Source organism: Crinia signifera, chromosome 9 (genome assembly GCF_055691185.1).
Source record: "Crinia signifera chromosome 9, ASM5569118v1, whole genome shotgun sequence".
NCBI classification, from domain to species: Eukaryota; Metazoa; Chordata; class Amphibia; order Anura; family Myobatrachidae; genus Crinia; species Crinia signifera.
In genome coordinates this window covers 101,926,233-101,998,321 of record NC_139225.1, presented here as the reverse complement: position 1 = coordinate 101,998,321, position 72,089 = coordinate 101,926,233, and the positions used below count along the sequence as shown (strand labels likewise).

The 72,089-nt window shown below is 43.5% G+C and overlaps 1 long non-coding RNA gene across 2 annotated transcripts; it reads right to left on the bottom strand.

Moving 5' to 3' along the window:
• Positions 1 to 34,003: 34,003 nt before the first annotated feature.
• Positions 34,004 to 71,392, bottom strand: LOC146036668 (uncharacterized). Of its 2 annotated transcripts, none has more exons than XR_014460915.1 (5): positions 71,173 to 71,392; positions 68,971 to 69,073; positions 68,452 to 68,728; positions 63,694 to 63,817; positions 34,004 to 35,677 (listed from the first exon to the last, which is right to left on the bottom strand). It is a non-coding gene; the product is annotated as an uncharacterized LOC146036668 (long non-coding RNA). The 2 variants fall into 2 exon arrangements; XR_014460916.1 differs by lacking the exon at positions 34,004 to 35,677 and adding an exon at positions 37,881 to 39,611.
• Positions 71,393 to 72,089: the final 697 nt, after the last annotated feature.

The following is a 72,089-nucleotide window of genomic DNA, read 5'->3' as shown; positions in this document are numbered from 1 at the left end:
GGATATCGAATGGAAGTCTAATTATCGATTTGCCACCATCGATGTTCAGGCCCTGTATACAAGTATACCTCATGATTTGGGCATCTGGGCTATTAGACAGAGGTTGCAAAGAGATGAATCACTCTCATTTGAAATGATAGAGTTTATTTGTGATTGCCTTAAATTCTTGTTAACCCATAATTATTTCGAATTCCTCGGTGAGTGGTTCTTACAGGTCTGTGGGACTGCGATGGGGACGATTTGCGCCCCTAGCCTTGCAAATATTTATATGGGTGAATGGGAGAGAGAAACTTTTCCTAACGATCCCTTTGAACATGTTATATTAATGAAACGATATATCGATGATATTATCGTGATTTGGGATGACGATGAGACTTCATTTGAACAATTTATGTCATATCTGAATGCCAATCGTTTTAATCTACGTTTTACATATAATTTGCAAGTGGATACAATTGAATTTCTTGATATTCTTATGACTGTAAAGAATTTTCCTTCCATACCGGGCATTGAGACATCCACTTTTTTCAAAAAAGTGGATTCCAACAGCTATCTGGATTATAGTAGTAGCCATTATGGCCCTTGGAAGGATAACATCCCATATTCTCAGTTTTTACGACTTAAAAGAAATTGCTCTGATCTGGCCCTTTTTGATGAACAGGCTAACATCTATATTGACAGGTTTAAGGAAAAAGGCTATCCACCTAGAATTATAGATGGTGCACTTCAGAGAGCAAGAAGCACTGAGAGAACTGAGTTGTTACAGTATAAGCCTAAGAATTGTGTAAATGACACTGCTAATGATCCTAATAATGTTATGTTTATAACGCAGTTTAATAGCAGGGACCATGAATTAAGAAAGATCTTTAACAAACATTGGAATGTACTTCAATTAGATCCTATACTTGGTAGTCATATTCCAGCTAAACCTAAACTTGTTTTTAGAAAAGCTAATACCATCAAGTCGATAGTTTCTAAAAGTCAACTTGAAACTATACAAGTTAGACCGAGTAACAGTACATTTCTCTCTATTAAGGGTAGTTACCCGTGTAACGGTTGTAAAACCTGTAAATATATGGAGAAAGGTCCTGTTATTGATACTGCCATGAGTAATTTACGGATCAATGATTTTATAAACTGTAATTCAACACATGTCGTTTATTTATTGAAATGTAGTTGCGGGCTCAAATACATCGGGAAAACCAAGCGATGTTTAAAGATACGTATTTTAGAACATCTCCGCAATATTAAACACGGGGTACGAAACCATAGTGTCCCCCGTCATTTCAAGGAATATCATAATTGTGACCCCTCATGTCTCAGTTTTAAAGGGATTGAAGTTGTTAAACCAAATAGAAGGGGTGGTGATTTGGACAAACGTCTTATGAGGAGAGAGACACAGTGGATTTTGAAATTAAATACATTGACTCCTTTTGGACTCAATGAGGGCTACGAAATTACACCCTTTATCAACTGATGTCTAACTCTCCTGCACTAGCACTTTAGCACTCACCTCCTTTACCACTCTCCCTTATTTCGTATATTTCTTTGTACCCATTTGCACAAAAATATGATTGATTTTTTGGTGTACTTTTATACTGTTGTTGTCTTTTATATGCATTTTGTATGTACTCTTTTATGATGAATTTCTTTTTGTTTTTTTATATATGCATTTTTTATGCATGTGATGTATCAAATGTTTTAGAAATATTTTGTATCAATTGCTCAGTATTTCCTACTTAAATATGGTCGTCCTGTGAAAATTGTTCATCGATTGTACCAATTTTTTGTACGCACAAAAGTGTTGACATGTGTTTTATGATTTGTCTACACACGTGTCGCCGGAGTCAGCCTGATACGGTCTCTTTAAGAATCAGTTAGCTCTCCTGTGGAAGCCGTCCAGAGACCATCAGTACAGCTGCCCCGGCGCCCATGGAGTGCAATCAGTGGACTTGCTTCCATTGGCTGTTTATTCTGTTAAGTATCGGGTCTTGTGTCACGGTAGCCACGCCCTCTGACGAAGTCCCAGTGATGAAACGCGTCAGGGCGTGGCTACGTGACGCTCTACCCGACTGTTAGGCTGTCTCCCTCTGGTCCTACCTGCGGTGGTGTCTCCCCGTTCTCCTGCCTCCAGCAGCGCAAGCCAGCGCCTGTCAGTAGCAGACTCCCGGAGTTCCCCATTTCACCGGTGTTGGACAAGTGAGCAGCCTTGCCTTGTGTGATATATTCATGTCATGTGGTAACCAGCCCACAGAGTTGTATTACTTGCGCCCTCTTCTATTCTCTTCACTCTAGATATATATATATATATATATATATATATATATATATATATAAACAGAGACTGGAGGTGCGGCACTCGTAGCTTCAATATTGGTAAGTCAATAAACACACCATGACACGGTAGCTGGGTGATCAACGTTTCAAATATCTTTGCAATTTTCTTCAGGATCCTGAAGAAAAATACAAAGATATTTGAAACGTTGATCACCCAGCTACCGTGTCACGGTGTGTTTATTGACTTACCAATATTGAAGCTACGAGTGCCGCACCTCCAGTCTCTGTTTGTATCATTCCCGTGACGGCACCGGCTGCAGCTACAAAGCTGTTCTATGGGAGTGCCAGACCTTCTCTACGTATATATATGTATATATATATATATATATATATATATATATATATAATTTTATTGTATAATATAGGCAGCCTCTGTAGCTCCCTGTCAGACAGGGGTAACCTTTTAATGACCCTGCCAGCTCAAGCAGCAGGGTTTTGCTGCCACTGACAAGTCTGTGTCACATCCCACCAGCAACACAAAAAATAGAGGGAAACTTGGGGCCCCTTTGATTGGGTCCACTAGGTTGCAGGGCAAACATAGAAGGGGCAGTCTGTTTCTGGGGTTAGGTAGCCATTGGTGTCAGGGAGCCCATGGGGAAGAGGGAGTCTTTGAGCCCATGGGAACCATAAAAAGAGAAGCCCAGAGCAGCAAGGGGTGCAGTTTTTTTGGAAAGATTGGGCAGGTAATGCCTAAGAGAGAGCTGGCCCCGGAGAGTGCATAGAGCCAGAGTGTGCTAAGAAACTAATTACTTGGAGGGTACTGACCCAGAGACAGGGCACCTCTGCCAAGAGAAGAACCATAGAAATGAGAACAGGACCTGGCTTGCACTATAAAGACCACTGGGGAGAGATAAGATATCACCGCACTGCCTGCTTGTCCAGAGTGTATGTGAGAGCCATACTTCTGGACCATCTTCATCAGGACCCAGGAGCAGACAGGCACAGTCAAGACTGAAAGGTCATTAAAAATACAAAGACCACACTGCCTGTCAAACCTGAAGTCATCCAGTGAGGATCAGCAGACATGATTGCGAAGGCTCACCTTTCACCTGGACAGAGCACCCTGCAAAGAACCCCCCGTGAGAGTTTGGAAGTCATCACCGGAGGAGAGGGGACAAGGACTTTTGGACAAGCAGCCTGAGATTGAAGGTGCCACAAATGCTGCATTGGTTGATGAGAGCCCTGTTAACACTTTCGGTGTACCACTCTGTCCCTTGTTGTCCCTTCCAATGCATAACTCTGCAAACCTCTGAACATATAATAGGGGGTAATCTGCCCTTCTCCTCTGTACTGTTAGGGACAGAGGAGAAAATCCCCTTAAATTTTGAATGATTAAAATGGGACGAACATAGTAGAGGAGCCTAAATATGTACTGTATGTCTGGGAAAATTCATTCAATGGTGAGTGAGTTGTGAAGAGATTTGCAGCTCTTCGCCTATCAGCCTGATTATCACAAGCCATCCGCACCACGCTCGGATCGGATTTTCACGCAATTCTGCAAAGTAGCAATCAGGACTGAATACCCCCTGAATCAGGCCCTGTTTTACACCCCACTTCATATGTTCAGTTTAACATCATAACTTTATGAACTTTTATTTGAAATTTGCACAAATAATATGTTGGGTTAGAAAGAAAGCTGCAAGTTTAATGGATTATTTTTATCCATCTTTTATTTGCAAAAAAAAAATGTAATGTGGGAGACGATATTTAAAATACATGTCCTATGGTTTAAAATGCACTTTAATAAGTACTTATGTTAGTCTAACTGCTTAGTCACCTATTGTAATACTTTACTGATAAGTGTGACTCAATGTTATTCCTTTTTTAACAGTTTGTTCTTTTAGAACTATTTTTACATCATCCACGAAGTTGTATTGATGAACAATCTTTTGAAATTACTTATTTTTGAGAATGATTTAAAGGTTTTTTTTTTTAACATTACAGTACTGTGTCTAATATTCTTGAATTGCCTTGATTTCTACAAGAACAAATAGTTAAAATGTAACCCCTTTCTCTGTATAGGAAGAATAGATATTTTATGATGATTTATGACGTTAATTTTTACTATCTTTGACTGCAACAGAGATACATAATTGGTATGCTTCCTAATAATGTTTGCCTGAGCAACATGTAACAAATACTTTTAATATATATTCTAAGTAAATCCATATAATATTTGGCTCCTGGCGAGTTTGCACCGGTGAGATAACTGTGCTTCTTCTAGGTACAGATTTTATATCTGTATTTATGTTGTTTTTATATTTTTCCATATTTTGCAAATAGGAAATGCAACTTCAGTTGATTAACCTTATGAGAATTCTAATCCTGCATTGTTAGTGACTGAGAAGATGAATATGCTTCGGTTTCCTTTCTGTTTTTAAACCCTTGGCACTCAATGACACAGCAAATTGAAAAGAAAATTGCCACCATGCCGATTTTCCGGCAATTACTGCAGATCTCTCGCCGCTTCCGCTGGAATCCAGAGTGTATTACCAAAATGGCTGCATTGTGTATGGTGTTGGGCTCCCTGGGACTCAGGGGTGTACCACGCACACTGCACCCATTATAAATGCCACTGCATACATTACCAGATTCTTGTTTCCACCAAACAGATAAATCTTTTTGGTGTGTACCCAGCTTATGTATAGCAAAATTTATGTTTATTGATATACAGTACAGGCCAAAGTTGAAAAAGACACAAACTGTGTACCAGTTTAACCCCTTCAGTGGTGTTTTTTTTGGGAGCACTCCCCACTTGTTGAGTTTTTTGTGGGGAGTGCTCCCTTAAAAAAAACACCATTGCCTCCCTGGGTCCAGGCAGCGCCGCTGAACCATCAATCAGCCACTGCCCGCACCTGCCCCCGGCAGCAGGCTTGTCATAAGCCAGCGCCGGGGGCTTCAATAGAAAAGCCGGAGGGGAGGGGGGAGGAGGAGGGAGGAGGAGGCGCAGCAGAGGGGAGGGAGCCGGGCAGCGCTGAAGCTGTCTGAGGTAAGTGATTGAACTCAGCAGCGCTGCCCGGCTCTAAACAGAGGCAATCCCGAGAATTATCTGGGCTTGCCAGACTGGGCAGAGAGGCACAGCCTGGAAAATTCTCTGGATTCCCACTGAAGGGGTTAATCTCCCATTGATATCTAAAACTAAAAATCTAATAGAGCAGTGGTTCTAAACTCGAGTCCTCAAGTACCACCAACATGTCATGCTATGTGGATTCTTTAATCTTGCACAGGTGAAGGAATATAATTGTCTAGGTCAGTAATTATATCACCTCTCTCCATAGAGAGATATCTTCATAACATGACATGTTGGAAAAATGTTAAATTTGAGGTTGAGAACCACTGTCATACAGAAAGACATACAGTTACAGTTATGTTTTGCACTGTTAAACACAATATAGGGATCATGACAGTTTAGAAAACTTGTTAAACTTGTTTAAATGCGTAGATTGCATAAATGAAACAAACAATTAAATGGCAATACAAGACTTTCTAAACAATGATAGGGGGAGTTGTAAAAACTGTTATAAACCAATTCCGATTTCTTATCATATAGGCCCTTATTCTGATACATACGGTCCCCTGCGCGTTCGCACGGTTGACCGTTGGTTTTGCCCTGCACATTCACATAATAGTTATGCGCATGTGCAGGGCTTCTGTGCAATCGCCCTAGGCGTGTCGCTTGACATGGGAATGCCGAGCTGGGCATGTACATGGTGGCATGATGCAGTGGTCACATGATGCCATCCATCTGCCCTGTCTCCGGCCAGAAGCCCACAACTATAAGTCAGTCTCCACTGAAATATTTGCGCACCCTGGAGAAGTCATTTGATGGTCGGCGACCATTGAATGATTTTTTCAGCAGCGGGAACATGCCAGAGAATGTGTTTTCATAACACATTCCCTTGCTTGGTTGCGAGGTGTTACGGCAGCATTGGGGGCAGCGATTCGGCTGGGCAGTGCAACAACTGATCATATAGGCTGCAGGCTTCTTAGCTTACAGAAGAGATCAGAATGAAGGCCATAGGGTAATGGGATATATTATCTGATTCAGAAATTATGCAGAGACTCTCTGCTGCTGTGCTTAATTTTATATACAGTATATTTGGTTAGATAACAGTGTTGTTGACTGCTGTCAGTTGCTGCAGTAAGGCACTGCTGACAAGAGGGGGTGGGCTGAGGAATTGTATGAGACCCCCCCCACCATTCTAAAGTGTCCCGTGCCCCACAAAATACTTAATCCAGCCTTCCAGAGGTGGATCTACCATTATCTTTGGTGCAGCAAGTGCTTGAGGACTAAAGGGCACACTACTTTCACCTTTTTCCTCTCACCCACTGTTTGTCACTGTCACACTCAGGGGGAAATTCATTAAGATGAGAATTAGACTTCACATGTGATGTTGCTATGGGCAACCACTCAGATCCTGTCTACTATCTTCTAGAGGGTGCTAAATAAAAAAGAAATAGATTTGGATTGGTTGCCCATAGCAACATCACAAGTAACATCTAATTCACATCTTAGTAAATTTCCCCATCTGCCTCACTAGTCTCTGTGAACTTTAATTAGACTTAAGTGATAACTGTAACTTCTGCACAGCGTCAGAGTTACGCACAGACTGGGAACATCATTAGATAGTGAGTATGTTTTTGCAGATGGCATGCTATCAGCGATCCTTTTGCTAGTCATTAGCAGACTTGCACAGGAAGGGATTAAACTCTGTCCGGATGGCGGCTATCAGATCACAGTCCTCTGCAAATTCACACAGCAGCAATCACGTCTGAATTAGCCCCTGTGCTTATTTGCTCCTTGAGCAACTTCTTCACACTTCTCATTAACGAGTTTCTTTTTCCAGCCTTCTCCATCTTTTTTCCTTCTCACGTGTATTTTGTCTTTCCGGGAACTCTTGCCAGTGCTTGCTTCATTTTGTGAAAAACTCTTTCTTGATTGATGTCTCTTCTCCTTACTTGCATCAAGCATGCACCCAAACCTTTGCCCACCCAGGAGTATTCTGGGTGATGTCACCAGTACAGCCACAGTCCCCTGTGGCCAACATCAGGCTGCAAGGGAGCACCAGTCATAGTGATTAGCATGTGTTTGCTGTGTATCATAACAAAACTTTTCTAAATAATAAATATGTGAAATATAGTGTACAGTATATCCCCAAGGAATAATGTAAAATCTTCTGGGTGGCATGAAATGGTGTTTAAGATTGATTTGTTTTTCTAGAGACTAGTGGAAAACTAAAGTACATACAGCTTTACTGTAAATTGAATATATGATGTGCATATTGCCTGAAAAAACGCAGGATAAAATGCTAATATTCTCATATGAGACTAGCTGATAGCTTGGAAATAGCTGGAAAATATTGATTAAATGTAGAACAAAATATAAATCTCGTATTTCGAAGGGCCACATGTGGCAGATCTGCATCGTACGTTGAGATCTTTTATCACTTTCCTGACTTTGGGCAAAGAGGGGGAAGGGTGATTGGTATGTATTGCGCTGCTGAACCCAATTTATTGTATATATACTCTAAAATAGAGAGAATGACCAATGTGCAGTGAATGACACGGACACACTGCTTAAAAAAGTATAAATTTAATATATTATATCAAATAATACATAAAACATTAAGGGAAATAATCAGGAACACAAAAATTACATATATAAGGAAAATAAAAAACACATTAAATATATGACACTCTATTAAAAAATCTTTCATAGGATAAATATATCGGCTGGGTGGTTGTAGCCTGATCCGTCTTGAAAAAGTCTCCATTACCACGTAGGAGACGAAACGCGTTGACGTCATACCACTGAGACGTTTGGAGCCGCCCGCCGCCACCCATTGTCCCGCTGTGTACACAACCTTTCAGCGCTACACGGAAGAACAGCGCAAACATCGTCAGCAGCAGTATCGCCGTCTGAGCATTAGGACGCTCCGTCCTTTCAGGAGAGCAACACCACCCGCCGGCGCCAGTGCATCTGGCGACCCACAGAGGACAACTGCCGGCCACTAACATCTTCCTCCTTACGGGGAACGGAGCAACCATCAGACTTGGCAAGCGCTATCTGTGGGTGAGATAAAACCATTAACCCCCTGTTTCCAATCACTGCATACCATCATTGCTGCATACCTACTGCTTGCTATACGCAAAAATCAACCATTTGTTTGCTATAGTGCGTGCTACTTATACGCCAGAGTGACTGTTACCTTTATTCATTTCATCCTACCAAACAATAACTTTTCATCGGACATTTATTCTATTATTCATATCAACCAATTCCTACTAACAGCATTTCTGAGACGCATAAAAACCATCTAACAAATTTCATTATTCTTTTTGTGGCTTACTAACAGCGGAGTGCCTCCAATTTAACAAACGTCCATTTCTAGCCCTATTTAACCCCTTCCTGACGCAGCCAGTTTTTGCCTTCCTGACAGAGCCCTTTTTTTCAAATCTGACATGTATCACTTAAGTGGGGATAACTTTTTTTTGCTTTTACTTATCCCAGTGATTTTGAGATTGTTTTCTCGTGACACATTGTACTTCAAGTTAGTGGTAAATTTGGGTCGATACAGTCTGTTTTTTTTGTGAAAAATACCAAAATGTCGTAAAAAAATGGAAAATTTAGCAATTTTCAAAATGTTAAATTTTCTGCTTGTGAGACAAATAATCATACCACTCAAAATAGTTAATAACTAACATAGACCATATGTCTACTTTATGTTTCCATCATTATTTCAACTTCCTTTTAAATTTTTTGGACACTAGGAGGCTTAAAATATGAATAGCAAATTCTCAAATTTTCAAGAAAATTTCAAACACTGATTTTTTTAGGGACCAGTTCAGTTCTGATGTGACTTTGAGGGACTTGTATGTGAGACACCCCCATAAATGATGCCATTTCAAAAACTGCACCCCTCACAGTATTCAAAACAGCATTTTGGAAGTTTGTTAACCCTTTAGGTGTTTCACAGGAATTAAAACAAAGTGTAGGTGAAATTTCAAAATTTCATTTTTTTTGCAGATTTGCAATTTTAATACATTTTTCTAAGGAACACAGTAGATTTTACTAGAGAAATGTGACTAAAAATTGATTCCCCCAATTCTTTTGTTTTCATAAATATCCTATATGTGGCCCTAGTGTGCACGTTGCCTAAACCACAGGCTTCATAATAGAAGGAGCACCTACTTGATTTTGGAGCCTCCTTTTTATGAGATTATTTTTTAGGCACCATGTAGGTTTCTAGGCACCATAAGATGCTAAAAGTTAGGAACCCCCCCACAAGTGACCCCATTTTGCAAACTACACCCCTCAGGGAATTCATCTAGGGGTATAGTGTACATTTCAAACCCCCAGGGGTTTCACCAATTGTGGTACAACTGGGCTGTGCAAATGAAAAATTACATTTTTTACACAAAAATGCAGTTCTGGCTCAAAATTTTTCATTTTCACAAGGAATGAAGGAGACAAAGCACCCCAAAATCTGTGCCCCAATTTCTCCCGAGTACGGCAATGCCTCACATGTGACCAAAAAATACCATTTGGGTGCATGGCAGGACTCAGAAGGGAAGGAGTGATTTTTGGATTTTGCAGCTCAGATTCTGGTGGAATGTTGGTGGGTGCTATGTCGCATTAGCAAGACCCCCGAAGCACCAATACAGTGGAACCCCCCCACAAGTGACCCCATTTTGCAAACTACACCCCTCAGGGAATTCATCTAGGGGTATAGTGTACATTTCAAACCCCCAGGGGTTTCACCAATTGTGGTACAACTGGGCAGTGAAAATGTAAAATTAAATTTTTTACACAAAAATGCAGTTCTGGCTCAAAAGTTTTCATTTTCCCAAGGAATGAAGGAGACAAAGCACCCCAAAATCTGTGCCCCAATTTCTCCCGAGTACGGCAATGCCTCACATGTGACCAAAAAATACCATTTGGGAGCATGGCAGGACTCAGAAGGGAAGGAGTGATTTTTGGATTTTGCAGCTCAGATTCTGGTGGAATGTTGGTGGGTGCTATGTCGCATTAGCAAGACCCCCGAAGCACCAATACAGTAGAACTCCCTCACAAGTGACCCCATTTTGCAAACTACACCCCTCAGGGAATTCATCTAGGGGTATAGTGTACATTTCAAACCCCCAGGGGTTTCACCAATTGTGGTACAACTGGGCAGTGAAAATGAAAAATTAAATTTTTTACACAAAAATGCAGTTCTGGCTCAAAATTTTTCATTTTCACAAGGAATGAAGGAGACAAAGCACCCCAAAATCTGTGCCCCAATTTCTCCCGAGTCCGGCAATGCCTCACATGTGACCAAAAAATACCATTTGGTTGCATGGCAGGACTCAGAAGGGAAGGAGTGCTTTTTGGATTTTGCAGCTCAGATTCTGGTGGAATGTTGGTGGGTGCTATGTCGCATTAGCAAGACCCCCGAAGCACCAATACAGTGGAACCCCCCCACAAGTGACCCCATTTTGCAAACTACACCCCTCACGGAATTCATCTAGGGGTATAGTGTACATTACAAACCCCCAGGGGTTTCACCAATTGTGGTACAACTGGGCAGTGAAAATGAAAAATTCAATTTTTTACACAAAAATGCAGTTCTGGCTCAAAATGTTTCATTTTCACAAGGAATGAAGGAGACAAAGCACCCCAAAATCTGTGCCCCAATTTCTCCCGAGTACGGCAATGCCTCACATGCGACCAAAAAATACCATTTGGGTGCATGGCAGGACTCAGAAGGGAAGGAGTGATTTTTGGATTTTGCAGCTCAGATTCTGGTGGAATGTTGGTGGGTGCTATGTCGCATTAGCAAGACCCCCGAAGCACCAATACAGTGGAACCCCCCCACAAGTGACCCCATTTTGCAAACTACACCCCTCAGGGAATTCATCTAGGGGTATAGTGTACATTTCAAACCCCCAGGGGTTTCACCAATTGTGGTACAACTGGGCAGTGAAAATGAAAAATTTAATTTTTTACACAAAAATGCAGTTCTGGCTCAAAATTTTTTATTTTCCCAAGGAATGAAGGAGACAAAGCACCCCAAAATCTGTGCCCCAATTTCTCCCGAGTACGGCAATGCCTCATGTGTGACCAAAAAATGGCAGGACTCAGAAGGGAAGGAGTGATATTTGGATTTTGCAGCACAGATTCTGGTGGAATGTTGGTGGGTGCTATGTCGCATTAGCAAGACCCCCAAAGCACCAATACAGTGGAACCCCCCCACAAGTGACCCCATTTTGCAAACTACACCCCTCAGGGAATTCATCTAGGGGTATAGTGTACATTTCAAACCCCCAGGGGTTTCACCAATTTTGATACAACTGGGCTGTGAAAATGAAAAATTACATTTTTTTTACACAAAAATGCAGTTCTGGCTCAATATTTTTCATTTTCATAAGGTATGAAGGAGAAAAAGCACCCCAAAATCTGTGCCCCAATTTCTCCCGAGTATGGCAATGCCTCATATGTGACCAAAAAATACCAGTTGGGTGCATGGCAGGACTCAGAAGGGAAGGAGTGATTTTTGGATTTTGCAGCTCAGATTCTGGTGGAATGAATGGTGGGTGCTATGTGGCATTAGCAAGACCCCCGAAGCACGGTGAAATGATGAACCTAATAATCCATAGATGTGTGGTATATTTTAAAACACTCCTTTATACATAGGCCGGGTTTGTCGGGGCAAGTTTCACAGTGGAAAATAGTATCCTTTCTTATTCCCTTTTTATAGCAAACTTTGCACCTTTTTTGTGTCCTGCCCTTTCTTGCAGTGGAGGGGATTTCGTTAGGAAAATGCTGCCCTGGTACAATACGGGGGCCAGTACTAGAAGTACTGGGGCCCTCTGCCTGCTGGTTCCCAAATATTAGGCCCTTTATGACTTCCTCTTGAAAGTGCATAAATGTCCCCCTCTGGCCGGTAGAACGGAATAGCACGTAAGCGTTATACAGTGCCATCTGGATGATATACACGGCCAGCTTCTTGTACCAGATTTTTGTTATCCGCAGGGGACTGTACGGCTTCAGTACCTGATCTGAAAGATCCACTCCGCCCATGTACCTATTGTAATCTAGGATACAATTAGGTTTTGAGGTGTGGGTACTGGTACCTCGTACAGGGACGGAGGTGGTACTGTCTCCATGAATTGTTGTCAGTATAAGGACATCCCTCTTGTCCTTATATTTGACCAACAACATATTTTCGGTGCATATTCCCCTGCTTTCACCCCTTCTCAGTACTTGGGCAATGTGCGTTTTTGGGAGGCCTCTTTGGTTCTTGCGCACAGTACCGCAAGCTGGTGTACCTCTTGAACCAAGGGCCTTAAACAGGGGGATGCTAGTGTAAAAGTTATCCACATAGAGGTGATAACCTTTATCCAGGAAGGGGTGCACTAAATCCCAGACAATTTTTCCACTAACACCTACGAGGGAGGGGGGGCATTCTGCCGGTTCAATTGTTGAATCCTTCCCTTCATATACCCTAAACCTGTGGGTGTACCCTGAGGTGCTTTCACACAGCTTATACATTTTTATGCCATACCTTGCCCTCTTATTGGGAAGGTACTGGCGGAATTGAACCCTTCCTTTAAAATGTATAAGGGACTCGTCGATACAAATACATTTTTCAGGGATGTACATCTCTGCAAATTTGGCACTGAAATGATCAATGACCGGCCTGACTTTGAATAGCCGGTCAAAGGTGGGATCATCTCTGGGTGGGCACTGTGCATTATCGGTGTAATGTAAAAATTTAAGGATTGTCTCAAAACGAGTCCGAGTCATGGCCATACGGTAAAATGGGGTGCTGTACAGAACATCTGTACTCCAATATTGCCTAATTTCTGGCTTTTTTACTATGCCCATATGTAACACCAGACCCCAAAACGTCATCATCTCTACTGCATCTACAGGGGTCCACCTAGCAAATGATGACGTGGGGTTTTGAGCAATAAACTGCTGGGCATATAAATTACTTTGGTCCACCATTAAATTTATAAAATCATCAGAGAAAAATAATTTGAAAAAGTCAATTTCTCTGAGACCTGTTGAATCAAATTGGATTCCTGGGATGGCCAAAAACTCAGGAACCTGGGGCTCAAAATTGTCTGGTGGTGGGGTCCATACGGGATCAATCATTTGGGGGGGGGGTCTCAGCTGCTCTACGGGGGCGTCTTTGAGGGGGTCCCTCATCACCAGAGGAGGAAGAGGAGCTTAAGACGAATCCTTCAAATTCCCCGCTTGCATCACTGGCTGTGTCAGAGTCAGAGGCAAGCATGGCATATGCCTCCTCCGCTGAATACATTCTTCTGGATGACTGGGATGACATTTGGGATGACATTTGGGATGCCATTTTTATTTTTGTGTTTCTGTAAGTGTAATGTTTCAACACGTGTATAGTGTAGGGGGGGTACAAACTTTATTTCAACACGGGGGGTATGTAGTGTGTAGTGTGTATGTAGTGCAGAAAAAAAAATACTTTATACAGGAATTTGATCCCAATAAAAAAAAAAAAAAATTGAAGGGGTTAAAAAAAAAAAAAAAAAAGGTCCTGCGCCAAAAATTTAGCACAGATGTTGGTCAGTAACGTCCGTCACTGAACAGCGCTCAAAGGCTACAGGACACCCACAAAAGCAACGTGGGTGTAAAAAAAAAAAAAAACAATTTAAAAAAACTGCAGAAAAAAAATTATATCAACCCTGTGCCAAAAATGCTGTTCAGTGATGTACGTCACTGATCAGTGGCCACAGGACACCCACAAAAGCAACGTGGGTGTAAAAACAGTTTAAAAAAATATACCACAGCACTCTCCAAAAAAAAACAATTTAAAAAAACTGCAGAAAAAAAATTATATCAACCCTGTGCCAAAAATGCTGTTCAGTGATTGTACGTCACTGATCAGCGCTCAGCGGCCACAGGACACCCACAAAAGCAACGTGGGTGTTAAAACAAAACCCCACTGCACTCTCCAAAAAAAAAAAACTGCAGATCAGTGATGCAGTGATGCAACACTGATTAGCAGTGAGGGGCAGCAGGCACACAACTGTGGGTGCAACCTGACAGGGTATATATATAAAAAAAAAAAACCTGGACCCCCAAAAAGTTGCTGATTAATTAATTTAAACTGATCAGCACAAAAGGGGGGGCAGCAGGGGGGGCAGCAGTCAGTTGCACAGGCAGCACAACCTTTGGTGCAACTGACAGGTATATATATATATAAAAAAACCACTGCACCCCCAAAAAGTTGCTGATCAGCTCAGATATAGTGATCAGCACAAAAGGGGGTGCAGCAGACAGAAAATATAGCACTCTCTATCACTCTCTGTCACTATCTCTCACTATCTCTGACTATCTATCACTATCTGTGACTCTATGACACTGCAGCAGCAGCACACAGGAAGTCACAAGATCCAGGAAGCATCCAGCTGCTGGCAGCACGCTACCAGCGGTGATCAGGTAAGTATCAGGCAAGGTTCAGGTATGTATATCACGACAGATTGGCCGGTGACCGCTCTGCACGCAATTCCAGACCGGAATGGCGTCTGCAGCGCAGTCACCGTTAGTTTAAATGGCGCGCCATGGCTGTGATTGGTCCGTCGGTCCGACGGACCAATCACAGCCTTGGGGGCAGGTGGGGTGAGGTGTCGTCGTCACCGATGACCCCCTCATGCCCCCTCACACCCGACGGTGATTGACACCTGTGTTACCGAGCGTCTGATTCGCCGGTAACACAGGAAAATGCTGCGAATGGCTGTTCACATTGAACAGACAATCACAGCGATCGCCGACGGGGGGGCGGCATCGCCGCCCCCCCTGGGCATGCAGGGACATGTCTGCTGTCAGGGACAGCAGACATCGTTCCTCTGTCCCCTCGTCTATAGACGCGAGGACAGTTTAAAGTCATGACGTATATATACGTCATGTGTCGGGAAGTACATCCCGGCCATGACGTATATATACGTCAAATGTCGGGAAGGGGTTAAGGACTACTATCTATCAGGCTACAACCACCCAGCCGATATATTTATCCTATGAAAGATTTTTTAATAGAGTGTCATATATTTAATGTGTTTTTTATTTTCCTTATATATGTAATTTTTGTGTTCCTGATTATTTCCCTTAATGTTTTATGTATTATTTGATATAATATATTAAATTTATACTTTTTTAAGCAGTGTGTCCGTGTCATTCACTGCACGTTGGTCATTCTCTCTATTTTAGAGTATATATACAATAAATTGGGTTCAGCAGCGCAATACATACCAATCACCCTTCCCCCTCTTTGTACTATTATACCTTTGTGGGTATAGGCAAACCCACAGGTGTGATTTGCAGCAGCTGTCCCTTATTGGATATCTCTAAACATATTAATTCTTTTTAAATTTTGAGCGCTGGGGCTTTTTTCAGATTGTGAATTGGTATATTTCCAATTTTTAGGTCTGCAAGAAAACTTTTTTCCTATAGAAACTTTCCTGACTTTAAATTACATGCTACCCTTAGGGGTAGATTTACTAACCTACAGTGGAAACCTCTTGTTTTCTGGTAAATTTATGTGACGTTTGTAAACACAGTGATTTGTAAACAGCAAAATAAAATGCATGACTTCTTGAGTTTACTATGTAAAGCTGGGTACACACTTACAGATTTATCTATCCAATATATGTGGTGGGAAAAAAATCAGGTAATGTACTGTATGGGAGCAAATGAGAAGCACAAATTTGCTCCCAATTGAAAATCAGACAAGGGTCATTCATGCAAATTGATTGAATCCACTTCATTTAACAAATTTATCCGAACACTTGTTTTTATTTTCCAATATTTGGCAGCAAATGGTTGACTGTCATATGCTTCCACACATTGCCAGATTTTTGTTCCACCCAGTATGTAAACTTAGCAATAGGCATGGTTCAAGAACGCTTTATAGCTTTTAAGAAAAACTTAGTTGTAAAAGAGGAGGGATGAGCATGTGTCACAGACTTTTCCAAAAATAATATTTTAAATCTGCTTTGTCTGCAAATAGACTTTTTTTTATGTAGATGTAACATTTTTCCGAATTATTCATACTTGCATTATCTTGCTGTTAGAACTAGCAAAAATAAATTGATTAATAAAGAGAAAAATATTGTGTGGACCCAGTATTTCTCAGCATGTGAGCCACGAATACACACTTTTGTGTGGCACTAAGGGGGTTATTCTAGTTCACTCTTTCTGACAAAATCCTTCTTAGATGGACAAAACCATGTGCACTGCAGGGGGGCAGATGTAACATGTGCAGAGAGAATTAGATTTGGGTGAGTTATTTTGTTTCTGTGCAGGGAAAATACTGACTGCATGATTTTACACTTCAATATAGATCTCACTTTGAAGAAAAACCCCACCCAAATCTAATACTCTCTGCACAAGTTACATCTGCCCCACCCGCAGTGCACATGGTTTTGTCCATCTAAGAAGGATTTTGTCAGAAAGAATGGACTGGAATAACCCCAAATGGTAGAAATTTACTAAGATTGGAGTTATATTTCACATGGGATGTTGCTATGGGCAACCAATCAGATACTATATCTTTTAGACGTTGGTAAATAAATAAGAAGTAGATTCTGATAGCAACATCCCATGTGAACTATAACTCCCATCTTAGTAAATTTCCCCCTAAGTATGCAATACTGGCCAGAGACAGCTATTTTTTTTTTAAACTTTTTATTTATTTGAACATTTTGAGGTTACAACAGTTGGGTCTGCCACATGGCAGGCAGTGTCATGAGATCAATACATACAGTCGGCAGTATATGCAGGACAGTCATATAGAGATAAAGACAAAACAGGAACTGTAAGTAACCTTGTTTCATAGCTGAGGGGGGGGAACAAAACTCAAAAGTAAATGGGGGGAAGAGAGGGGGGATTGGGGGGGGGTGAGGGTGGTAGGGTAGTTGGTGAATACTTGCGAAGAGTCGGCTCATGATGTTTTGCAGGTGGTGACTGTAGGATTGCCTTGAGATGGGATACAGAGAGGTCTCCTACGGGGCTTCTTAGTATGTCTTTAGAGAAGGGAGGTGCACTGGGTAAGCAAGGGGGGATATTAGGTATGGGGGCGTATGCTTGGGGAACTCATATGAGGGTGTGGGCTAACCGCAACATTGTGAGGGCAATTAGAGGGCGAGGAGCTAACTGAGAGCCAGGGGAGCCAAATGCGGTCAAATTTCTGAGGGCAATCGTGTAAGTAGTAGGATATTTTTTCCATGTTGGCAATAAAGTTGATTTGGTTGTGGAGAGCATTCATAGAGGGTGAGGTTGGGGACTTCCAATTTTTAGCTATTAAGGATTTAGCTGCTACTAAAATGTGGGAAAGGAGTTTGCTCATATTGGGGTCTAAATTTTGCAGAGGTCGAGCCAAAAGGCATGTCCAGGGGTCTAGCGGGAAGGGTATACCGGTTAGTGAATTTATCAGTCTCGAGACTTTTTCCCAGTAAGAAACTATTATAGGGCATTCCCACCATATATGGAGGAGGGTACCTTTCATACCGCATCCTCTCCAGCAGTTAGGGTTAGCTTGATGAAAGATTTTGGAGAGTTTAGCCGGGGTGAAGTACCATCTGTAATAGAGTTTGTACGAGGTCTCCTTAATGCGAGTGGAGATTGAGCTCTTGGCGATGTTTTCCCTGATATCTTCCCAGCTTGTTTGGTCAGGGGGGGGTCCTAGGTCGCGTTCCCATTCTGCTTCATGGCGAAGGGAAGAGGGAGCGAGTGAGTCTATCAAGAGTGAGTATACTTGTGAAATTATGCCACGTTGCAGGGGGTTCTCTAGGCATACCCGTTCCAATGTGGTGTAGGGTTGCTGGGCAGTGGTGCATATGTGTGAATTGATAAAATGGCGAATTTGGAAATATTCAAAAAAATGGGGGGTTAGAGAGGGGAATTTATTTTTAATATCATCGAGAGAGGCTAGTTGACCCTCAGTCAGTAGGTCTGCGGTGTAATTGATACCTGCACTCTTCCAGGACTTAAAATTGTTGGGGGAGCATCCCAGGGGGAAGCCAGGATTATCCCATATAGAGGTAAGAGGAGAGGAATTAGAAGTGAAGTTAAATTTAGAGTTAGAGTGTTTCCATAAAGTTATATGGAATTTGAGAGAGGGGAAAGCGGCAAGGGTACTGAGTTTGGAAGCATTGGGCTTGTTAGGCATAGGCCAAATCGAGGAGAGGGAGCTGATCCCCAGTGCTGAGGATTCGAGGTCTATCCATGCCAGGCTGCCCCTTGGCGCGAAAGACGCCACTACTTGCCCAAGCTGGCTGGCCAAATAGTAACATCTAATATCCGGTAGGCCTCTGCCCCCTTTTGCCCTGGGGAGTCTAAGGGTGCTAAGAGCTAATCTGGGCGGTTTGTCGTTCCAAATGAATTTGGTGATGGAGGACTGGATCGTGCGTATTACTCTGTCGGGGACTTTTACTGGGAGGGTTTGGAAAAGGTATAACAGCTGGGGAAGCACTGACATTTTGACCGCTATTATTCTTCCCAGCCATGAGATAATAAGTGATTTCCAAGTGTGGAGGTCTTTGGTGAGTTTGTCTATTAGTCGGGGGTAGTTTTCGGCGTAGAGTGAGTTGTAATTGGAGGTAATGTAAATGCCTAGATATTTAATTTTTCGGGGTTGCCACTTAAAGTGGAAGGTGGAGGCGAGGGAGGCTTTGAGGTCATGAGGAATGTGGAGAGATAAGGCTTCGGATTTGGTGTAGTTGATTTTGTATCCAGATAAATGGCCATATTCCTCTATGAGCTCAAATAATGCGGGTAGGGATGTTTGGGGTTGGGTGATGGTTAATAAGACGTCGTCCGCGAACAGCGAGAGTTTTGGTTCGAGTGACCCTATTCCTACCCCTCTGATGTCGGGCGAGTTTCTAATCCTAGAAGCCAGGGACTCGATCACCAGTGCAAAAACGAGAGGGGATAGGGGGCAACCCTGGCGAGTACCATTAGATAAGGAGAATGGGTTAGAGAGAATACCATTTGTCATAACTCTCGCTGTTGGGGAGGAATAAAGGGCTGAGATTGCTGATAGAAATTCGTCTTTTATGCCGAAGGCTTGCAGGGATTTAAATAGAAAAGACCATGAGATGCGGTCGAATGCCTTTTCGGCGTCGAGTGCTAATATTAAAGAAGGGGTTTTTCTATGGTTTAGGATTTGTATGATGTCTATTGTGCGCCTGGTATTGTCCCTTGCTTGCCTACCCGGGATAAACCCAACTTGGTCGTAGTGTATCAGGGAAGCCAAGACTGTGTTAAGACGATTGGCCAGAATTTTAGCATAGGTTTTAATATCTATATTCAGGAGGGAAATAGGTCTATAACTTGAACAGTCGTGTGGGTCCTTTCCTTCTTTATGAATTAAGATAATTCTGGCTTCAAGCATTGATGGGGGGAAGTGGGATCCGTGTAGGGCTGCGTTAAATAATGGTTTGAGGTGGGGCAGGAGTATGTGGGAGAACTTTTTGTAATAGACGGCCGTAAAGCCATCTGGTCCTGGGGCCTTCGATACTTTAAGAGATTTCAGGGCGTGCGTGATTTCATCCTCCGAGATATCTCGGCAAAGCTGTGTGGATAGATGATCTGGGAGGGAAGGCAGGTTGGCTTTTCTCAAGAAGTCTTCAATTGTGGTGTCTGGTGGGGTGCTGGTTGAGCTATTGCTGTGGATATTGTAAAGCTTGGAATAGTATTTTTCGAATTCGTTGCTAATTGAATCTGCGGAGTACGATAGGACTCCAGCTCTATTTCTGATAGCTAGTATGTTGTTTCGCGAATTTTTGGCTTTGAGTCTAGATGCTAGGATCTTATCTGCCTTGTCTCCCTTCTCATAAAATAATTGGTTCAGCTTTTGGAGGGCTTTCGCTGTGCGCTCCGACATGAAGGTGGACACCTCCTGTTTAGCTACAGCTAGTTGTTCTGCTAGGTGAGGTGTTGGGGTGAGTTTGTGTTGTGTTTCTAGAGAGTGGAGTTTAGTTGTAAGTGTGTTCAGTTGTTGTTCCAGTGTCTTTTTGTGTCTGGAAGCGATGTTGATGAGGTGGCCTCGTATAACCGCTTTGTGTGCTTCCCATAGAATTTGCGGGGTTGTTTCTGGGGAGGAGTTGAGTTGGAAGTATTCTTCAAGGCGGTCCTTAATTTGGTTAACATACGTGGGATTGTGTAGGAGCGAGTCATTCAGACGCCAGGGTGAGGAAGGGGGGCGGGTGGCAATTGTGACTAGATCAGCTGAGATCGGATTATGGTCTGACCAGATCATGGGGTGTATATCTGCTGCTATAATGCTAGACGAGAGGGTTTTGCTGAGGAGAATCATGTCAATTCTCGAGTAGGTATGGTGGGGTGGTGAGAAGTAAGTGTAGTCCCTGGCAGTGGGGTCTATGAGCCTGAATGAGTCATACAGTAGGTGCTTTTTAAGTAGTGATAGTAGGGACCTTGAGCCAGGTGTGGGAGAGCTCTTTGAGGGGGAAGAGGATGAGGAGCGATCTAGCTTACCATCCAATACCTCGTTGAAATCGCCTGCCATTATGACGGAGCCTTTGGCATAATTATCTAGGAGAGAATTGATTTTATTGAAGAAACGGGCCTGGTGTTGGTTTGGGGCGTATATGTTGACCAGGGTACACAGGGTTTGGTTTAGCTTCCCGACCAGGATGAGCCATCTACCTTCCTTATCAGCATAAATGTTTTCTGGTGTAAACGTGAGGTGGGAGGCGAAAAGGATAGATACCCCTCTTTTTTTTTGGTTGGCATCGCATGCATGGAATGTGAGGGGAAATAGTTTAGACTTCAGTTCGGGGTGGGAGGGATTTTTAAAGTGGGTTTCCTGGAGGAACACCAGGTCACTTTTAGTGTTCTTGAGTGTTAGGAACAACTTAGTTCTCTTAGTGGGGCTGTTCAAGCCCTTGACGTTGTGGGAGTAGATTCTAAGGGCCATTGTATGGGTTAAATGAGATATCCAGGCAAATCGGGCATAGGTTAATTACATGACACAGGTTGAGTCCCAGGGAGGAGGTTATGGTTCTACAGCTTGCTTTTCTAGGTAATAGAGTTAAAACAATTCTACCCTTCGGGGGAAGGAGAGGGGGGTGGGATTAAAAAAAAAAGTTGGCAACAGCCATGGGAGTACAGGGAGGTGGAAGACCAGGAGGGGCTAGTTCCGGTCTGAGGTGCCGGCCAAAGGGAAAAAAGGAGAGGTCGGGGTGCGACCTGGGCCGGTCTGGGGCTGGAGGCCCCAAGGGGGGGTCGTGGCCTGGGGTTACCCAGGGCATGGTATTGGTTGGGTCTTGGTGAGACCAGAATAGGTCCGGAGTCTAACACAGTTGCGGTTAGTACAAGCATAACAGGGGTGCATTTCTGCAAACTGAACTAAAGGGTATGACTAACAGGTTAACCGGAGTATCAACATTGAACATTGATAGCTATGTTGACCTGACTATCAGTGTTACAAAACAGATAATGTCATTATATTAGTTAAGCAACTTGAGGCAATATGCTAACTGAAATTTACGTATGAATAAAACTAGTAGATAAACAGACTTTATAGATATGTGTAACAGTCCAAAGAAGTTCACTAAAGTGAACGTAGGTAAATAAGTCGGGCTACATCACCATCAGACGTCGATTCAAGGAGGGTGGTCAGGCGGCACTACGTTCTTAGCGGAGGGGACTTGGGACCAGTCACGATTCAAGAATCTTCTGGGGGTGTTGACGTTTGCTGAGGTTGGGGTGGCTTGTGCTATAGGAGTTGCTGCACTTGTGGAGGGAGGTACGGGGAGACCCATCGTAGATAGAATTTTCCAGGCTTCTTCCGAAGTTCTTGCCGGGATGAACTTGTTTTGATGCCATATGAGAATGCGGAATGGGAAGCCCCATCTGTATCTAATGTTCTTCTCGCTGAGGAGGGATGTGATGGGTTTGAACTCCCTGCGTTTGGCTAGGGTTGCCGGGGCGATATCTTGAAAGATTTGTAATTCGTGGCCTTGAAATGACACTTTTGATAGTTTTCTCGATTCTCTGACAATGTCCTCTTTTGCTTGGAAGTAGTGACATCGGAGGATGACGTCTCGAGGTTGTGAAGAGTCTAATGATCTGGGGCGGAGTGCCCTATGGGCTCTGTCAAGGAGCAGGTGATCCTCTGGGGTTGTCGGTGAAAGGTGGGAGAAGAGTTTCTTAAGGTAGTCGTCAAGGGTAGAAGCATCTATCTCCTCGGGGATGCCCCTTATCCGTAAGTTGTTGCGTCTGGCCCTGTTCTCTTGGTCTTCTTGGCGGTCTTGGAGGTCACGCATCTCACTTTTGAGATTTTGTAGGTCAGAGGATAGGTCGTTTTGATAAGTGACAATATCGTCTACTTTAGATTCCAGTTGGTTTGTTCTGTTGCCGAGGTCATTGATATCTGCCTTAAGAGTGTTGACTGCTTCCCTAACTTCGGATTGGACAGCTTGGACTGACCGTCTTGTTTCTTGAATCTCTCGGAGTAGGGAGCGTAGGTCACCTCTTGTCAGCGGGGAGTTGTCAGATTCGTCTGAATCGGAGTTGTTCTGGGTTGAGCTTAAGGTTTTTTTTCGTGGTTTCTCCACAGAGAAGGCAAATCTGCTGAGAGTTTGGGAGGGTTCCGGGTTATCTTGTTTGCGGTGACCTTTAGGCATGATGAGGAGGTTGTGGCTGGCTGGATGGGGGATGAAAGAACGAAGCTGTGGCCAAATCTACTGTTTATAGGTAGAGCACTCCTGTTGACTCTGGATAGCGGAGGTGAGACTCCGGACCTGGAGCAAGTTTAGGCAGGCATTTATGCTGTAATGGTTAGATGGCCGCCGCCACCGAGGCAGTGAGCAAGGAGGTATATATATAGTTTTAGGGGAGTCTGTGTCACTCACCCGAGGATGATAGGGTCCAGGAGGGATCCAGGGGAGTGCGCACTTCCCCGCTGAGGGCCCGGAGCCACCGCAGGCACGTCCGGCGTGCGTGCGCGCTGAGGAGCCCGATTTCCGGACTGGGGCTGTGCTTTAGGTCTCGGCTTCTAGGCCGCGGGTAGGCCGCAATCCGCAGGCGGCTGCACGCAGTCGCCCCGACTCCGCAGCCTCCCACAGAGCCTGGCAGGGGGATCTGGGACCTCAAGGATGTCTCCCCAGGTACTGGGTCTTGTAGGTAGCAGTTAGGAGTGGGCAGGAGAGGCTGGATTGTTGAGAGCCCTGGGATAGTGCGACTGCTCTCTATGGTTGCTAGGCCACGCCCCCCCACGTATCACGTATTTCAATGGAACTCCCAGAGATCTGCTTGTCTCCTTTCTCGGGACCCCTGGTGTGAAGGATAGAAGCAATGGGCACGATGGGTAGTAATAGAAATATCACTTGAAGCTGTGAGTGATACGCCAGCTGTCCCCACCAGGTGGTGCTCCAGGATAGAGATTAAATGTGATATAATACGACAGGGGAGAGGGGGTTAGTTAACCCTTCCCTGAGATAGGTACTGGCCCCTGCAATATGTTTTGGTGGTGTAATGGGCACAGTGGGATATACAGACTCTAAAAGATGGTCAGCTTGTGGCTTTGGGGGGCAGGACAGGTTAGGGGTATTTGCCCAATAAGTCTGGCGTGAGAGCTCGGACAGCAAAAGGAGATACAGCGCCTCAGATCGCCCCTTGTGTCCTATGTCTAGATTAAGTGGCAATGTGGTGCCCCACATCACTTACTGTGTCCTTGAGTTTTGTGGGGATGCAGAGAGGTTAGGAGGGAGGCGGCTGGTAGAGATGAGAGCTCAGTGAGCACTGTGATCCGGATCCAAGATGGCCACCGTTTTAGCATTACAGAGACTCCCTGCACGAGGAGATCCCCGACGGCCCCACACTGTTGTCAGGCAGGGTAGCTGGGGGAACAGTGTCTGCGGCTATTCTAGCAGGTTCCAGGGTTCTTGGAGGGGGACGCTGGGTTGTGATGAGTCCCTCGGCGATGAGGTAATGCACTGAGCCGGCGGGGAGAGCGGGGAGCGGAGAAACTCCGGCCGCGAGTTTCCAAGATGGCGGGCGCGGCTGTGGGGAGCGCCGAGCGTCGCAACCCGCAGGAGGGAACCAGTCCTCTCCCCGGCTCCGCAACTTACTCGGCGGACTCCTGGGGGTCTCCACGGAAGGTAGGAGTGCTGGGGTGTCGGGTGTGGAGGGCAGGAGGGGTGCTCCGAGTGCTCGTTAGTCGGAGCTCTGGAGAGATGCTTCTGCTCAGAATGGCTGCCTGGCCACGCCCCTCCAGAGACAGCTATTTATATGTGAAAAATCACCTTTTTTAATATTTCTTTTTAATATAACTAGGGCCCCTATTTATCTGGTATTCTATTTTCATTCCATATGTGCATGGATTTATAAATGTGGAAACACCCTTGAAAAAGTGTAAAGAAAGCAGTGATGTGCGGTGAAGTTAGTGGTTAGGTGAGGCACTGGATCGGTGGAGCCAGTGCCGATGGGCTCTGTGGGGAGCATTGGGACCGGGTTGCTTCTGTGCTGACAGTTAGGTGTGGGAGCTCCCGCCTGCATAAGCAGCAGAGACTGGCAGAGCAGCTCCTTCCTGTCAATGCAGAAGCAACCCGGACCAGCGCTCGCCACAGACCCCATCGTCCCTGGCCCTACCAAGCCACCATGGGGTCTGCCCACATAACTATTTCACTTAAAAAAAACATGTGGCCAAATGTACTAGCCTCTGAGTTCAGTGGCTGTGCAGGGTGCCGGCTGAACTCTGAGTTTTTTGTAACAGGGCAATCATTTACAATGCATGGTTTTGTCTTGTAGATGTCTGCCTTAAAAGAACCTCTGAGTTCAGCTGGCATCCCGCACAGCCACTGTACTCAGAGGCTAGTACATTTGGCCTATATACTTTATTCATTTAAAAACACACTTACAGTATTTTACACAAACATACAGATACACATCTCTGTCACTTTACACAAATGCACCTGTGTCACTTAAAAAACACAGCCCAATTCTCCACAAACACCATACACACAGCATCGCTTAGCACAGGCACTGATTACCTGCAGCACCAACACACTAGCAACAGTGACCGGAGGCACCCGGAGGTCCAAGAACAGGCACCCGGAAATAGACCGCGCGGGACAGGAGGCAGAATGCACACCGGGCAGGAAAGAGCAGCACAGTGCACGCAGGTACCCAGTGGCCGGGAGACCGCAGGAGACAGCTCAGTGGATGAGCCGTGCAGCGGAGCCCGTGCGGTACGGCTCATCCGGTTTTTAAAATGACACAGTGCTATATGTGGCACCAGTAGAAGAGCACGGTGACAGTCAGGGATGTGCTTTTTGCCTATATGAAAGCACGCCCCTGTGCCCAATCACATCTGCCTCAGTGACAAGGGTGTGCTTTCATACATGCAGAATGCACGTCCCTGTCACCGAGACACTGCTATAGGTGCCGCCTATACACCTTTTTTAAATGGGCTTTTACAGCCCAGTGCTCAGCCCTGCCCCCTGTTTCTGTTACTGTACTATAGACAGCAGGAGGCACCAGAATTGATGCCTAAAATGGGGGCGTGGCCTGGCAGCCAAAGAAGAAGGACGCTACTCGGATAAGCTCCCGGTGCCCGAGCCTTTATCCCCTTCTAAAAACTATTTAGTGGCTGAAAACCACCTCTCCTCCTACCCTACCCGGTCACCGTCGGGTAGAGGCTCCAGCAGGTGACAGACTTAGGAGACGGAGCAGCCGGCGGTGTCAGTGGTGCCAGCTCGCAGCTCGCGGCCTGCACGCCTTCCGGGATCCGCAGCCGCAGCCTCGCCGGGCCTCCTCATACCGGCGAAACAACATCCCCCGCAGCCTCCCCGTGCCCTCCGGTCCCAAGCGGCACCGAAATCGTGGGGCAGCAGAGTCGGGGCAACCGGCCGGGGCTGCCTGCGGACGGCGGCCTACACGTATACTGGGAGCCGCGGCCTCAATTTCTGGAGCGGGCCGCCCAGCGCACAGCAGCACGAGGTCCGGCAGTAGCGCTGCCAGCGGATCCTCACAACTTCACAGCCCAACACCTGAACGGGAATCCAAGCACCTTTCGCCTAACATCTCCACCAGGTACCATTCCGGAGGGGAGTGAGGGGGAAGGCCTATAATACCGGCACCCACCTAAAGCCTCACAGGTGCACAGGCAGCTTACCTGACACAACGTGGGCCTCACAGTGATCGCTGTTATAAGGACTTGGTCTAATACTCCCTGAGGAGTGCCCCTACCTCTAGTTCTAAAAACGTGACCCACACTACAGGAGGTTGCCCCCAAACAGACCCCCTTCCCCCAGCGCGTACCACCTGTGCTGCAGGAGGAAACACGGGACCAGCTACAGAAATTCCCTGGTCGGGTGCCTCTCACCCCTCACCCTGCACACCACCTCCCCCTGTGAATTCCAAGATCCAAACTCCTGCCCCCTGTCCCCCCTTGTGGACACCCTGATCAGAGGCCTTTCACTCCTCACCCCATGCACCCTCTCTCTCCTTGAAAGCTCCTGCCCTCTTTCCCCACCTGTGGACCCCCTAAGATCCTGTATCTAGCATACTGAAAGGGAAAAGTCCCATCTACAAGCCCCTACTAACCCCCCCACATAGCTTTTATCTGGGCATCCGCCCCGGATTGTTACCTGTCTAACCAATACAGCATAAATGCCTGCCTAAACTTGCTCCAGGTCCGGAGTCTCACCTCCGCTATCCAGAAGTCATCAGGAGTGCTCTACCTATAAACAGTAGCTTTGGCTGCAGCTTAGTTCTTCCATCCCCCATCCAGCCAGCCACAACCTCCTCATCATGCCTAAAGGTCACCGCAAACAAGACAACCCGGAACCCTCCCTGACTCTCAGCAGATTTGCTTTCTCTGTGGAGAAACCACAAAAAAAAACCTTAAGCTCAACCCAGGACAACTCCGATTCAGACGAATCTGACAACTCCCCGCTGACGAGAGGTGACCTTCGCTCCCTACTCCGAGAGATTCAAGAGACAAGACGGTCAGTCCAAGCTGTCCAATCCGAAGTTAGGGAAGCAGTTAACACTCAACTGGAATCTAAAGTAGACGATATTGTCACATTTCAAAACGACCTATCCTCTGATCTACAAAATCTCAAAAGTGAGATGCGTGACCTCCAAGACCGTCAAGAAGACCAAGAGAACAGGGCCAGATGCAACAACTTACGGATAAGAGGCATCCCTGAGGAGATAGATGCTTCTACTCTTGACGACTACCTTAAGAAACTCATCCACCACCTTTCGCCAACAACCCCAGAGGATCACCTGCTCCTTGACAGAGCCCATAGGGCACTCCGCCCCAGATTATTAGACTCTTCCCAACCTCGTGACGTCATCCTCCGATGTCACTACTTTCAGGCAAAAGAGGACATTGTCAGAGAATCGAGAAAATTATCAAAAGTGACATTTCAAGGCCACAACCTACAAATCTTTCAAGATATCGCCCCGGCAACCCTAGCCAAACGCAGGGAGTTTAAACCCATCACATCCCTCCTCAGCGAGAAGAACATTAGATACAGATGGGGCTTCCCATTCCGCATTCTCATATGGCATCAAAACAAGTTCACTCCAGCAAGAACTACGGAAGAAGCCTGGAAAATTCTATCTGCGATGGGCCTCTCCATACCTTCCTCCACAAGTGCAGCAACTCCAATAGCACAAGCCACCCCAACCTCAGCAAACGTCAACACCCCCAGAAGATTTTTAAACCGTGACTGGTCCCAAGTCCCCTCCGCTAGGAACGCAGTGCCGCCTGACCACCCTCCTTGAATCGACGTCTGATGGTGATGTAGCTCGACTTATTTACCTACGTTCACATTAGTGAACTTCTTTGGACTGCTGCACATATCTATAAAGTCAGTTTATCTACTAGTTTTATTCACACCTGAATTTCAGTTAGCACATTGCCTCAAGTTGCTTAACTAATATAATAATATTATCTGATTTGTAACGATGATAGTCAGGTCAACATAGCTATTAATGTTCAATGTTGATACTGCGGTTAATCTGTTAGTCATACCCTTTAGTTTAGTTTTGTTGAGATGTACTCCTGTTATGCTTGTACTAACTACAATTGTGTTAGACTCCGGACCTATCCTGGTCTCACCAAGACCCAACCAGTACCATGCCCTGGGTAACCCCAGGCCACGACCCCTCCTTGGGGCCTCCAGCCCCAGACCGGCCCAGGTCGCACCCCGACCTCTCCTTTTTTCCCTCTGGCCGGCACCTCAGACTGGAACTAGCCCCTCCTGGTCTTCCACCTCCCTGTACTCCCATGGCTGTTGCCAACTTTTTTTTTGAATCCCACCCTCCACTCCTTCCCCCGAAGGGTAGAATTGTTTTAACTCTATTACCTAGAAAAGCAAGCTGTAGAACCATAACCTCCTCCCTGGGACTCAACCTGTGTCATGTAATTAACTTATGCCCGATATGCCCGGATATCTCATTTAACCCACACAATGGCCCTTAGAATCTACTCCCACAACGTCAAGGGCCTGAACAGCCACACTAAGAGAACTAAGTTGTTTCTAACACTCAAGAACACTAAAAGTGACCTGGTGTTCCTCCAGGAAACCCACTTTAAAAATCCCTCCCACCCCGACCTGAAGTCTAAACTATTTCCCCTCACATTTCATGCATGCGATGCCAACCAAAAAAAAGAGGGGTATCCATCCTCTTCGCCTCCCACCTCACGTTTGCACTAGAAAACATTTATGCTGATAAGGAAGGTAGATGGCTCATCCTGGTCGGGAAGCTAAACCAAACCCTGTGTACCCTGGTCAACATATATGCCCCAAACCAACACCAGGCCCGTTTCTTCAATAAAATCAATTCTCTCTTAGACAATTATGCCAAAGGCTCCGTCATAATGGCGGGCGATTTCAACGAGGTGTTGGATGGTAAGCTAGATCGCTCCTCAACTTCTTCCCCCTCACCGAGCTCTCCCACACCTGGTTCAAGGTCCCTACTATCACTTCTTAAGAAACACCTACTGTATGACTCATTCAGGCTCATAGACCCCTCTGCCAGGGACTACACTTACTTCTCACCAGCTCACAATACTTACTCGAGAATTGACATGATTCTCCTTAGCAAAACCCTCTCGTCTAGCATTATAGCAGCAGATATACACCCCATGATCTGGTCAGACCATAACCCAATCTCAGCTGAACTAGTCACAATTGCCACCCGCCCCCCTTCCTCACCCTGGCGTCTGAATGACTCGCTCCTACACAATCCCACGTATGTTAATCAAATTAAGGACCGCCTTGAAGAATACTTCCAACTCAACTCCTCCCCGGAAACAACCCCGCAAATTCTCTGGGAAGCACACAAAGCGGTTATACGAGGCCACCTCATCAACATCGCCTCCAGACACAAAAAGACACTAGAACAACAACTGAACACACTTACGACTAAACTCCACTCTCTAGAAATACAACACAAACTCACCCCAACACCTCACCTAGCAGAACAACTAGCTGAAGCTAAACAGGAGGTGTCCACCTTCATGTCGGAGCGCACAGCGAAAGCTCTCCAAAAGCTGAACCAATTATTTTATGAGAAAGGAGATAAGGCAGATAAGATCCTAGCATCTAGACTCAAAGCCAAAAATTCGCGTAACAACATACTAGCTATCAGAAATAGGGCTGGAGTCCTATCGTACTCCGCAGACTCAATTAGCAACGAATTTGAAAAATACTATTCCAATCTCTACAATATCCACAGCAATAGCCCAACCAGCACCCCACCAGACACCGCAATTGAAGACTTTCTAAGAAAAGCCAACCTCCCATCCCTCCCAGACCACCTATCCACACAGCTATGCCGAGATATCTCGGAGGATGAAATCATGTACGCCCTGAAATCTTTTAAAGTATCGAAGGCCCCAGGACCAGATGGCTTTTCGGCCGCCTATTACAAAAAGTTCTCCCACATACTCCTGCCCCACCTCAAACCATTACTTAACGCAGCCCTACACGGTTCCCACTTCCCCCCATCAATGCTTGAAGCCAGAATAATCTTAATTCACAAAGAAGGAAAGGACCCACACGATTGTTCAAGTTATAGACCTATTTCTCTCCTTAATATAGATATTAAAATCTATGCTAAAATTCTGGCCAATCGCCTTAACACAGTCTTGGCTTCCCTGATACACTACGACCAAATTGGGTTTATCCCGGGTAGACAAGCAAGGGATAATACCAGACGCACAATAGACATCATACAAATCCTGAACCATAGAAAAACCCCTTCTCTGATATTAGCTCTTGACGCCAAAAAGGCATTCGACCGCATTTCATGGTCTTTTCTATTTAAATCCCGGCAAGCTTTCGGCATAAAAGATGAATTTTTATCAGCAATATCAGCCCTATATTCCTCCCCAACAGCGAGAGTTATGACAAATGGTATTCTTTCTAACCCATTCTCTTTATCTAATGGTACTCGCCAGGGTTGCCCCCTATCCCCTCTTGTTTTTGCACTGGTGATCGAGTCCCTGGCCTCTAGGATTAGAAACTCGCCCGACATCAGAGGGGTAGGAGTAGGGTCGCTCGAACTAAAACTCTCGCTGTTCGCGGATGACGTCTTATTAACCATCACCCAACCCCAAACATCCCTACCCGCATTATTTGAGCTCATAGAGGAATATGGTCATTTATCTGGATACAAAATCAACTACACCAAATCCGAAGCCTTATCTCTCCACATTCCTCACGACCTCAAAGCCTCCCTCACCTCCACTTTTCACTTTAAGTGGCAACCCCGAAAAATTAAATATCTAGGCATCTACATTACTTCCAGTTACAACTGTCTTTACGCCAAAAACTACCCCCGACTTATAGACAAACTCACCAAAGACCTCCACACTTGGAAATCACTTATTATCTAATGGCTGGGAAGAATAATAGCGGTCAAAATGTCAGTGCTTCCCCAGCTGCTATACCTTTTCCAAACCCTCCCAGTAAAAGTCCCTGACAGAGTATTACGCACGGTCCAGTCCTCCATCACCAAATTTATCTGGAACGACAAACCGCCCAGATTAGCTCTTAGCACCCTTAGACTTCCCAGGGCAAAAGGGGGCAGAGGCCTACCGGATGTTAGATGTTACTACTTAGCCAGCCAGCTAGGGCAAGTGGTGGCGTCTTTCGCGCTAAGGGGCAGCCTGGCATGGATAGATCTCGAATCCTCAGCACTGGGGATCAGTTCCCTTTCCTCGATTTGGCCTATGCCTAATAAGCCCAATACATCCAAACTCAGTACCCTTGTCGCTTTCCCCTCTCTCAAATTCCATATAACTTTATGGAAACACTCTAACTCTAAATTTAGCTTCACCTCTAATTCCTCTCCTCTTACCTCTATATGGGATAATCCTGACTTCCCCTTGGGATGCTCCCCCAACAATTTTAAGTCCTGGAAGAGTGCAGGTATCAAATACACCGCAGACCTACTGATTGAGGGTCAGCTAGCCTCTCTTGACGGTATTAAAAATAAATTCCCCTCTCTAACCCCCCATTTTTTTGAATATTTCCAAATTCGCCACTTCATCAATTCACACATATGCACCACTACCCTGCAACCTTACACCACATTAGAACGGGTATGCTTGGAGAACCCCCTGCAACGAGGCATAATCTCACAAGTATACTCACTCTTGATAGACTCACTCGCTCCCTCTTCCCCTCGCCATGAAGTAGAATGGGAACGCGACCTAGGACCCCCCCCTGACCAAACAAGCTGGGAGGAAATTAGGGAAAGCATCGCCAAGAGCTCAATTTCCACTCGCATCAAGGAGACCTCGTACAAACTATATTACAGATGGTACTTCACCCCGGCTAAACTCTCCAAAATCTTTCATCAAGCCAACTCTAACTGCTGGAGAGGATGCGGTATGAAAGGTACCCTCCTCCATATATGGTGGGAATGCCCTGTAATAGTTTCTTACTGGGAAAAAGTCTCGAGACTGATAAATTCACTAACCGGTATACCCTTCCCGCTAGATCCCTGGACATGTCTTTTGGCCCGACCTCTGCAAAATTTAGACCCCAATATGAGTAAACTCCTCTCCCACATTTTAGTAGCAGCTAAATCCTTTATGGCTAAAAATTGGAAGTCCCCAGTCTCACCCTCTATGAATGCTCTCCACAACCAAATCAACTTTATCGCCAACATGGAAAAAATATCCTACTACTTACACGATTGCCCTCAGAAATTTGACCGCATTTGGCACCCCTGGCTCTCAGTTAGCTCTTCGCCCTCCAATTGCACTCACAATGTAGCGGTTAGCCCACACACTCATCTTAGTTCCCCAAGCATGCGCCCCCACACCTAATATCCCCCCTTGCATACCTAGTGCACCTCCCTTCTCTAATGATATACTAAAAAGTCCCGCAGGAGACCTCTCTGTATCCCATCTCAAGGTAATCCTACAGTCACCACCTGCAAAACATCATGAGCCGACTCTCTGCAAGTGTTCACCCACTGCCCTACCACCTTCACCCCCCCCAACCCCCCTCTCTTCCCCCCATTTACTTTTGTGTTTTGTTCCCCCCCCCCCTCAGCTATGATACAAGGTTACTTACTGTTCTTGTTTTGTCTTTATTTCTATATGATTGTTCTACGTATATTGCCGACTGCATGTATCGACCTCATGACACTGCCTGCCATGTGGCAGATTCAACTGTTGTAACCTCAAAATGTTCAAATAAATAAAAAGTTAAAAAAAAAAGGTAAAATGATTATAATAATACAAAACACATAATTATGACACACAATATGTGTCATAAGTATTTTTTTTTTGTATTTTTGAATGATATTAATCATTACTGACATGGGAGGAACTGCCTCCCCTGCCTCCCCTGACTGCACGTCCCTGAAAGAAAGATTAGTCTAGTATCCACACATAGGCCCTTATTCTGGTTGGTGCGGTCAGAGCCGCACACGGGGCTCCGACCGCACAAACCAAGGGCCGCCCACCCGACGGATCGCCACGGCCGTCCATACACGGACGGCTGGCGATCCGCACAAAAATGGTGGAGGCTACGCCTCCACCATGGTGGGAGCTGCCCCCTGCCTTCGATGGTCGACGACCATCGAAGGCAGGCCCGCACGCCGCGGCAGCTCCCGCAAGCTCAGACCACACGGACAATCGTCCGTGTGGGAGCTTGAAAGGGGGCTGAAAGCTGACATCCGGCGACGTCAGCTTTCCGCCCCCATGTCATGGTAATGAGGGCGTCATGCCCTCATTACCATGCACACGCCCCGCGTTTGCATGGGAACGCCCATGAAACGCGGGGCGTACACATAGGGAAATGAGGGGCTGAAGCCCCTCACGCCCCTATACGCCCCCTTTGCGGCGGACGAAATCCGTCTGCGGCGAAGGGGGCTGCACATGCGCAGAATGACCTCTGCGCATGTGCAGTGCAAAAACATCGGCGGTACGGCCGCACGCGGGCCGTACCGCACGATCTAGAATAAGGGCCATAATATGGGAGTGGGAAAAAACTTTTTATGTCACCAGGCATCTTGAAATTGGCCAACTTCAAGGCAACTGTAATTTTATTGATTGGGACAAATGCAGAATTTCATTAATGAAAAAAAGTGGTCATTTTTTTACATATCTTTATTAATTCTTGAAATGTTTGAAGTGCTGTCCACCATGTTAATACCACCATGATATTCTCTAGTCCAATTCCCAATAAACCTTTATCAACATGTCTAGCCTATTCTGAACACAAACATCTACAATTGGTTGTTGCAGATGATAATGATCTTGTTTCTCCAAAGCATAAACACTTTTCTTCATGTAACCCAGAGAAATAAATCCAATGGTAATCTTGGTGGCCACTTATCTGTACCTCTATGGTCAATTCACCTATGCGGAAACTACATATCAATATTCCCTGACAATGAGTCCATAAGGAGGTGGGGCAACATCTCGCTGGAAGAAATTAGGACGTGACCCTTTTTCTGATACCAATGAGGAAAAACTCTTCATCAAACAACTTCTTGTAATGTACTGCTGTTAATGTTCAAACTATTCTATAGGCATCCATCCAGTGAGGGTTTTTCTGAGCATTTCCTGTAGTTCTGTTGGCATACCTCACGGACCATGCTGAAGAAATTTCCCATATTATTCAACAATACCTTGTGTCAAAGATGAGTGTTGAGTTGATGTTACTATGCAAACTGTACAAAGTCCACCCGATAGTCTGGGTCATTATCAGACACGTGTTTCAACATGTGAATTTTGTAGGCGTGCCATTTATTCATAGACAAAAATTCTCAAAATAGCCTTACGGTTAACCACAGCTTTATGAGACAGACAATACTGTAAGTTCTACATTGTGGGCTGTTTAAAAAGGTTGCTAGCACCGCAGTTGTTGTTTCCTCATCTGTTGCAGATTTTGGTCATACACTTTTTGGTTTCTCAGCAACTGGTCCAGTTTCTTTACCTTTGGCAAAGTGTTTGGCAACTGCACTGTGAGTAATGGGTTGCCTTTTTTGGATGACATTGGTTGTAATCATTTGCAATACCATGTGTGCTTTGTTCTGCAAATATCAACACATTCTGGAGGTCATTCTGAGCTCCACGCTCGCCCACGCGTTCACACGGAAGAGCAATGGCGATGTTTTGCTACTACACATAAGCATTTAAAGTATGTGCATGTGCAGGCTCCGTTTGCAAAGAGACAAAACAACTTGTATAGTCACCGGCCTGTTCATATGGAGCAGTGCAGGAAGGGAGCGTAGGTCGGCGGGCATGGGTCGTGCCCATGGGACCAACATTTCATGAGCATTTCCATGCAAAATCAGGGCGTTCCCATGCTAATGGCACTGTGGCGAGGGTGCTGGCACCGGATGTCATCTTCCCGCCATTTTCATGTAGCAGGGCACTGCAAATCTGAGTCACCAGAGAGTGACTTAGATTTGCAAACGCTTGAGAAATCATTTGATGGTTGGCGGGAACATTCACTGTGTGAGGGGGGGCAGACATTTGTGTGGCCGGCAGGCATGTGAGTGGCGGGCGGTATTTAGTTGGCTCGCAAAGATTTGTGAGTCAATCAGAATGACCCCCTCGGTTTGTATTATCATTGTCCTTAACCCTTTGTGTACCCAGTGAATTTGTCAAAATAATTGTAAACATTTCCAAGCAACCATTTGTATTCATCATAATGACCTGCCATGTTTACCTTATATAGAAAATGTTATCATTTTTTACACAACATTTTTTATTTAAATGTATATAACGCATGTGAACGATGCTGGCATTTTAGGAGATATTGCGCACATCTCTCATAGAGATGCTGAAACTCAAAGGGATAATGTCCATACCTGCAAAATAAAAGGCAGTAAAAAATGAATGCATAAAAATATGTTGAATTACACTTACCGTACCTGCTGTAAAGAACTGTTAAATAATGTAATGCTTCAATATACAGTAAACAGATATTGAAAAGCAGTTGAAGTAAACATGCTGCTGTTACACTGGAACATAATGACTGGTTAGCCTTGGGATGCACACTGCAGATGTGGCAAGTGACACTGGTAGTTCCATTCTTTTATGTAGCAGGTTAATAGCAAATGGAAACAAAATGTGTTCTAGAAATGTCTAAGGTGAACAGGTCATTCCTTTCTTCAGAGGGAGAGCAGGTGTTTCAGCTTTTCAACACTTGCAATCATTTTATACGTTTCATGTGTGAGAGAGACACATTTGCTACATGGTTCATTGCATCACAACAATTGTCATTAGTAAATTACCTTCTAAAACACATTTAAATGCTTTCTGCATTTCAGAGATATACTAAAATTAAATTGTGTGTTGAATCGTGAAACTTTTCATCTGCAGTTTAAAAAGCTAATTGTCCTTTTTAAAACTTCAGGAACAGCACAGCAAATACAGATTTTAATGAGAAAACAATAACACACTGTAGTGATTCTATATACAATTTACTATACAAAGTACAATATCCTAAACCACTGTTAGCAGCATGACACATAAAATGCTTAAAAAAGCCATTTTGTTCTTATTTTTAAAAATTGCCAATCCAATATGGAGTGCTATCATTATGTCACTCAGCATGGTTTCAGTACTAAACAGAAATTCACATAAGAGTCAATGAATATTTAACTATGCAGCAGAGACTGTTAGAGGCCTATACCGTACACTATGGCTTTGCTTAAATGTTTTCAGTGATATCACTTGGCAAGTCTTACCAATAAAGGCTTGATAATGGTGCTAGAATTATTATGGTCATGTGGGAAATACGTTTCCGCAAACAACGTAAACCCAAGGGATACGGCGGATGGAGATTGAAACATAGGAAGTTATTAGAAAAAACAAAAGTTGTAAATTGGGATTGATACCAAAATGGTACCGACCAATTTACGTTCCTGGCGCTCCAATAATGGGAGGAAAATAAATTAATGGGTGTTAAATGATCGACACCAATTAAATATCAACCCAGCTGCTGCACGTGCTGGATGAGCTAGCCCAGCTCATGAAGGTGAACAAGATATGGGGGGGTTTCAACACAATTGCGCTGCTGGGTATAATGTAATATATAAAAAACTCTGAGTTTAGTTTGGGTCCGACCAGAAAGAAATGACACTGGACACGCTTATAAATTTGTATTATTTTATAAATGTAAAAAAGATGAGCACATAAACATACACAATAACACTAAAACATGAATGTATAAAAACATATAGGGTTAAATCCCAAATGGTAAGGAGTGTCTCCAAGGTTTAATGTGAAAATCCCAATAATGGGAGTAACTCAGTTCAGATCCTGAATAGATTATTAGTAATCAGGTAAATCGGAGTATCCTGCAGTTAGGTGTTAATAATGCCAGTTTAGCATGTAGACAAACATGCACTAGGTGGAAGGCAGTTCGAATGGTTACAATAGGGTAATTGGAATTTTCTCACCCATATATCGAAGGTAACGGGGAGCTTAATAGATGTTGCTTAGCTCGACCCTGAAGTAGAATTAACGCCTTAGCGCCGACCATACCGCTTCCACTCTCACAGATTTACCCGGCGGCCGGACTTCTCAATTGGGAGTTAATTCTACTTCAGGGTCGAGCTAAGCAACATCTATTAAGCTCCCCGTTACCTTCGATATATGGGTGAGAAAATTCCAATTACCCTATTGTAACCATTCGAACTGCCTTCCACCTAGTGCATGTTTGTCTACATGCTAAACTGGCATTATTAACACCTAACTGCAGGATACTCCGATTTACCTGATTACTAATAATCTATTCAGGATCTGAACTGAGTTACTCCCATTATTGGGATTTTCACATTAAACCTTGGAGACACTCCTTACCATTTGGGATTTAACCCTATATGTTTTTATACATTCATGTTTTAGTGTTATTGTGTATGTTTATGTGCTCATCTTTTTTACATTTATAAAATATTACAAATTTATAAGCGTGTCCAGTGTCATTTCTTTCTGGTCGGACCCAAACTAAACTCAGAGTTTTTTATATATTACATTATACCCAGCAGCGCAATTGTGTTGAAACCCCCCCATAGGAAGTTATTAGACCCACTCAGTGTGGGCCAAATTCGCTACCCGGCCGATTGTTGAGGTTTGCGCATAAGGTTTGCACGAAAATAAGCACATGTGCACCCCCAAAGTGAATGCGTTCGGTAAGTTTCACCCTTGCAAGCATTCTCTCCAGGATTGGTAGGCAGGGGGCAGTCGCAGAGGACCGCCCAGAATTTCATGTGCATGCCCACATAAATGGTGGGCATGCTAATATAAATGCAGGGCGTACCCCTGCGAACACATGAGTTTCCATGTCTGCTTGAGGCAGGCAGCTGACATCACATGACATCATCGCCTGCCCAGAATTCGGCCATCTACTGGCCAGAATAAAAGTAAATTCATGCTTACTTTGATTTGCAAAGGGAAAAAAAATCAATCGACCATCGAATGATTTTTCTTCCTTGCAGCCGCATGAGAGTGTTGTGTATGCGAACGCATCCACTTGCATGCTAGTGAGGGGTTTCAGGCAGCGGGGGAGAGCATTCAGTGGGGCGGCGATTAGCTGCTTGCCATGCAAAGAATATAAAAAACCTAGCAAGCAGGTCTGAATCAGGCTCATAGGACCAAAATGAGTCACTCTTGTCCCTTATGTCTCTTATTGCCAGCACTAAATGTTCAATTGTAAACTGAACAAGTGATGTTTGACTGCTTAATATTAGAGCAGGGGGTCAGGACACAAAGAGGATGGGGTTATTACCTGGCCCTGAAATTATCTCAGGGGCCCAGCAGAGTATCAGTCTACTGTACCTTCTAAATGTGGTGCACAAACTACTGTACTTCCACTATAGTAAAGGAGCTCACCAGATGTAATGGACAACCATGAATCTCCTCTATCTTTGCAGAATCTATTTTTCAAACAAATAAAACTAATACCTGTACCACTATTACACCAAAATCTCCAGCCTGACTTGGTTTTAAGCTGTGTCAAAAAATTTGTGTCAGACCCAGGACTTTAATGACTAGTATTAGAACCCCATTTGCACAGCCTGACCTGGAATATTGTGGGTTTGAGCTGTTTACACAGGTACAGTAATAGCCAGAGTCTCTCAGCAGCAAAGGAGACACCAGAATGGAGGTAGTCCATAATGTGGCAGAGGGGGAAAGGTCCCATAGTGGCAAACTCAACTTGGTCCTTCACATGCCTATAGTGATGATCATGCAACAGCCAGTGGTGTATCAATAGCCCCCACAGCTGCCTCAGGGGTTTAGAGGCACTGGGGGGATGTGGGTGCTGGTGGTCTGTTGGGACTATTGCTAGACTGGGAAATGTCCCTTCAAAAAGTGGCCACTGCCTCACAGGAGTTAATTATTAAGCATCCTATATGAGGCAGCGGCCATGTTGGGAGGGATATTTTCAATGGTATGGATGCAGACAAGTTATCTTCAGGTTTTCCACCCAGCAGGTGAAAGGGAGCAGAAAACCCACAATTATGTTAACAACAGATGGAGGGGGGACAATCCCCTTACAATGAGCAGGACATGAGGCCCAGTGGCGGCCCATAACAATGAGCAAGTAAGGGGGGACTGAACATTTGCTAGGGCAGGGTGGCTTTAACCATAGTTATGCCACTGCAACAGCCTAAGAATCAGGAGGAAGGAGGTAGCAGGCATGAAATGTAGGAGGAAGAAGCAGGGGAGCCAGCTGGACTTGCACATGGGTGCACAATTTCTGGACATTCCAGATCAGTCAACTAGTGTCATCCAATTCTGAAAGTGCAAATAGGACATTGTGTGATTATTATATCTTAACTGTACATCAAGAGCATTGAAATTATAAGTTACCTACTGTATAATAACTTTGAAGCAAAATGATTAAAAAAAAACAGCACCATTTAGTACCAAAACGACATGGGCCCTTATTCTGATCGGTGCGGCCGGAGCCGATTATGCGGCCAGGACCGTGCGTGCGAAACCCCGCCTTCCATACGGATCGCCAACTCCGTCCGTATGCGGTAAGAAGCTGTCCGAACGGACCGCACGTGTATTTTTCACGGAATACGCCTCCTCCATCTAAGGGAACCTCCCCCATCATTCGATGGTCGCAGACCATCGAATGCAGGACCGTGTGCTCCACCAGCACCCGCAACCTCAGACCACACGGACATTTTTCCGTGCAAAAGCAGGGATCTGGGCGGGCAGCTGTCATCCGGCGATGTCATATGTCCGCCCCCTACACGTGCATCACGGCCGCATTACCATGCGTACGCCCAGCGTTTTCATGGGAACTCTCATGAAGCGCGGGGCGTATGCATATGGTAATGAGCCTAAATAGCCCTTCACGCCCCTCTCCACCCCCTGTTCGGAGTGTTCACATATCATGCGGGATTTGGCCGTACGCCCCGCTCGCACATGCGCAGAGACGCCTCTGCACATGCGCAGACACAAAACATCGGCGGGCTGAACACACGCGGATATATCCGCACCAATCAGAATAAGGGCCATTGTTTTGTACACATTATGGTAAATTTTCTGTTTGTGCTATAAACAGTAGTACATTTTATTGCATTCTCTGGAGTTGCAGAAGAATTATAATAAGAAAAAGAATTATGATAATATAAAAATATTGGTAATTCCATTAACATTAGCATATACACATGATTGAATGTTTTTTAGGCAGCAATGTGCGCATGACAAGTGTAAAAGTCTAATTGCAGAAATACTGTAATCTTCACTTGGTAAATATTACAGGTAATGGTTTAGGGAAGATGACATGGATCAGCTTTCATATTATGATAGTCTGGTGACCTAATTTGGTCGCTGCAGTTTCGCTTCCTACAAAATAACTTCTAGGGGATGAAGCTGATTAACTTTGAAGAAAACTACTGAATATCAATAAAAAAAGGGCGAGAAATGCTAACTCAACACAAATTGGAGAATTAGAGTAATTTGTAACTTGCTTTCTGACAGGACTTAAAAGGTCTGGCTCTGTCAGCAATGCAACATTTATGAACAATTCTCCGGCTCCTACACATGAAGTTCATAAAAAGGAAATAAACTAATAAAAAGTTATGTGCTCTATTTTCTGTGTTAGCTGAAATGAAAACATCTGTAATTTCAGAAAAACTCAAGGTAGGTGAACACATTAGTATAAAGCCACTTTAATGTGCTGGTTTATAACAATTCTAAATCTATTGAAATTAAGTCTAATAATAGACCAGATTAAAATTTATTAAAATACAGCAGCACCCTGGACCCAATGGAAAATATTAATTAAATAAATATTCACAAAAGTCTGTATTGTTGATAGCAAAACTTGGCTCATTAAACTGCAAAGATCACAGCTTACCGAGCACCAGAGCCGCGGCACCGCAGCACATTATATTATGCTTTCTATTTTATTTTTTTGGTATTTTGTTTTTGAACTCCTGTATAACAGAGTCTTAAAACAACAACAACTTACCTACGGTGTAGCAGCAGAGGTTGTTGATTCATTGTGTACTTAATACTTGCCTAGCCTCCCCGCAAGTCAAATACCAGCAATTTACAACTCAGAGAGGTGGGGGCTAAAATGTTGCAAATTGTAAAATTTGCATCATATTAGTCTTGCCCCTCCATGTACACCCATGAATTGTGGCAGTTGATGTAATACGGGCAGGGCTTAATGATGTCAGGCTATTAATAATGAATAACTATTACAAACAACCAGAACTCTCTACAAAAGAAAGGCTACCCCAACACATAATTGGAGGTGGAAAATACAAGATTATTATACCAGTTGCGCAGAATGATCTGGGCTGCACCACACTTTATCTGGGCTGGTTTGACTAACCCTTCCCACAGAAATACACAACAAGAAAAAGGTATAAAGTGTAACGGGCGCTCAGAAGTACTCTAATAAGTCCAATCACTTACACTGATTAGTATAGGATATCAATACATTTTCAAGTACTTTAGTTCCAGTATAGGTCTTTTAGTCCCAGAAAAGGTCTTTAGGTCTCTAATCTTGTGATTAAAACAGGGTGTACACGACTGCACTCGGGATCTCACCACCCGTCTCCTGGATAGCTGCCTCTTTGGAGTTGTCCGGATCCTCCAAAACATGCTTCTGATGAAGGAACGCTAGTTTCGAAATGCATTAAGCATACACATCCCCGGCAGAAGGAGTAGTTCATCGGATGATCGGCACTCACTAAGCACTTTAAGGAGAAAAAGCCATCTCTAACCCACTGTTTACATTTCCGTTTGGAGGATCCGGACAACTCCAAAGAGGCAGATATCCAGGAGGCGGGTGGTGAGATCCCGAGTGCAGTCGTGTACACACTGTTTTAATCACGAGATTGTGATGATATGCTTGTTTTTAATTATGTCATGTGAGTGCAATGTATAAATAAACCCTTTTCCATTGTTTAAGAGGTCTTGCACTACTGGCTATCTTTCATTCTAGATAAATTCTATGAGCGTTGCATGTGGATAATAGAGACCTAAAGACCTATTCTGGGACTAAAAGACCTATTCTGGAACTAAAGGACTTGAAAATTTATTGATATCCTACACTAATCAGTGTAAGTGATTGGACTTATTAGAGTACTTCTGAGCACTCTTTACACTTTATACATAATTGGAGGTGGAAGCACCAAAGTGTTTAGAGTGTTTATAAACATGCCACAAGTAGTACATTGCAAGAGGCATATCAGGATGGAGGTCTGATGAGCAAATTTAACTTAAGATTGTCCTTGTCCTCACTGTGGGCCTTATTCTAGTTCACTCTTAGAGGAAAATTCCTTCTTAGATGGACAAAACCATGTGCACTGCAGGGGGGCAGATGTAAAATGTGCAGAGAGAATACGATTTGGGTGAATTATTTCGTTTCTGTGCAGGGTAAATAATGACTGCTTTATTTTTACACTGCAATATAGATCTCACTTTGAAGTAAAACCCCAAACAAATCAAATTCTCTCTGCACAAGTAACATCTGCCCCACCTTCAGTGCACATGGTTTTGTCCATCATAAGGTGCGTACACACGGGTGGAGATTTATTGCTCAGCAATATATTGCTCAGTATCTCCTTTTCAACAATGACCAGAGATGGTCGCTGATGAAAGGGAACCTCTGCCGGTGGTGCTGCAGAGGTAGTCAGCTGGTCGCAGGAGCAAGCTTCTGCGACCAGCAATTAGAACGGGCTGACAACGGGAGCGCGCACCCGGTGATTTATCGCTGGGGCACACTCCCATCACTGGCAATATGGCCAGCGACCATATTCCAAGCGATATCAGCCCCTATCGCTGCAGTTTGTACATGGCTTAAGAAGGATTTTGTCAGAAAGAGTGAACTAGAATAAGGCCCTGTGTGTTTCAATTATTGCTATACAGTAGCGCACGCAGGGGGGGTTTCCGAGTACCCAGAAACCCCCCCAGGAATCTAAGGGCCATTGTCTGAAAGCTGAGGGTCCCCTCTTTCCATGGGTACAAGAATTTTTAAAATCGGACCTTGGGAACCAGAGATATCTGACTTCAAAGCAGTGGTCCCCATCCAAGCCTGTTAATTGCTGTTCCCAGTCAGATATTTCAGGTTCTGTCTGACGTAGAGTTTTTCTGAGGATATATTCCAAAATCTGTGACTCTCCCCCTTTGAAGAACACTAGAAGCTTGTCTCTACTGTTCCCAGAACCAGAGATATCAGCCTTCCAGCAGCTGGTTACTGCTCCAGCTCCACACACCTGGTATGTAGTTTTATATACTCCTTGGCAGATTACTCTGCCTGCTGAACTCTGATCCCCTCGTCCCCAGTACCATTTGGTAGGTGGGATTCTCTAGTTTTTAATTCCATTAAAATCTATTCTTAAGAACTGGAGATATCTGCAGTCAAGCAAGTTGTCCTCCCACCAGAAAATTATGAATAATAAGCCCACTCCACTATACACCCCTCCTCTGCATATTAAACATCCCCTACCACCCTGGAAGTTATGTATCAGGGCCCCTTCATTCAGCCCAATGCCCCCTTCTCTCACCTCATCCCCCACCATCTGTGCAGTAAAGGGGTAATTAGTGGAAATTACTGATCCAGGCCCTACATGCTGAGCGGTTGATATAATACCCCCTACCACCTGCGGGACATCAAAACATATACTGGGTCACCTAAGTGTCCATCTCCGTACTTTGTTCCGCACCTCTGGAAACCCCCTTCTGAAAATCCTGCGTTTGCCCCTGCTATAATCTCCTATTCAGTCCCACCATTGCCTGCTGATTCCTATCACCCAGGCAACTGTCTGATCCTCTTCCTGTAATTCTTAATAAAGCCCAGGTTTTCCAAATTTAGATGATTCAAAAATACTTATATATTTTGCTCCTCCTGCAGTATAATGTCAAATATATATATATATTCATATGAACACCTACAGTAGTATCACCAGTGCACCAAATATGTAATGTCATTTTACAATTCAAAATAATTTGCAGACATTTATTTAAATTACCATATAAAAAATATACTTTGGGCTTCTTGCTATTGGAGTGATTTTTTTTCATTTATTTTCAAAGACGTTTTCGTATTTTTACATCTTTGAAAATAAATGAAAAAAATTGCTTCAATAACAAGAAGCCAAAAGCATATTTTTTATGTGGTATTTTAAATAAATGTTTTAAAAATTACTTTGGAATTACGTGAATTGTAAAAGGACATTACATATTTGGGGCGTTGGTGACACTACTGTAGGTGTCAAAAAGTGTTGTGTGTTCCTAATAGCAGGGAACCAAGTGTTACTAGTGACCACTACATGTTGAGTATCCCTTATCCATTTATCCCTTATCCAAAATATTCTGAAAACCGTGGTTTTTGGACTGCCTTTTTTCTGCCCGCCCGCAAACCTCCTCCTGCCCACTGAACTCCTCTCCCCCTGCCATGCCTCCGCCTCTCCATATTGTAAATGACATTTAACTGGAAACCTGTCATCCCCATGTAGCAGCGGCGGGGGAAGCTCAGCACAGTGCACCGATGCTTGGTGCGGCCCCGTCTCCTCCCATCTGCTGTCCACCTCTCTCTCATCTTTGCCCCACATCCTCCTCACCCCAGCCATTAGCCATCTCTGTGTATCAGTGGGGGGCGGCAGTGGCAGCCCAGCACAGTGCACCGATGCTTGGTGCGGACCTGCCTCCTCCCGCCTGCTGTTCACCTCTCTCTTCTCTGACCTGCCTCCTCCTCACCCCGGCAATCTCTGTGTATCTGCGGCGGTGGTGGCAGCCCAGCAGAGTGCACTAATGCTTAGTGTGGCCCCGCATCCTCCCACCTGCTGTTCACCTCTCTCTTCTCTGCCCTGACTCCCCCTCACCCTGGCCATCTGCGGGGGCCACGGCAGCAGAGCCACACAGCGCCAGGCTGCTGCAACATAAGTATCCAAGTGGCAGAATGCTTTGGTGCAGTCAAAGACTGGTGAAGTAAGAAAGTATAAGCACATGAGGTAAGAGGTCCCTGCTCATGAGAGCTTACATTCTAAAGAGAAGGGGCAGACAGACAGGGGTGACAGCGGAGGGGTAGACAGGGTGAGGAACAGAAGGTAAGGAGGACAATTTGCTGAGGTTGGTGAAGAAGTGGATCTTAAGAGCCCGTTTGAAGTTCTGTGTAGAAGTTGAGAGCCTGAGGGGGAGAGATTGAGAATTCCAGAGTAAGGGAGCAGCACATGAAAAATCTTGGAGGTAGGAGTGGGAGGAGGAAATAAGTCGGCAGGAGAGCCGAAGGGTATTAGACGAGCGAAGGGGATGAGTAGGAGTGTAAAGGGATATAAGGTCAGACATTTAAATGGGAGAGGAGTGGGTGAGGGCTTCATAAGTGAGTGTGAGAAGTTTGAATTTAATTCTGAAATGGAAGCCAGTGAAGGGCTTGTAAAAGAGGGGAGGTGGAGGTAGTGCATTTGGTGAGGAAGATAAGCCGGGCTGCAGCATCGAGGATAGATTGGAGTGGAGACAGGCATTTGTCAGGGACACCAGTTAGGAGGAGATTGCAGTAGTCCAGCCTGGATATGATCAGTGAGTGGATAATAGTCTTAGTAAGAAAAGGTCTAACTCTGGAAATATTTTTGTGATGAAAATGGCAGGTTTGTGAGAGTTGCTGAATGTCTAAGTACATTTAAAACACTGGATACCCATAATTTTTCTGGGCGCGCCTTCCTGCCCTGATTTGTGTGATCACCTCAGCGACTGTGATAGTCGCTGAAGGTGATAGCACAGGGAGGCTCAACATGCGCATAAATGTGCATGCATAGTCCCCAAAACATCGGAGCGGGCCCAAATTCATAACACGAAAAAAAAATATGAAGCTGAATCACCCCCCCCCCCTAATTTGATTTACATTATTTGTCATTTTTTCAAATATATGGCAGTTATGGGGCCTACACGTGGGGAGATGTGTTCCTGAGTTTTCTGAGTGAAGCTCAGTATTGCCCAGCACACAGCGTTGCATAGTGAGTAGTGGGCTGGATATTAATAACCAGACAATGGCAACGCATGGGGCCAAGCATCGCTATCACTATGAAATTCAAGGAAAGACATGGCATTAAATATTTCAAGGTTTGTGGTGATAAAGCATCTGCTGATGTTACACTCTGTCCTGTCTGGCTGTCTGCTAGTAGCAAGCAGTGAGGAGTGTGTGCTTCATGTGCTCTCAGCTGCATCCACTGATTACCTTGCCTGATGGTATAAAAGGGAATCAGTAGGACTCCGCCCTGCTGGTCATAGTTTCTGTTCCTGCTCCATGTGTGGATGGCCTGTACTCCAGCTCCCCCTGGATATCAGCCTTGGACATTTGCCTTGTCTCTGTCATCAACCTGCTCTGGATATTTGCCTTGTCTCTGTCTTCAACCTGTTCTGGATATTTGCCTTGTCTCTGTCATCAACCTGGTCTGGATATTGGCCTTCTCTGTTTGCAAAAGGACTTGTCAGTTAAGTACTTTAGATCCTGCTTTTACTTACCATATACCGAGTAGCTGGCCTGCATTCTCCCACTACACTGCATCCTGCAATAATCCATATACTCTGCATTATCCACCTGAAATTATCCATATTACTTTGTATTATCCTCCTGCATTTTGTGTACCTTGGAAGTTACTTTATTCTTTTGATGCCTGAATAAAGTATTTCATTGTTACTTTCTATGGACATTAATTTGAGCAGCATCCAGGTCCTGGTTTGGTTATGTCATTGCTATCTGCTGCCCTCCCCTGTGTCTAAGCATTGTGTTGTTTCCCAGACTTTCTGCACAGAAGGGGTTTATCTCACATCCCTGGTCACTACTCATCAGTTACCTTTCCACACCTGGTCCAGAGTCCTGAACCTGTCTGAGGCAGAAGGACCTCAGGATTGCTGGCTTTTTTTTCCCTTTCTTGCTGATATTGCCCCTGGTGACTTCCCATTGATAAAGATCCCGCATTGGAATCGAAATGTTGGGACAGTTTGTAAAACTGACAGCTTCACTTGGTATGTTTAAAACTTTTTTTTTCTGAAATTTTTTTTTTGTTTCCGTCCTTTAGCTCCGCCCAAACGCGTTTCGTCCTACGGGACTTCATCAGTGGGGGACACCCACTGACGAAGTTCCGTAGGACAAAACAAAGTAGCGGGCCATAGGACGAAACAAAGTAGAGGGCGGCAGTCAGCTCTGGATTCATTGATTGGCCCTGTGCCATTAGAAGTGTCCGGTGATGCTGGACTGTTAGATATGGATCAATAAACCATAGCACTAGGGACTTAAATTAAGAAAGACAATGCATAGCCATTGCTCAGTTGACATTTCAGCATGAAAAAAGCTGAAACGTCAACTGAGCAATGGCTATGCGTTGTCTTTCTTAAATTAAGCCCCAAATGCTGCTGTTTATTGAGATAGATATATATATATATATATATATATATATATATATATATATATATATATATTATATTATATTTAAAGGTAATGTATGTACACTTACTTGTTTGTTTGTATAGCCTCAGGACGGGACAATAAAAAGTCCCGAAACGTTGCTTGAATGGCAGTAGTGGTGTGACTTTATTGCAGCTACGAAGTCCGGCGGGTGCGGTAACCCTTGAGCATCTATATTTAACCCTATACCAGCACCGCGGCAGCCGATGAGACAGAGAGCGGGTGCAGGGCCATCGGATGATATATTTGAGGTGGTAAGCCCAGACATCGTCTGAGGAGGACACCCTCATTCCCTTTTGCACCGCTACCTATAAATGGAATACCTCACGGTTATGATGTTTTAACTGGTTTCATATACCCGAAGGAAACACTGGTGAGAGCAGTTGTTTGGTTTCGGAGGAGGACACAGATGAACTTTACAGCATAAAACTTTTTGCAAACAGCAATTCCTGTACGGTCTCCTGCACACAATTGCGTACATATCCACCTCATACCGGGATGGATCAAGCAAGTGGATTCACCTGGACTGATGTCCCAGTAGGAGAATTATTCAGTTTCTCAGAGAGTGAAATGGAAGCAGCATTATTCAAAGAGAGACTCAGAGATGCTGCAGGTGGTATCTCACATGAGGAGATACACATTACATTATTGAGATTAAGAAAAAAAAAAAGAGATGGACTTTCTCCTCCATGGGATTACCCTCTCAGAATATATAAGGGAAAAGAAAATCCCAAGGGGGTTTAGAGTGCGAAATATGCCGACAATTGGGAGCCCAAGAGATGCCTAATAAGTGGTTGGAGAAGCTGAATGGACAAGTACAAACCTAATAGAAAGAACAGATTGCTTTTAAAAAGCAAAAATTTGAAACAGTAAACAGAGACTATGAAGAACTAAGTGTCTATAGATGGTTGTCTGGCAATCGGGAGAAACCTCAATGGAGACGGGGTCAATACAAGAAACATCACAGATACCGGAAAGACTCAAGTGATCCCCAGTCATCCTCTTATGATGATACGAGCGATGTACGTGAAGGACCCTCAACATATAACAAGCCCCCTTTAGGCGCAAGGACCCGCGCTGGACGCGGAACAAAAACAAACGCACAAGATGGGGAGGCAAAAAGTGGAGGAAGAGGGACGAGTCGGGGCCGGAAGAACACCAAGTAGTTTACAATCTCTCACAAAGAGAACTGACACCCGTAGAAATTGAGGTACTTAATAAAGGTCTGGGGTATGTACCCACCACGCACTTTAAACCATTTGAATGGCAACTCGACCAGCTGAACATACAAAGGGAATTGCATCTCCGCGAATTCTTTGAAGGAAAACCATCGAATAAAGATGAACTATCAGTGCAGAAATTTAAAACAAAATCCATTTTTTTCCCGCATTCGAATAATGTGGCTATTGCAGCATTCATGAAGACTACCAATGTCCAAGTAAAAAATTAGGCCAATGTGAACAAGAAACAAAGAAATAATCTGAACCAAGAACAATGGACTGCACTTAAGAACCTCAGTGGATATAACGACATATGCATAAGACCCGCTGATAAAGGGGGGGCAATAGTCGTATTGGACATAGAGAAATATTGCAAAGAGATTTACAATCAATTGGATAATAAGAATGTCTACACCTTGTTGAGTGGCGATCCCACGGATCAGTTTAAGAAAGAAATTGATTTGGTCTTACAAGAGGCCAAAGATAATAAAATTATTGAGCAAGAAATTTATCAGTTTTTGAGGATCGATCAGTCACATATACCCCTGTTGTACACACTGCCAAAAATCCACAAAGATATGTCAAACCCGCCTGGTCGACCGATTGTGTCGGCACGAGAGTCACTTTATAATAACATCTCTAAATACCTGGACTTTTTCTTACAGCCGTGCGTCCAGGCGGGGGAGACATATCTGAGGGATACCACTGATCTATTGGTTTCATTGGACAAATTTGGTGATATTCCAGACAACACCTGGTTGGTGACCCTGGACATCACCAGTTTGTATACAAACATTCCCCATGGCGAGGGATTGTCAGCCATACAGGATCTAATTAGTGGTAATGCCCTTTATGTGGGTCCTAATGTTGATTTCTTTATGCAATTGTTGAAATTAATTTTGGAGTTAAATTATTTTTTCTTTAATGGCAAGTACTATCTCCAGAGAACTGGTGTTTCAATCAGATCTAATGTCTCACCTACCTACGCCAATGGATACATGACACACATAGATAGGAGATTCTTTTTGAACAGGGATATGAGAGACAGGATCCTGTACTACAAAAGATACATAGATTATGTCATCTTGCTATGGCGTGGCAGCTTTGATGAATTTCAGGATGTATTAGAAAAGATCATTAGGGCAGACTGCCCAACTAAATATACTCACACTATGAGCCTGGAAGAAATTGTATATTTAGACGTTAAAATAAAGGTGATGAATAATAAAATCAGTACAAGTCTATATACAAAACCTACTGATAAAAATACAATTTTACGAGCAGACAGCTTTCACCCAAGTAATACTATCAATAGCCTCCCGTTTTCCCAATTTTTGAGGGCCAAAAGAATTACTAATGACCCGGTAACACTTACATCCACATTGGATGAAATGAACAAGAAATTCATTCAAAGGGGATATAATCAGCAAACACTAAACAGGGCAAGAGAAAAGGTGGAAGCAATCCCCAGGCATGAAACTTTAACCAGTAAAATTCCAACAACAGAAGTCCAAAGTGTGAATTGGGTACAAAAATACAACACCTCATCAAAAACTGTTAGAGAGGTATCCAAGAACATCTGGCCAGTAGTACAGGAGGAATTTAAAAGTCTAAAAAGGATGAAAATGAGACATTGTTATCAAAAGGGCAAGAGTATCAGAGACTGGCTTGTACACTCAGATGTGACTAAGTCATTAAAAGAGAACCAAATGAGAACCAGAAAAACCAACGGTTGCTACAGATGCACTGGATGTGCAACCTGTAGCTATATGACAACGGGGAAATATTTCTGTCACCCCCATACAGGCCAGAAATTTACAATTAATCATACCCTTACCTGTTCAAGCTCCTACATTGTGTATTTGGCTAAATGCCCCTGCGGGCTTGCCTATGTTGGTAAGATCATGCGCACCTTTAAGGAACGCATGGCACAACATAGGTCTGCAATTAAAGCAGCAATTAATGGCAAAGGAGGTGATCAACCCTTTGCCAAGCATTTTGCGGAGGCAAAGCATAGCTTGGCAAGTTTTAGATACATGGCCATCAATCATATCCCCGATGATGGGAGAGGAAGGGATAGACATTTAAAATTACTGAAATGTGAATCCAAGTGGATTTTCACACTAGATACGGTCAAACCAAAAGGTATGAATGACCAGCTCCATCTTAACATATTTCTATAAAAATGCACGCATTAAGTAATGTTGTTTCAGTAATGAAGTGGATAAGCGCAAATCAGTAATGCAGGAGTATCAAAGTAGTGAATATATAGTCTGTTGTCCACATTTCATATTACTCACTTTGATGTTTTTATTAATGAATAATAATGTTTACATGTTTACATAGACACATTGTAACACATCTCGTGACAGTCGCCGGCCTCCGCTGACGTCACTGGCACGCTGACGGGAGGGGTGGAGAGATCCTATCCAGGAAGCAAACTGACAGAGACGGAAGGCGGACGCAGAGCGTGTGGCGCCAGAGGTGAAGGTATTTAAAGGTAATGTATGTACACTTACATGTTTGTTTGCATAGCCTGAGCACGGGACAATAAAAAGTCCCGAAACGTTGCTTGAATGGCAGTAGTGGTGTGACTTTATTGCAGCTACGAAGTCTGGCGGGTGCGGTAACCCTTGAGCATCTATATATTTATATATATATATATTTATATATTCTCTATCCAGGCCCCTTATTCGCACTCAATCTGTAGAGATTTTATAACTGTTGTATACAATACATGGCAGCCTTCTCCACAGATCCCCTGTTGGCAAAGGGAGAGAAACAGAAATTTTATATACAATAGGGGAGTGGCGCCTTAAGTGGGAGAAAGCACTTCAGGCAATATTGTAAATGTCATAAATAATGAACAAAAAGTCTGTATAGATGGGATTTCCTTTTATTAAAAGTCCTTCTGCTGGATAAAGCGTATTCAAGTGGTTTTTGTTGTACCATTCATACACGTGTATGAATGGTACAACAAAGACCACTTTAATACGGTTTATCCAGCTGAAAGACTATTAATAAAGAGAAAAACATATATACACTACTTTGTTAATTTTTAATGACATTTACAGTATTGTCTAAAGGACTTTCCCACACTTAAGGCGCCACTCCACCATTGTATATAATAATATTATATATATATATATATATATATATATATATATAATTCTCTTTGCTGGAAGCAGGCACTCACCAAAACGAACTCAGAGCAAGTTGAAGTAGATGGTTTAATCAATCATCATGTATGTCGACGTTTCGATCCGCCACAGGGATCTTTGTCAAGACAGAGTATGTCACAAAATAGGACAGGCAGCACCAGGGAGTGTACATGTATGGTGTCAGTGGTCGGCTTTTATGGGATCACTGAGCTTAATGGGAATACACCCACTTCCTGTATGGTAAAGAACGGAAGTGGAGTAAAAAATACCATCAGCATTAATCTAACAGACTCATAATGATGTTTAAAAGAGAGCCTGGTTGGCGATTAGCATTCTGCAGGAGTTTGTAATATGTAGCTGGCGTGTAAATAAGCCAAAATGCATTTGAAGACGCAAACAAGCGAGACACAAAAGACTGGATGATCCACCTGGCCGTCCGATTATATCGGCGGTAGGTTCCGTGTTGCAGCCTATAGCCACCTATATTGACAGTTTTTTACAAGTGTATGTCCAAAACATGTGGAGTTATGTGAGGGACACTTCCGATTTTCTTGAGAAAGTCCTGACCTTGGGTGACGTACCTGACTCCGCTTTCTTTGTGACTATGGATGTCACCTCATTGTATACGATGATCCCCCATCAGGGTGGTCTGGATGCATTGAGGGCCAATTTACAGGGGGGTCTCCATAGTGGTCCACCAGCAGAATTTCTACTTGAATTGGCGGAGATGGTTCTACGTCAGAATCATTTCTGCTACATGAAAGAATATTTCTTACAACGATCGGGGACCGCTATGGGGTCATCCCTGGCCCCCTCATATGCAAACTTGTATATGCACCAATATGAGAATATGCAAATTATGCCTTTATTTTCTAAAAAAATTTTGAGTTTTAAAAGATTTATTGACGACATTTTTTTGATTTGGGTGGGCACCGAGAAGGAGTTCATTGAGATGATAGATCACCTGAATAAGTTGGACACTACCATCCGTTTTACATATAGCATTTCTGCTACCAAAATAAATTTTTTGGATGTTACATTGTTCAAAAATGATGGACAGATCGGTTTCACATTGTATCGAAAAGATACAGATCGTAACTCTTTGCTATACGCTACAAGCCACCACCCGTGTTCCCTGAAGGAAAGTCTCCCTATTTCCCAATTCATACGTGTTCTTCGGAACAACTCATCCGATTCTACGGCACAGGAACAAATCGATGAGATGTGCTTGCGATTCCTCGAAAGGGGTTATCAACAAACAACCATCACCAGATGCCTATATAAAGCACGCAACAGGCACCAAAAAGAGCAGTTGAATCCCCCAAGAAAATCTGGACAGGATCGCATGATTTTTGCGTCCACATTTAACACAGCATCAGATGACATGGGTAAAGCCATCAAAAAATATTGGCCAATTGTGGCCACTGATGCACGAATGGGTCATATAAGCAAAATACCACCTATGCAGTCATTTCGACGGGGTCCAAACCTGAAGCAGATGCTTATGAGGCCACAGGTACAGCCCAACATTGGTACAGCCACCTGGTTACCAACACAACGCCTCGGGTGTGTTCGCTGTGCCGATTGCACCACCTGTCGATCGATGTTGATTGGACAAACGTTTCCCCATCCGCACACTGGGAAGAAAATAAAGATACGGCATAGGTTGTCATGCACCGCATCCTTTGTTATTTATATCCTTATCTGCCCATGTGGACTGTATTACGTGGGATTAACCACAAGGTGCTTCAGGGAACGTATGGCGAATCACCGCCTGTCCATCCGTCAGGCCCTGGAAAACAAGAAATCGGACAAACCGGTGGCAAAACATTTTTTAGTGCATGGACATTCGGTGGCCAGCCTACGGTGTATGCTTATCGATTATATACCACCTCCTCTGCGTGGTGGCGATCGTGCAAAAAAATTGCACCAGCGTGAAGCCAGGTGGATTTATGATCTGGGGACAGTAGCCCCGCGGGGCCTCAATGAATATATTTCTTATAACATTTTTCTGTAAGAGATAATTTGTCTTCAAGTCTTTTCAATTTTTCTAGACAGTGCTGATTCTTCCTTTTGTGATTTTTTCGATTTTTTCATTTTTTCATTTTATATTTTATTTTTTATTCATTTTTCTCATAAATATTTCTTGTCATCAACTTTCTATGAACAGACCTCCTTGGTAGTCTGTTAGCTTTTCTATGTTTTTTAATATGCATATTTTTGAAGTTGCTTAATTATCAGATCATGTGATGTATCAGGTAGTGTGTTTTGGTCGGTTATTTATGGTCACACAATATAAGTGTTAAATTTAGTTCTCCATATCTAGATTAATAAATAATTTTTGAGACATTGTGGCGATTAGTTAATATTCAGGAGTGATATGCGGCGCATTCTGATAAAATCCAATATTTAGTGACATCAGGCAGTGCTTGGTGTTTGCGCTAGCATCATGATTGCTGTCCATTGCCCCCTCTTCCGGGTTTGCGTGCGTTCCACGTTGCTGGAACGCACGCTACTTCCTGTTATGTAGTTACCAACATCCGGCTGGTTCATTCCAGCCGAGTACCCGGAAGCTCGTGCGTTCCACGGCGGTGGAACGCACACCGCTTCCTGTCTAGCTTGTTTGCGTCTTCAAATGCATTTTGGCTTATTTACACGCCAGCTACATATTACAAACTCCTGCAGAATGCTAATCGCCAACCAGGCTCTCTTTTAAACATCATTATGAGTCTGTTAGATTAATGCTGATGGTATTTTTTACTCCACTTCCGTTCTTTACCATACAGGAAGTGGGTGTATTCCCATTAAGCTCAGTGATCCCATAAAAGCCGACCACTGACACCATACATGTACACTCCCTGGTGCTGCCTGTCCTATTTTGTGACATACTCTGTCTTGACAAAGATCCCTGTGGCGGATCGAAACGTCGACATACATGATGATTGATTAAACCATCTACTTCAACTTGCTCTGAGTTCGTTTTGGTGAGTGCCTGCTTCCAGCAAAGAGAATTATATTTGGGATTTTGATTCCCTTAGAGTGGAGCACCTCCCTGTTGCCTTGTTATCCATCAGTGTGCGGATCCTCCTACCACTATATTTGGGGACTTTGCCGGTTTCGGATATCTCCTTGTTCCAGCACCTATATTACCCTTAATTGGGTTCTGAAGAATACTAAAGCACGGATTTCCTTTTGAACTGGGACTATGCATGCATCCAGGAGTGGGCAAAGCTACATCGCATCTATGTGGTAATTAGCTTTTTTAATAGTTTTCTTGCCTTTTCAGCACTGTCTAGGAGTTGATTTTTTCTTGAAATGTCCAATTTTTGAGGTGAATTGCTCAGTGTGTACTCAGTCCTCGGTGTCCCAAATTTTTTTGTGCCTAATTTATCTTTTTTCTTGTTTATTCAAAAATCTCTTGTTTATTTGTACAACAATTTGCTCTGGTGCATATATATCTTGTTTGGCTACATTGTGTTTTTGGATTTGATCTGATTATGTCACAACCCCCAATTTCTATGCTTGATGACGCGACTCTTGATAGAGCTCAGAATTTACTGATCTCCTTAACTGATGACGAGGCCGAAAAGGTCTTATTTCATCATTCTGAGTTTTCGTCCTTACCAGACGATAAGGCGATTGACTTATATCACAAACTTCTCAAGCTTAGAAGGAGAGAGGTTGATTTGACACTTCACGGTCAATTCTTGTCAGATTACTATAGAAATAAGAGAATACCGAGGGGTTTTCGAGTGAGCAACACACCCACCATCGGGCGTGGTAACCTTGCCTTCTGCACCCGATGGTGTGGTGTGTTGAACAAATGTTCACTTGACCTCCTCCTTTTGGTTATTGAGGAGGTTGGCATAGAATTGACCAAAATTAAGAGTGAAATCGCTGTCCTTAATGCAGCCTCTGCGCCAGTCTTGGCTAGTGATTCTAGTACTAATTGGCTCGAGAAACTTGGTGAGCAAATTAGTACCTACCAAAACGACCTCATAACTTTTAAAAAGAAAAAACTAGAGGTTGTTAACCAGGATTATACTAATCACCAGGTTTACAGGTGGCTTAAGGGTGAAACGCGGAAATTCCAAAGTAGGGGTGAAACCCGTTCATTTAGATCCCGACCGAATCTCTCATATCATAGCTCCTCCCAATCGAATTCAGAGGGTGAAGGGAGACCACCTAGAGACTTTGCCTCATCAGCATCGTCATCTTCATCTTTTTTAGGAAGGGTCACACGCAAATTCCCCGATCCTTCGCACCGCCCAGCAAATACCCCACGAGGAGGGGCGGCAGGGGGAAGGAAGAAGAAGAGGAGGGAAGGGAAAGTAGGTGAATTGGTATTCAATATCTCCAGCCAGGATTTAACAGAGGCTGAACTTGAAGTCCTCAGTTTGGGGTTCTCTTTTGTCCCGACAGTTAGACCAAATAAATTTGATTGGTCTGTTGACAATTTTAAATTTGGTCGCAAATTGCGCCTTCGGGAATTTTTTGGACCCCAGACTAGGGAAATGTCAGAGGTCAATAAATTTAAGAAAAATAGCACGTTTGACCCTGGTTCAGCGAACCCCAGCATCCGCACATTCACGCGGCTGGTTGAACAAGAGATGTCTACCCACCATTTAGTGCCACGTTATGACAACCTTTCCGCACCACAGCGCTCAGCCCTGCGTGGCCTGATGGAAAACAGACAACTTGTCTTTCGTCAGGCTGATAAAGGTGGGGGAGTTGTTGTGCAGGATTGGTTAGCATACGACGCCGAAATTCGGCGACAGCTTGCAGACTTCGATACCTATGAAAAACTTGGTACCAACCCGATGCATAATATCAAAAAACGGGTAGATACTGTTCTGCTCCGTGGTCTGCAGGCCAACTTGATTGATAAAGACACTCTGGCCTACCTACAGGTGGATCATCCAGTCTGTCCGTATATCTATACGTTACCTAAGATCCACAAAAGACTGGATGATCCACCTGGCCGTCCGATTATATCGGCGGTAGGTTCCGTGTTGCAGCCTATAGCCACCTATATTGACAGTTTTTTACAAGTGTATGTCCAAAACATGTGGAGTTATGTGAGGGACACTTCCGATTTTCTTGAGAAAGTCCTGACCTTGGGTGACGTACCTGACTCCGCTTTCTTTGTGACTATGGATGTCACCTCATTGTATACGATGATCCCCCATCAGGGTGGTCTGGATGCATTGAGGGCCAATTTACAGGGGGGTCTCCATAGTGGTCCACCAGCAGAATTTCTACTTGAATTGGCGGAGATGGTTCTACGTCAAAATCATTTCTGCTACATGAAAGAATATTTCTTACAACGATCGGGGACCGCTATGGGGTCATCCCTGGCCCCCTCATATGCAAACTTGTATATGCACCAATATGAGAATATGCAAATTATGCCTTTATTTTCTAAAAAAAATTTGAGTTTTAAAAGATTTATTGACGACATTTTTTTGATTTGGGTGGGCACCGAGAAGGAGTTCATTGAGATGATAGATCACCTGAATAAGTTGGACACTACCATCCGTTTTACATATAGCATTTCTGCTACCAAAATAAATTTTTTGGATGTTACATTGTTCAAAAATGATGGACAGATCGGTTTCACATTGTATCGAAAAGATACAGATCGTAACTCTTTGCTATACGCTACAAGCCACCACCCGTGTTCCCTGAAGGAAAGTCTCCCTATTTCCCAATTCATACGTGTTCTTCGGAACAACTCATCCGATTCTACGGCACAGGAACAAATCGATGAGATGTGCTTGCGATTCCTCGAAAGGGGTTATCAACAAACAACCATCACCAGATGCCTATATAAAGCACGCAACAGGCACCAAAAAGAGCAGTTGAATCCCCCAAGAAAATCTGGACAGGTCCGCATGATTTTTGCGTCCACATTTAACACAGCATCAGATGACATGGGTAAAGCCATCAAAAAATATTGGCCGATTGTGGCCACTGATGCACGAATGGGTCATATAAGCAAAATACCACCTATGCAGTCATTTCGACGGGGTCCAAACCTGAAGCAGATGCTTATGAGGCCACAGGTACAGCCCAACATTGGTACAGCCACCTGGTTACCAACACAACGCCTCGGGTGTGTTCGCTGTGCCGATTGCACCACCTGTCGATCGATGTTGATTGGACAAACGTTTCCCCATCCGCACACTGGGAAGAAAATAAAGATACGGCATAGGTTGTCATGCACCGCATCCTTTGTTATTTATATCCTTATCTGCCCATGTGGACTGTATTACGTGGGATTAACCACAAGGTGCTTCAGGGAACGTATGGCAAATCACCGCCTGTCCATCCGTCAGGCCCTGGAAAACAAGAAATCGGACAAACCGGTGGCAAAACATTTTTTAGTGCATGGACATTCGGTGGCCAGCCTACGGTGTATGCTTATCGATTATATACCACCTCCTCTGCGTGGTGGCGATCGTGCAAAAAAATTGCACCAGCGTGAAGCCAGGTGGATTTATGATCTGGGGACAGTAGCCCCGCGGGGCCTCAATGAATATATTTCTTATAACATTTTTCTGTAAGAGATAATTTGTCTTCAAGTCTTTTCAATTTTTCTAGACCGTGCTGATTCTTCCTTTTGTGATTTTTTCGATTTTTTCATTTTATATTTTATTTTTTATTCATTTTTCTCATAAATATTTCTTGTCGTCAACTTTCTATGAACAGACCTCCTTGGTAGTCTGTTAGCTTTTCTATGTTTTTTAATATGCATATTTTTGAAGTTGCTTAATTATCAGATCATGTGATGTATCAGGTAGTGTGTTTTGGTCGGATATTTATGGTCACACAATATAAGTGTTAAATTTAGTTCTCCATATCTAGATTAATAAATAATTTTTGAGACATTGTGGCGATTAGTTAATATTCAGGAGTGATATGCGGCGCATTCTGATAAAATCCAATATTTAGTGACATCAGGCAGTGCTTGGTGTTTGCGCTAGCATCATGATTGCTGTCCATTGCCCCCTCTTCCGGGTTTGCGTGCGTTCCACGTTGCTGGAACGCACGCTACTTCCTGTTATGTAGTTACCAACATCCGGCTGGTTCATTCCAGCCGAGTACCCGGAAGCTCGTGCGTTCCACGGCGGTGGAACGCACACCGCTTCCTGTCTCGCTTGTTTGCGTCTTCAAATGCATTTTGGCTTATTTACACGCCAGCTACATATTACAAACTCCTGCAGAATGCTAATCGCCAACCAGGCTCTCTTTTAAACATCATTATGAGTCTGTTAGATTAATGCTGATGGTATTTTTTTACTCCACTTCCGTTCTTTACCATACAGGAAGTGGGTGTATTCCCATTAAGCTCAGTGATCCCATAAAAGCCGACCACTGACACCATACATGTACACTCCCTGGTGCTGCCTGTCCTATTTTGTGACATACTCTGTCTTGACAAAGATCCCTGTGGCGGATCGAAACGTCGACATACATGATGATTGATTAAACCATCTACTTCAACTTGCTCTGAGTTCGTTTTGGTGAGTGCCTGCTTCCAGCAAAGAGAATTATATTTGGGATTTTGATTCCCTTAGAGTGGAGCACCTCCCTGTTGCCTTGTTATCCATCAGTGTGCGGATCCTCCTACCACTATATATATATATATATATATATATACAGTGGTCGAAGTGGGGCGGTATACGGGGGTATGGCATACCCCCACTTTAATCTGAAGATAAAAAAAAAAAGTTTTTTTCCCCCCTCAGGATGCTCTCTGATCACTCAGCAGCACATATTGTGCTTTTGTAATACCCCTGTACAACGGGGCAGTCTGGCAGGGGACGTTGATGGACAGGGGGGTGTCCGAAGGTGCGCACTATATTCACTCTTTACTTTTCCATACCCCCACTTCAAAATTTCCATACCCCCACTTCAAAATTTCCACTTCGACCACTGTATATATATATATATATATATATATATATATATATATATATATATATATATATATATATATATATATATATATATATATATATATATATATATATATATATATATACTTCCAAATCAAGAAAGCACTCGGAGACTGTATAAATACAATACAACTGTATTGAAGTGGTTAAGTACTTTCGGCAGCGTACTGCCTTCCTCAGAACCTCCTACAGCAATAACATAGAACAAACATTGCACATATATACCCCCCAGATCTTACCTGTCAGCAGCGTCTCCCGCCGCGTGCACCGTCTCCCGGAAGTCTTCTCAGCTGATCTTCCGGTCTCCGCAACAGCGTTGCCATGGTAGCAGCAAGCTTGCTTTCCACCAGCTTCCAGCTGTGCGTTCCACCGCCTTAGACAGCCGAGACAGGCTGGGCAGGGTTTGGTAACAACGCACTCTGCGGGGGTCTGCATGCCATACAGGTGACCTAAGTTGCAACACAATATACAACAGTATCATTTAATACATTAAAAAACCGCATATAATATAATGAAAGAAAAACCAAAAAAACAAAAAACATAAAAAAACGTGAAAAATAACATAAATAAAACAATTACAGAAAATCAACCACTGCCACTGGTTAATTGCCAATAATACAGATAAATTTATACAAGGCTGTTCCAGTTGATCTTGTCATTGAGGCCACCTGGCTTGGTGGTCCCCAAGCGCAAGATCCACTGGGACTCTCGAATAAGTAAAGCCTTCGCTCTATCTCCTCCACGGTTAGAGACAGGAATTTGATCTATCATGAAGTACTTCAGATCCTCAAGCACATGGCCAGCGTCCCTAAGATGTCTGGGGACAGGCTGGTCTATGTCCTTCCCTCTTAAAATCATACTGATAGAGGACCTGTGTGCCCCCATCCTCTCTTTAAATTTCCTAATTGTTTGACCCACGTAGTATATGTGGCACGGACATGTAACCACATACAGGACATGAGTTGAATTACAATTAAGGACCTGACGGATGTCATATTTTGTCAAGGTGGGGATGTTTAAATGTTCTCCCTGCTACAAGGAATTTACAGGTGACACAAAGACATTTATAGCAGCCGGGGGGTTTTCTAGTCACATTGGGTAGGCACACATTGATGTTGGTCACGTCAGCATGGACAAGACGATCCCTCAAGTTCCTACCCCTCCTGTAAGCCAGAAGAGGTCTGACACCTGCTAGGGAAGGCAAGTCCCGATCAGTGCCTACAATGGGCCACAATGCTTTCATGGCACGGCCTAAGATAGGGCTGGCCGTAGTAAAATCACTAACAAAGGGGATGGTTTTACTGGGCTGTTTGATTTTAGTGGCAAAAAGTTCCTGTCTGTTTTTAGAAAGAACGGTGGCTTTTTGTTTAAGAAGGAGCTCAGTATCATAACCCCGGGCCTCGAACTTAACAACCATCTTATCCAACTCTTCAGGAATAAGTTCCTCACGGTTAGTAATGCGTGCCACCCTCATCATCTGTGATAGAGGGAGGCCTCGTTTTAAGGCTGGGGGATGGTGGCTAGTGGCCCTAAGTAGCGTGTTTCGGTCGGTCTCCTTACTATGCACACACGTTTGAAATTTGCCTGTCTCCAGCAAAATCGATACATCAAGGAAATTTGCTCGAGCCACATCATATGTGAAAGTGAATTTGATAGGAAAATCCCTCTCATTAAGGTCAGCCATGAGTTTAATGAATGACTGTACTCCCCCGGACCACAACATAAAGATGTCATCGATGTATCTCGTATACATAATAATATTACGAGATACATCGGGATCAGAGAAGAACATGTCCTGTTCTACCATGAACATGTAGATGTTCGCGTACGTGGGTGCTACGGATGACCCCATAGCACACCCACGCCGCTGGAGGTTTTAAGAGGGAAGGACATAGACCAGCCTGTCCCCAGACATTTTAGGGACGCTGGCCATGTGCTTGAGGATCTGAAGTACTTCATGATAGATCAAATTCCTGTCTCTAACCGTGGAGGAGATAGAGCGAAGGCTTTACTTATTCGAGAGTCCCAGTGGATCTTGCGCTTGGGGACCACCAAGCCAGGTGGCCTCAATGACAAGATCAACTGGAACAGCCTTGTATAAATTTATCTGTATTATTGGCAATTAACCAGTGGCAGTGGTTGATTTTCTGTAATTGTTTTATTTATGTTATTTTTCACGTTTTTTTATGTTTTTTGTTTTTTTGGTTTTTCTTTCATTATATTATATGCGGTTTTTTAATGTATTAAATGATACTGTTGTATATTGTGTTGCAACTTAGGTCACCTGTATGGCATGCAGACCCCCGCAGAGTGCGTTGTTACCAAACCCTGCCCAGCCTGTCTCGGCTGTCTAAGGCGGTGGAACGCACAGCTGGAAGCTGGTGGAAAGCAAGCTTGCTGCTACCATGGCAACGCTGTTGCGGAGACCGGAAGATCAGCTGAGAAGACTTCCGGGAGACGGTGCACGCGGCGGGAGACGCTGCTGACAGGTAAGATCTGGGGGGTATATATGTGCAATGTTTGTTCTATGTTATTGCTGTAGGAGGTTCTGAGGAAGGCAGTACGCTGCCGAAAGTACTTAACCACTTCAATACAGTTGTATTGTATTTATACAGTCTCCGAGTGCTTTCTTGATTTGGAAGTATATGAATTTTTGTGGACCTAGCACCGGAGCAGTTGCGGAATTGGAGTGCCGGCATAAGGAGACATATATATATATATATATATATATATATATATATATATATATATATATATATATATATATATATATATATATATATATAGTACTGTGGATTATGTAGCGCTGAATGTAAGTCAATAAGTCCAGCAATCCACCTGTGTTCCACACAGGGGTATGTACACCAGAGTCTTTCAGGTGAGACTGCAGCTCAATCAACCACGTCAGAGACGGCTCCCGGGCTCACAGGAGAAGGCAATCTGGGTAGAACAAGGAAAAGGAAGAGAGCGCTACCTGGTGTATTAAAAGAGATTTTAATCGGAGTATACACACTCCACGGTACTACATACAAATGCTCGTACCTAAAACAAGGGCTGTGTGGGCTGGCTACCACAAGGTTAAAAACATATACCAAACAGGCAAATGCAGCTCACACGGTCCGTACTGTCACATCTACCGGGTCTCTGTAGTTGCTAACGCTGGGTTGCGCAGCATGAACTCGGGATACCGGAGAAGCAGCCATCTAGTGAGTGAAGCTGGTTGAACGTAGCAGGCCATATATATATATATAGTGGGTCCAGAGGGTGGCCGGCACTCCATGCAGCAACAAAAAAGACAAATCGGTTGCCCTCCCAGGAGAGGGGGATAAGACCCGCTCCAATATAAAACAACACAGACGGGTGGCACTCCAGAAATAAATACAGTAGTCAAACGATCAGGTGATCCAACGTTTCAAATGTTATTACAGACAGCGTCACTTCTGGGGTATTTTGAAGAATTTTATAGTGCGATAATAATAAAACAGGGTCTCTACAGCAATGTCAACTTTTCAATGCCTGCTTTTGCATTTTCGTCCGGACACACAACAACCACACAGACTAACAAATACCCGCCATGTGCGATAGAAAGGTTTAAATACTTACTGTCCCTATGCCCCCTGCTTCCGGGTACCGGCCGCGTCCCCCACTGCTGGAGTCATCCATCTGCACGAGTTGCCTCAGCAACCCAGTGCTTCTCAGGACACTGTCCCTGGCCACTGTGACATAGCTGGGAACACATACCATGGAAATTAGTCAATAGCATTTCAAAGTCTAACTCATAGTAGAATAGGGCGCACGCTACAATTGTTACTATAGCAGTTATTTGCACATGGTAATTCAGAATTTATATTGAAGAACATGTAACTATACATGACCTATGATGATCTATATCCAACCGCAAAAAGGTGTCACTCTGGAGCATTATTCATTTGGTGAAAACAAAGATAATTTGATTCCATGAAGAGTTCAATCAAACAAGTTTCAGGATTAATGCCCGTCGTTTTTTTTTTTTTTTTTAAATACAGGTTGAGTATCCCGTATCCAAAATGCTCGGGACCAGGAGAATTTTGGATAACGGATTATTCCGTATTTCGGAATATTTTAATATTTCAATTATGTATTTTGAAGTATCTTGCATGTATGCTGTATAAACACATAAAATACACACAAATATATTTTATTACCACATAAAATACACACAAATATATTTTATTTGTTCAAAAAACAAGGTTTCAAAACATGAAACAAAATTTGTGTACTATCTCAGATATTGAATTTGAATGCCAAGCAGTCATTTTCTTGCACATATATAGTGCCAGTTACATATCATGTCACCAGTAGTACTGTTACAAATGTCCCCAGTGAGTTTTTAGCAAAAAAAATATTTTTTATTCACTTTCTGGAATGTATGGTTTTCGGAATAATTCGGATAACGGATACTCGGATACGGGATACTCAACCTGTGTATATATATATATATATATCAATTTAGCAGAATTGGCACTATTCCAATTAAAGTGGCTTGGTTCTGGTGCCCCCACATCCAGACACATGGTCTAGACCTGGGGTAACCAACTCCAGTCCTTGAGAGCTACCAACAGTTAATGGTTTCCAGAACTACTCACAGAATCACAAATGAAGTAATTAGCTCCACCTGTGGATCTTTTAAAATATGAGATTGGAAGAATAGAGAGAAGCTTTGCCGCACTGGGTGTTTTTTTTTTTTTTTAAATACTTTTTTATTTGATTTTTTCTTGCAGCATAAAATATACATGAATACAAAATACAAACATTATACATACAAACACTAAACATACATGGTCTGACTCCATATTGCACTTTAAGTCTTGACTTAAGTATACCTAGATGCCCGCCTCCCCTTTCCTGCCTTATAGTTCTATCTGCAGGGTATTTCTACTTTATGGTATATATCAATTTATCATGGAGAAATTATCACACCCATTACCAATTATTTCTATTACAAGTGTACAGTTTTAACATAGACATTTCTTATCCAATACTCAACTATCTATATATCTTAATGTGATATTCTGTAAATACTATATATATATATATATAAATATGATTAGGTATATTTATTAACCTTATCTCATTCGTGATATCTATTATTCTTGCTCATTTTGATCCCAACATATACAATATTAATTCATTTCATTACCCCCTAAACCTTAATGTGTAAACTTTACGATATATTGTGCATCCTCTTTTACTATTTTTTCCCCTCATTCAGTTGCTATTTCAAAAATACTATACTATATTTTTAACGTGTATTAATCTTATATTAATTCCCATAATAAACGGATCTATACCAACATCCCCATATTTTATAGAACTTCTCCATGCTATTCCTTACCAAGTATATCTCTCTCTCATTTTTAAATACCTCATTGACAAGGCGGATCCAGTCCCCCCCTACCGGCGCCTCATCGGCCATCCAGGTACGGGCCAAACATACCTTTGCCAATGAGGTTAGGACAATTGCAAATTTCTTCATGTCAGCAGACAACCCTCCACTAGCCCATACTCCCAATACCAAGAATCGAGCGGAAAAAGCATGCTGCGGGATGCCTAATTTAGCCATAAACTCTTGTATTTTAACCCAATATTTTTGAACTTCGCCACACTTCCACATTAAATGCCAAAAGTTACCACCCGTCTGTTTACACTTAGGACAGGGGGAGGGTTCTTTGCCTGAAAATTTACTTATTCTTTGTGGAGTTAAATATGTTCGCTGAACAATATTATATTGAATTTGCTGAACTCTTAATGAGTTAGTGGAGTTTCTAATGTTTACCAAGGCTATTTCCCATTCTCCCTCTGTTAGCTAAGGTATGTCTTTTTCATTTCTCAAAGAGACTGTTAAGCCCATCCTCATGGATTTTACCCATTATCTGTTTGTACAATTTAGCGGTATTCTTTTTATTATCAGTTTTTTTTATTAAAATCTTCACTGGACTATCCTGGATCTCTTTCCCTGATTTTTTAACATATTCCTCTAAGGCACTTTTTAGCTGTAGATACTGTAACTGAACAATTCATTATCCCCCCAGCCTAGCTCTCTTTGGAGCACATTAAAAGATTTCATTCTATTTTGCTGTAAGATTTGACCAATAGATTTTATGTCCATTTTAGACCTTAGTTGTTGTAATTCCCTTTTTTGTAGAGTGTCCAATGAAAAAATGGCTGTATCTGGATCTAGTCCATTATATTCGTATCTATCTGAGCTCCATTTCCACACTTTAATAGCTTGATTTAATATTTGTGGATGTTTTTTCCTACATCTAGATGTTAGGATGGCCTGAAGAGGTGAACATCCTGGCATAGCAAGATCTATCATTTTCGCTAGCTCTTTTGTTTGACCCTCATCTGTTAACCACTCCCATAAATGCCCCAGCTGGGCCGCTACATAATATATTCTAAAATCTGGCAGAGCCAGTTTACCTTTATCCCGATCTCGGGTGAGTACGTCGTATCCAATCCTAGGAATCTTATTCCTCCAAACAAGTGAGGATAATATCCCTTTCAATTTCCTAAAAATTGAGATTGGTATATAGACCAGGGGAATGCTGTATGACGTATAGTACTTTCGAAAGAATTATCATTTTTATTAAGTTCACTCTACCTATATTAGTTAATGGTAGTTTCATCCAGTTTTTACACTTTATCTTGATCTGTTCTATCAAGGGAAGAAGATTCAATGCGACGTACTCTCCCGAATTAACCGATATATTAAAACCCAAGTAGCAGCACCTATTTACCCTAGGAATGTTAGTATTATTCTCATGAAGTACTTCCCCATCCTCTACCGGAGCCATAAGGAGATGTGACTTATCTTTGTTGATCACTAACCCAGAATAGGTTCCAAACTCCTGTAGATAGTAAATAATCTGGGGGAGATCATGCTCATAATCCGACATGCCCACCAACAAATCGTCTGCATATAACGAGACAAGGCCCCCCATCTCCCCCACCCCCACACCGGGCAAGCTAAAATATTCTCTGAGTCTACACGCAACTGGCTCGATAGCTACTGAAAAGAGGGAGGGGGAAAGTGGGCAACCCTGTCTAGTTCCCCGCTTTAATGGAAATCTATCCGAGACGTACCCATTAATGGAGACTCTAGCCGTAGGCACTGGGTGTTAGTACACACAAAAATGTATTAATAACAACATATGAAGGAAATCATTAAAAAAATCTAATAAAATACAAATCCAGGATAATCCCTTACCCAGCAATAGTGATGGAGCCTAAGGATGGTATTGCAGAGTGTTCCCAGGAACAACACCCTGCAAGGCTCCAAGAGTTTCACTGGGCTGGGTCCTGGTTCAGTGCAGTGTATAGCAACGCGTTTCGAGTCAAATGGACTCTTTTTCAAGGCTGACATTTTTTTAAATGTGTTAGTGAGTAATGAATGCACCTTTACAGCATCTAGGTTGTCTGGAAAATGTGAACTGTTGGTAGCTCTCGATGACTGGAGTTGGCTACCACTGGTCGAGACACAATATAAATACTAGGAGGAGATTCTGAGGGCAGTGTGTGGTTTTTTTAGGGCCACTCACAGCCGACAGGTACTGGCGCTTAGTATTGGGGTATAATAAAAATATCAATAATTGAAATATGGGTACTTATGTATTATCTGGGCTCCCATGTTAAATGCACCCCATTTTTTCATACCCCTACTATCCAACTACGCATGGAGTTGATTTTATATAGTGTGGCGAGCGCAGCGAGCCACCGTGCCCGAAGCGTGGCGAGCGGACGCGGTCTCATAAGAAAAACGGGAGCCCAGATATTACATAAGTACCGAATTATGTTGTACCACCGATGCTGCAGATGGAAAAAAATGAGTTAGCTAGAACTCAATATAGGGAAAGAAAAAAACTTGGCGAGTTTTTATCACCTTGCGCTGTCAGGTGGTTCTATACTCTGAGAGAAATACCTCTGAACAAAATGAACACCAGACACACCTTATGGATTGAAATATTTATATAGATTGCATGAAAAAAGATTATTTAATATTTACATGAACTAAAAATGAATGTACAATGTACAATATAACAATTCTAAAATCAACACATAAAAAAATTATCAAGCACTAGTAATATGTGACATCACGTAAGTATGGTAGTCTCCATGAATGAAGTTTGGGAAGAGGGAGGGGGGGGGGGGTTAGTAGCAGCCAGAAAGCAATTAGTGGGGGTAAGCTTGTTAGACCAAACCAGTAGGGAGTCAGTCAAAGTCGCCAAGCATATGCACAAAAAGCCGTTTTTAGCATGTGAGCTTAACACGCATAGGAAAGTCAATGGCAGTGGCACAGTCTCATGGCAACAATAATCTCACCCTTTTTAGAGTTGGTTGTGGCTTTGGTTTTTTGAAGCTGGGGATCCAGATGATCCGATGGCTCAACCCTCCTGATAGTAGCGGGAGCCCGAATATGAAGCTCTGGGTGGGCGGAATCAATGTGGCCGGAGGCTTGGTAACCCACTCGGTTAGTGTGTCCGCTGGCATTGTTTACAGCGCGAAAGATTATCCGGGCTTGCTGGATCCAATAGCGGGACGGGCAGGTGGCTGCATCTCGGAGGCTGGGGGGTACAGCGTACAGCTGATTATGCGGCAGCTGGGAACAAGGAGATCATGGACGTGATAAGAAAGAATAAGAAGAAAACATATACTATTCCCTGGGTATGTCAATACAATGTTCATTCAGATAAAATAAATCAGCCAAGGCTAATTGGCGAATTATCCAAACAGATCCTGCTTTAGGGCTACAGGAAACTAGGTTGATGCCCTGCTTCTCAAGACCCAAGAATCTCAGGGATATTCTTGTTAAATCAGTTATCTCTGGGAAAGGCATCCCACCTTCAAAACTTTTTTGCAGCACGTGAAGGAGATGTCACATCGTCTCCCACTCTGTGTCCCGTCCAGGCATCCTGGTTGCTAGGCAACCTAGCAACGGTGACCGCTGTAGAGAAACCACAAAAGAACAACTAGATACAGTGACACCAAGTGACATACCAAAGCTTAAGACAATGTTGCAAACATGATGAGGATAATATAGATATATCATGAATAGTGAAAAATTTAAACAGAGCCGAACTGGCCAGACTTGTCATAAGAGAAAAAGTATATTAGAGAAAAATATTGTAGGACATTTTTTCATTAAGTCCTCTAGGAGAAACAGTTTGGAGCTTGTGGATCCAGGATGTTTCCGATTGAAGTAACCATTTGTTATGATCTCCCCCCCCCCCCCGAATATTTAGGGATATGGTCAATCAGTGTGTAGGTGAGACTAGCAAGATTATGCTTTTCTTGGGCAAAATATTTCGTCACAGGTTGTTCATTTTGATAGTATTCTGCAGTGCTGCTCATATCGCAGAGCGCTGGAGGGCAATTCTCTCTCGGAACGTCCTGATGGTTTTGCCCACACGGAAATTTCAAAAGACACACCACATAAGAAGTTGTACAAGTCAGAATGTGTTTAATTTTGTATTTATACCCTGAATGGGGATGGTAAAAAAATTTGAGTCAATGGTATGCATGTGGTGCATCCAGTGCACATATAGCTACACTCCGGGTTTAACTTTCGTACCAGCCGGCAAACGAGAGGAAATATCTGTTCTCACAACCCAATCTTGTATGTTTCTCCCTCTTGTAAAGCAGAACAAATATTTCATCTCGTTTACCGGCTGGTACGAGAGTTAAACCTGGAGTTAACACATTCCCTCAGCGGTGCCATATATGCACACATTACCCCCAGCAGTGCCAGTTACACAATGCCCCCATACCCACAGTAATGCCACATACACAATGCCACCACAATTCCAGATACACATATGATCCCACAGTGGAGAATATGCCCCCACAGTGGTGCCAGGTATGCCCCCACTATGCCACCAGGTGTGCCAGAAATATATACAGTATGCCCCCACAGTTCCAGAATTTCCCAACAGCAGTGCAACTCACCATTGTTGTTGTTGCTGCTGCTATTGGGGAGGGGGGAGAGTGCAGCACAAGCTTCTCCTGCCTGCACCCAAGTCTGGTGTTCCCCTGCCGCCGCTTCCCTTTGGAGGGGAAGAGAGCACATTGCATGTCTCTCCTTCTGCTCACTGTGTCCCTGTGACTGGGCCACAAGCCAATAATACATCACAGACTGGCTCCTGATTGCGCTCTCCTCTCATCCGAAGGGAAGCAGCGGTGGGGTCAGCAGTGGCGGAGGAGACAGACAGCAGGGCAGGCTGCAGAGGTCCCGGAATGCCCGGAATCTATTCCTGATTATGTCATTTTGCAAAATAGCTTTCAAGCCCAAAAATAGCCCTGGGTACTGTATATCAATTCAGGTGAAATGAGACATTTCATCTGCAATGAGGAGTAGCTCATCAAACTAAATGAGTGGGACCCTATTATCACAATCAAAGGAATTGGCAATTAAATGTTGATAGCCACTAAAGTTAAAACAATTACAGCTTGATTGAGAATAAGTTCAAGAACCAAAAGAAAGTCACAGAAATACAAATATATTTTACGTACCAATATTGGGAACATACAGTATCTTACTGCAAATAGTGCCCTAAAGCAAAGAGGCAACAGAGTTCAATTTGTGAGAAAGCATGATAACAGAAATATACAAATTTAAACAATGCAATGTTTAAGAGAGCGCACGTGACACTATTAAATTTTAAACAGTTTTGTTATTTTATTAATATACATAGTCAACAAACATAATATTTATAATAATAAAAATTCACATAAAATGACAAAGAAAGACGTGGGAAATGGTACTGATCCTTTTGTATCCTTTAGTAAAATTATATTTGGGAGTAGGGTCTCGTTTCTAGGATCCTCAGTTATTAATAATTCCACTTATATGTCCAGCAATCTATTGATTCATGAAATAAGTTGCTCCAATTACTATAATCACCCAAGTGGTGCTCTGGTATAAGTAAACACAGTTCCTCACTTAATTGGTAGTCACAGTCTTATGCAAAACTGTTACAATTAGTAACAGGTTGTAGTGTTTAGGTTAGCCCGTAGAATGCAGTTTTGATCTTATTGTTTACATACCAGCATAGACGGTATTCGCCGGAATCGATGTAATGGTGGGTGCAGCGGCTGCTGCATAGAGAGGCAGACCGCAGCGTGAGACCAGCTCACTTCAACTGCGTCTGCGAGAAGTCCACACACACTCGGCTGGGGGCGGACACTCGTTTGTTAGCAGTCTTAGTGCCGCTGCTGCAGAAGGTAACCCACTTCTCTGTATCAATGCGGCTTATGGACCTCAGCTGTTTCGGGCTCACTGTGAGGCGGGAACAATGGAGGGCGATGTAATAGAGCTTCCAATGCACTAATTTTAACAGTCCATACCCACTGGCAATCAAATGGTCAAACAAGGGGTCTCTTGACGCGTTTCTCCGTCATCTAATTTGGCAGTTTCTTCAGAAGATGACCCCAGGTATCGGGAAGGTGTTTAAAAAGGGTTGACAACCAATCAGATGATACCACCTTATCAAATCACCTATTCTTAATGAGTCTGTCTTTTGGCCGACACTTCAGCAAATTTTATAATATAATTATCAGCATATAGTGATGGCAAGCTTTATATAGTAGAACGGCACAAAATAATAAAATAATAAAACAGGTAGAAACAATTGAAAATAATAAAAAAAATATTAAAAAAAAAACATGTAGAAACAAACATAGATAGACTAGTTGCTACTAGTCTATCTATGTTTGTTTCTACATGTTTTATTATTTTGTGCCGTTCTACTATTGTAACAGTTTTGCATAAGATTGTGACTACCAATTAAGTGAGGAACTGTGTTTACTTATACCGGAGCACTACTTGGGTGATTACAGTAATTGGAGCAACTTGTTTCATGAATCAATAGATTGCTGGACATACAGTATAAGTGAAATTATTAACAACTGAGGGTCCTAGAAACGAAACCCTACTCCCAAATATAATTTTACTAAAGGATACG